The sequence below is a fragment of the Temnothorax nylanderi genome, unplaced genomic scaffold (assembly GCF_030848795.1).
Source record: "Temnothorax nylanderi isolate EJ_2023f unplaced genomic scaffold, tnyl_v1.0 TNYL_tig0286_pilon, whole genome shotgun sequence".
Lineage (NCBI taxonomy): Eukaryota > Metazoa > Arthropoda > Insecta > Hymenoptera > Formicidae > Temnothorax > Temnothorax nylanderi.
The window spans coordinates 1-60244 of NW_027249348.1; the positions used below are offsets into that span (position 1 = coordinate 1).

The 60244-nt window shown below is 36.6% G+C and overlaps 6 protein-coding genes and 1 long non-coding RNA gene across 30 annotated transcripts; 4 read left to right on the top strand and 3 right to left on the bottom strand.

The window, feature by feature from the left end:
- The first annotated feature begins 597 nt into the window (after nt 1-597).
- LOC139780587 (uncharacterized) lies at nt 598-4195 on the top strand. 3 transcript variants are annotated; one of them, XM_071719283.1, is made up of 3 exons: nt 598-857; nt 1941-3174; nt 3276-3517. In XM_071719283.1, exons 2-3 carry the CDS (start codon nt 1976-1978, stop codon nt 3385-3387), a joined length of 1311 nt encoding a protein of 436 aa, XP_071575384.1. In that variant the 5' UTR covers nt 598-857; nt 1941-1975; the 3' UTR covers nt 3388-3517. The 3 variants fall into 3 exon arrangements, with proteins under 3 accessions (XP_071575384.1, XP_071575385.1, XP_071575383.1); XM_071719284.1 differs by having other exon boundaries at nt 3293-3517; XM_071719282.1 differs by having other exon boundaries at nt 1941-4195.
- An 8683-nt stretch (nt 4196-12878) lies between these two features.
- Nucleotides 12879-18576, top strand: LOC139780596 (putative ATP-dependent RNA helicase rha-2). Of its 6 annotated transcripts, XM_071719310.1 has the most exons (10): nt 12888-13133; nt 13210-13411; nt 13475-13686; nt 13766-13863; nt 14536-15337; nt 15716-15897; nt 16034-16296; nt 16377-17784; nt 17871-18027; nt 18170-18576. In XM_071719310.1, exons 3-5 carry the CDS (start codon nt 13484-13486, stop codon nt 14613-14615), a joined length of 381 nt encoding a protein of 126 aa, XP_071575411.1. In that variant the 5' UTR covers nt 12888-13133; nt 13210-13411; nt 13475-13483; the 3' UTR covers nt 14616-15337; nt 15716-15897; nt 16034-16296; nt 16377-17784; nt 17871-18027; nt 18170-18576. The 6 variants fall into 6 exon arrangements, 3 of the variants coding, with proteins under 3 accessions (XP_071575412.1, XP_071575411.1, XP_071575410.1); XR_011720286.1 differs by having other exon boundaries at nt 12879-13133; nt 16034-16323; nt 17871-18576; XR_011720287.1 differs by having other exon boundaries at nt 12880-13138; nt 17871-18576.
- Nucleotides 18577-19357: 781 nt separating this feature from the next.
- On the bottom strand, nt 19358-25529 carry LOC139780595 (uncharacterized). 11 transcript variants are annotated; one of them, XM_071719306.1, is made up of 8 exons: nt 25224-25529; nt 24364-24545; nt 23519-24227; nt 23347-23453; nt 22916-23141; nt 21686-22446; nt 21526-21588; nt 19358-21158 (listed from the first exon to the last, which is right to left on the bottom strand). In XM_071719306.1, exons 4-7 carry the CDS (start codon nt 23404-23406, stop codon nt 21538-21540), a joined length of 1098 nt encoding a protein of 365 aa, XP_071575407.1. In that variant the 5' UTR covers nt 23407-23453; nt 23519-24227; nt 24364-24545; nt 25224-25529; the 3' UTR covers nt 19358-21158; nt 21526-21537. The 11 variants fall into 11 exon arrangements, with proteins under 11 accessions (XP_071575407.1, XP_071575406.1, XP_071575403.1 ...); XM_071719305.1 differs by having other exon boundaries at nt 19358-21161; nt 25224-25528; XM_071719302.1 differs by having other exon boundaries at nt 19358-21161; nt 21526-22446; nt 23519-23644; nt 23937-24227; nt 25224-25522.
- Nucleotides 25530-30299: 4770 nt separating this feature from the next.
- Nucleotides 30300-31480, bottom strand: LOC139780591 (uncharacterized). 2 transcript variants are annotated; one of them, XR_011720284.1, is made up of 2 exons: nt 30837-31480; nt 30300-30740 (listed from the first exon to the last, which is right to left on the bottom strand). It is a non-coding gene; the product is annotated as an uncharacterized lncRNA (long non-coding RNA). The 2 variants fall into 2 exon arrangements; XR_011720283.1 differs by having other exon boundaries at nt 30833-31480.
- A 57-nt stretch (nt 31481-31537) lies between these two features.
- LOC139780589 (uncharacterized) lies at nt 31538-34946 on the top strand. Of its 6 annotated transcripts, none has more exons than XM_071719290.1 (5): nt 31606-31794; nt 32935-33137; nt 34068-34102; nt 34194-34423; nt 34593-34946. In XM_071719290.1, exons 3-5 carry the CDS (start codon nt 34068-34070, stop codon nt 34802-34804), a joined length of 477 nt encoding a protein of 158 aa, XP_071575391.1. In that variant the 5' UTR covers nt 31606-31794; nt 32935-33137; the 3' UTR covers nt 34805-34946. The 6 variants fall into 6 exon arrangements, with proteins under 6 accessions (XP_071575387.1, XP_071575391.1, XP_071575392.1 ...); XM_071719288.1 differs by having other exon boundaries at nt 31608-31794; nt 33979-34102; XM_071719291.1 differs by lacking the exon at nt 32935-33137 and having other exon boundaries at nt 31607-31794.
- LOC139780588 (putative nuclease HARBI1) lies at nt 34935-37344 on the bottom strand. Its single transcript, XM_071719285.1, has 3 exons — nt 36629-37344; nt 35865-36482; nt 34935-35682 (listed from the first exon to the last, which is right to left on the bottom strand). The coding sequence occupies exons 2-3, from the start codon at nt 36075-36077 to the stop codon at nt 34990-34992; spliced, it is 906 nt and encodes a 301-aa protein (XP_071575386.1). The 5' UTR covers nt 36078-36482; nt 36629-37344; the 3' UTR covers nt 34935-34989.
- A 16168-nt stretch (nt 37345-53512) lies between these two features.
- Nucleotides 53513-59249, top strand: LOC139780594 (uncharacterized). Its single transcript, XM_071719295.1, has 6 exons — nt 53513-53654; nt 53735-53917; nt 54076-54180; nt 54276-54533; nt 54856-55096; nt 59073-59249. The coding sequence occupies exons 1-6, from the start codon at nt 53544-53546 to the stop codon at nt 59153-59155; spliced, it is 981 nt and encodes a 326-aa protein (XP_071575396.1). The 5' UTR covers nt 53513-53543; the 3' UTR covers nt 59156-59249.
- The last annotated feature ends 995 nt before the right edge of the window (nt 59250-60244 follow it).

A 60244-nucleotide genomic window follows, 5' to 3' on the forward strand; every position in this document is an offset into this window, starting at 1 on the left:
AGAGAGAGAGATGAGAGAGAGAGGAGAGAGAGAGAGAGAGACTATTTGCGTGTCTTATTACATATGTCCTCCGGGGCGAAGCCCGGGTAACCAGCTAGTATTATATATATACGCACATGTGTGCATAAGAATATATGTAATTTATAAAAAGCGGGTGCTTATTAGCCTTGATACGTTACTGCCTTCTGCTACGGACGGCCAGAAAGCATTTTCAGGTTCAGGCCGTATTGCTAAGAATCCATAGACGCGGCAACGCCGCGCGGCGTTGCCGCGTCTATAGCATATGTCTCTCTACCACCGTGCGTCCGTGTGACCGTGTGAGCAATTCAGTGGTGTGTGTACGTGTACGGAGTTTCGCGTTGTCACCACCAGTGGTCACCACCTTAGGTGGTGGCGTTTTCGCGTCGGAGTTCGGCCTTTGCTTTAGTTGATATTACCGACGTCGAGGAAGTTCGGCCTTCGCTTTAGCATCCCCTTAACGGATGACGCGCTGACGGGAGCAGCCATATTGCTTTTCTTGCAAAACGGGTCGCGCGCTGATTGGCTCAAAAACTGAACGAGTGCGCAGCGTCGGGAATGCTTCACCTGTCTACTTACAGTACTTACACCATGGTTAAGCCGTTAGCAATGACGAGGGACGTGGACGGACGAGCGACGCTCGACGTTCGGATAAATTTCGAATAAAGACGCGTGGACGATCCGACGATATGCTGGGCTTACACGTGATTTGCAGCGCCTAACATGTAACACGAGAGCAAGAATAACGAACATGATGCTGACGGATACCGTGGAAATGCACGACTCCGAGGTGCCATTCACACCGACATCTTGAATCAGCTGTCAAGCAGACGATACAGGTATGAAACCCATTTCCGACAGATCCTGGCATCTAATTATTACAATTCCGTCGGTGATTCGAGTAGAAAAATAATAACGTCGGAAGTTGCTGTTGCATATTTTTTTATCGCAAATATTTTTTGATATCCTATTTTCGTTTTTGAAGAATGCATCCATACACATGATATAATAATAATAATAATAATAATAATGATAATGATAATGATAATAATAATGATAATAATGATAATGATAATAATAATAATGATAATGATAATAATGATAATGATAATGATAATGATAATAATGACAATAATAATAATAATGATAATAATAATAATAATGATAATAATGATAATAATAATAATAATGATAATAATAATAATGATAATAATAATGATAATAATGATGATGATAATAATAATGATAATAATAATAATAATGATAATAATAATAATAATAATAATAATGATAATAATAATAATGATAATAATAATGATGATGATGATGATGATGATGATGATGATGATGATGATGATGATAATAGTAATAATAATAATAATAATAATAATTTCAAGAATATTTATGTTTGAGAACTGCAATTTATCCGAGGAAAAAGAGAGTTTGTAAAAAAAAATAATTGATTGTAACAAGCATTGACTGCATTCCGATATTCACTGTCAGTACTGAAAATCTATATTTTACGTCATGTACACTATAGATTTTCAGTACTGACAATTGCTGACAGTAAATATCGGAATGCGACCACTGTAATATATCTCGATTGTGTACATATACTATTTGCGAGAAATAATTAACAATGGTGATTGGTTGGATCCAAAGGTAATAACCAATCTTCTATAGCTACTTAGCAGCTCAGTGTGTGGTCGTGCTTCTGGATGCACCCAATAAAATCGAGATTATATCGAATTGCGAAGCGTGTGACAAATAAGGTATTCACGAAGAATGCAAAACGCGTTGTCGATACTGAGAACTATTAGTGATTGGTTGCTTTTTTCACACGATTTTAATCGGATTTAATGTTTCGCGACACATACACGATTTTCGAACAAATTACTTATGTGCATGTTATATGATTTCAGCATTTAGCGCGTTATTTGATGATCTCCGGTGGGACATGGAAATATCTGAAGGCAATGTACAAATAAGAAATCAGCCAACAAACTTGATCTCAGCGTACGATAAGCGGAAGGATGATGAGCCCGAGGTGGATCTTAATGAAGTCGAAATAATTACATCAGCGCAGCATTTTTGCGCAATCGAGATCAGAGAGACTAAGAACTATGATGAGGAAACGATTGACAAAGATCAGAGTGAAGCGAACGAATCAAACACTTCAGAATCCACTTTAGAAAATATACAACATACCGAGAACGGCGCTATTACTAACGTGCTAACAGATCCAATTTATTTAGACTCCTTGAACTCTAATTCCATAAATATCGAGTTACAAAAACAGTCGAACGCAACGGAAGTGTTTATTCGAAACAACGAACAGATAACAACCAATTACAATATATCTACAGTGACTATATCGAACGAACTTTTGGATGGGCTTAATATCAATATAAAAAAGGAGGATGACGAAGATCACGGCACATTATATACCGCAGAATGGTTATGCGACGGCAATAACGACGCCAATATACGACTGAGGATCTTGAAGGATGCCAAACAAAATGTACAAATTCCCGTTGACGTTGACGACATAATCACGTTAGCGAAACGTAAAAGCCAATTAACGGATAGCAAGAATAGCCTTGAACAGGAAAAAACTAAATTATCTAGAAGATCAAAAAAACACGTCAAGCTGAAGTCCGCCGTGCATCATCAAGACTACAGGGAAAGATTGAGGAAAAAGGCTGAATGTATGAGAGAGAAACGGAAAAAACTATACGAGCAAGAGAGCGAGGAGCAACGTTTGCAAAGGTTGTCAAAGGAAGCGGCGAAGAGACGCGAGATGAGAATGTATTACGAGACTTCGGAGCAACGGAGGAAACGACTCGACGCTGAAGCAGCTAGAAAAAGAGAATATAGAATGTATAACGAGACGCCGGAAGATAGGAGAAAGCGACTGGATCGTGAAGCTGAAAGAAGAAGAATTAAGAGATTGTCATTATACGCAAACGAAACGCCGGAACAGAGAAGGGAAAGATTAAATAAAGAGTCGGCAAAGAGGCGAGAGGCCCGCTTGAGTCAGTATGCTAAAGAGACAGAAGAGGAAAGGAAGGAAAGATTGCGAAGGGACGCGATGAGAGCCAGGGAAATGAGATTCACAAGATCCGCCATCGAGACGGAAGAGGAGCGTAGGCAAAGGTTAGTAAAGGATGCCCTTAGAAAAAGGGAGGTAAGAATGCATGGCAGCCATGCAGTGAACAATAATTTTACGGAACTCAGAACCGTTCGCAATTTTCAAGAATTGAACGATGTGCAGATAAGAGACAATCCCGAAAATCAATTGGACGGCCATTATCTGAGCAACTGGATGATGTGGTTTCAAAATACATTGACACAGCCGGTTCACAGTGAAGAACAGGTCGCAGAGCCGCAAGCACAGCATAATAGATAACTTGTGTTTTCCGTTATGAGCATGATTTCTCAAGAACTTTTGTATATGAACGCGATAATTGATAATAGAAAACAATCTGGATGTGCTTTATATATGCTTCCTATATAATTCTCGGACGTGGAGAGACAAAATCGTAACGGCACAATTACCATTACGCCAATTACTTATTTGATAACATTACGAGACTTACAATAGCAATAGCAAGAGAGTTATAAATTCATATTAGAAACACTATTTTATAATATTTATAAACGCCGGAACGAACACAATTACGCTGTTTTGTCGACATAAAAAGAAATCTTATAACTTAATTCGCATTATTTGTATCAACTGCTGAGGACAGATGAAGACTTCAGAGAAAAACCGAACATTTTCCAGTGTGTTTGCGTAATGTTTAATCGTGCGACTAATTATTTAAATATTTAAAAGATTTTCTTGCTCGTAAAAGATATGAGATACATCTTAAAGTAACATAGTTACTCTTTGATGTTAGGTTTAAGTGTATAAATAAATTTTGAGAGAGGTTGATGCGACGAAAGAATGGGAGTTGTACATTGAAAAAACAGACAAGAGAAGCAATTCTTGCCAGTGCCTTTTATTCATTGTTCAACAAAATAAGCGTTCAGACTGAATTCATTAATACATATGGCATTTGAACATGAGTGAATGATTCTGGTGAAAGTTTGACTGTCTCTTGTGCTATTTGTACAGACAGTTATTATGTACTTCTTTCTACAGTTCCTTTATAATAAATATAATAATAAATTATGTTATAATGCGTCATTTCACTTTTTCTATAAATACACGGAGAAAAAGTTACGGTTGCTACAACAGAATAATAATGTTAATTTTCGCCCATCCATACAAAAGGGTTATGGAAACCATAGTACTCTGGAAGTGACCTATATGGTTGCCCTAACCTTAGTGAGGGTAGCTACTATATGGATGTTGCAACCATAATATATGGATGTTACAACCATAATGAACAAATATTCACCCGACAAAAAAAATTATTTATTTTGAAATTTTATTACTGTTTTTTAACTAAATTTGTTTCTTAAGATGCAGTCTATGATTATAAATATTTTCTCGTATTTGAAAAAAACACTTACCTTGGTGGGATTCGAACTCGGGACCTCTGGATCGTGAGCCAACTGCCTTACGTGGTAGACTACTTCTTAATTTAATGTAAGTGTTTTATATAGTCTACATATGGCATAACCAGCGCAAATATATAATTTTTCAAAAATCATCTTAAGAAACAAATTCAGTTTAAAAAGAGTAATAAAATTTTGAATTGGATATATAATATAATATTTCTTAATGTCGGGTGAATGTCAGAAACCAGTGTCGGCTCATTACGAAATTTTGTGTTCGTAAATATATTTATGAAAAAAGTATATTTATAAAGTTAAAACATCCTTATCAAATCCACTTTATTCTATGCAGAAATTCTTTTGCGCGCGCAATGGAACTAACCTCTCAATCATGCAGTGATTCAGTGCTGTACCGTGCAGCTATATCTTATGGATCTCTCAACCATAATATTTGTGCTGCAGACCACATAAGAGAGATAGCAATAATTCTTTGGTTGAGGCAACCATATACGAGGGTATTGTAACCGAATGTCACGTATCGTAAGAACTACGGTTATGAAAACTGTATAAATGAGCATATCTTAACAGCTACATTCAATGTAATATCAATTTAACTTGAATTCACATACATTTCTTTTTCAATCATAGAGAATGATGTTGTAACAACCGTAGCAATTTTCTCCGTGTACATATTTTTTTAAATTCTAATTTACTTATTCTATACACGCAGAATTGTTTGATAGTTTAATGATTTATCAATCATTTAATGATATTTTTATTTAAAATAAATATTTAATAGATACAAATTATTATAAACTGCAACTATTGCAATCAATATGCAGGAAAATATAATTAAGGTGAATTTAATTTAATTTAATGTTCAAATGTATTATTTTACGAAATAATGAACAAATGACATGAATTAAAAACTGCGTGAATTGTTAGGGAGAATTCACATCTTGGCAGAATAGCAGAAAGCAGAAAAGCAGCAGCCAATCAGGACTTACGCTGGTAGTAAGCAGAATGTACTGCTCATACAGCACAAAATATTTTTAAAATTTTTTAAAAATATTTTTTAGGAATTTCTAAAATACATTCTAAAATAATTTACAAAAACATTTTTAGAATGTTTCTATGTCCGCCAGATCATGTCAGAAAAATTTTTTCAAAAATATTTTTAAAAGGTTGCAAATAAATATATTTGTAAAATCTTTTAGAAATATTGCTTCAAAAAATAAAATATGTTTAACCCAATCAGCAATAATTGTTTCACGTGTAACGATGCACCCCGAAATGCATTGTTCCCGGCGAACATCAGCCGGATGCCGCCCGGCCGAACATCCGCCGGGTGAGGAAAGGCACGGTGTGCCAATTTTAAACGTACTATTTTGCGTCCGATAAGTCCTCGAAAGGATTTACCGCGGTAACCGACTCGGAGCGCCGAGCGGTATATATATACTCGGCCAAAAACGGCCGAGAGTCGCCGAACGCGATTGCGGCGCGCGGCGCCGAGGGGTATATATATACCCGCGTCTTTTTGACGAAGATTAGATTCCGCCGTGAGCTAGCAACCGATCCGACCGATTCTCCGCTGCTCTCGGATTCTGAAATCCTGAAAACCGAATCGACCTGAAGTAGAGAGACGCTCTCTGGTTCTGTCAAGTGACGTATCTTGACGATCGATTCAATCCCGACCGATTGCATCTTATCGCCGCGCCTCAGTCTAGAGAGTTATTGCTCTCTAGACTCGCTGAGGGTCTCAGCCGCTCGATAAGACATCTCCAGCACGCTTTACCGTCGCGAACCAGGGTAGAGAGTTGCTCTCTACGCTCGCCAAGGGTCTTGGCTGCCCGGTATAGCCTCCTGCCCTGCCTGACGCATCGCTGCGCTCTAGTATAGAGAGTCGCTCTCATCTGTATTCGCTGAGGGTCTCAGCCGCACGATACCGTCTCCGTCGCTCGGTAACCGCCGCGCACCGGTGTAGAGAGGTGCTCTCTACGCTCGCCGAAAGTCTCGGCTGCCCGGTACCGCTTCCTGAGGCCCGATAACCTCGGTAATACCGGTAATACTCGGTAAGGATGCCAGACTCGCGGTTTTTGCCAGCCACTGCCAGCCAGTGGTGGGGATGGGCAGAGATGCCAACTTTACGGTTCAACAACGCAGCCGAGCGCTTCGGCTGGCTTCGGCCAGCTTCGAGCGTCAGCGGTAGAAAAGGATAGACAGATCTGCTGTCTTTTTCTTCTCTCTCGAGCTATGGCTATTGGCTATGCGATTTCGGATCTCGTGAATGCCGAGTTGACGAGGCGACCAGGCGACGCGTGACATTATATCGGCGCGCGACATTAATTATCGATGTATTTTCCTACATATTAATAAATCTAAAAAATTATTTAATAAAGAATTATTATATACATTTTTTTATATGTTAATACAAAATTAAAATTTAAATTAAAATATAAAAATCCACTCTTGGTCAATATATACGTTTTTTTATTTAAAAAGAATCACTGTTTATTCAACAATCTCTATTTAAAGAATTAATTTCAGCGCAATATGATATTATTAAGTACTAAAAAAAATTATAGTTTATACACTGTTCTTCTTTCTGTCTTTGAATTTATTTTCCATTAAATGTATAACGTACATATTGTTGCTCAACGGAAACCGCGAGAAGGTGGTGGTCTCTTCCACCAGGAGGAAAATGTAAAAATAATTTTTGCACCCTGGGTGTGTGTGTGCGTGTGTGTGTGTGTGTGTGTGTGTGTGTGTGTGTGTGTGTGTGTGTGTGTGTGTACACTACACATGCATTTATGTTCCACAAGCGATCGAGATGTCTATTACGGAAAGATTTCTTACGCTTCTAATTTTTAAGCGTGATGTTCATTACGGACATTATTTATTACACGCTTATACTCTTTAAGCGTGATGTTTACTACGGACAAGATGTTTTACACGCTTATCATTTTGAAGCGTGATGTCTTTTATAAACAAAACTAGCTTTTGAGCCCGCGCGAAGCGGGCGTATCTCATTCTCTTTTCTTTTTGTAAATCCCTTTACCAGTCATCGCCCAAATCAATCACTTTTACATTTTGCATCTGTAATTTTTAGTCAATTTTATTTATTTATATTTATATTTATATTTTATTTATATAAAAAATTAGGATATTAAAATGGTGGACTTCCACACCACCCACGTTTCCTGTTTTTTGACGTAGAACTACGTCTTTGTCGACAGTAAAGGGGGGGTAAATCCAGGAGCACAGATGACTTTTATGGGCGCAGAGCAGCCGATTTTTAAAAGCGCAAAGCAGCCGAATTTGAAAGGCGCAGAGCAGCCAATTTTTATGGGCGCAAAGCAGTCGAATTTGAAAGGCGCAGAGCAGCCTATTTTTATAAGCACAAAGCAGCCGAATTTTATGGGCGCAAAGCAGCCGATTTTTGTAGGCGCATAGATATTTTATACCCTTCTCTAATTAAAGTACCCTCTTGAGAATGCTACATAGAGTTGTCCGTGAGCAAATACGGATTGTGGCAGATAAATTCCAACTTTTTCTAAAGTTTGTCCCTGAGATTTATTGATTGTCATAGCAAATGTCACTCTAATAGGAAACTGTCTTCGTTTGAGCTTAAACGGGAGCTTAAACAAAATTGTTAATAATTTAATCATCCGCAGCATGTAGCCTTAAAGTACTGTGGTCTTTTTTAACAGCACTAGTGTATAATTTGTCCGCCGACATAAGATACAAATGTTTGTCTTCAATCGTCATGCTTATAGATGTTTCTCCTTTTGCCTTCAATGCTGACTTAAAAATGCAAGTGGCATGACGATTGAAGACAAACATTTGTCTCTTATGTCGGCGAATAAATTATACACTAGTGCTGTTAAAAAAGACCACAGTACTTTAAGGCTACATGCTGCGGATGATTAAATTATTAACAATTTTGTTTAAGTTCCCGTTTAAGCTCAAACGAAGACAGTTTCCTATTATAGTGGCATTTGCTATGACAATCAATAAATCTTAGGGACAAACTTTAGAAAAAGTTGGGATTTATCTGCCACAATCTGTATTTGCTCACGTACAACTCTATGTAGCATTCTCAAGAGGGTACTTTAATTAGAGAAGGGTATAAAATATCTATGCGCCTACAAAAATCGGCTGCTTTGCGCCCATAAAAGTCATCTGTGCTACTGGATTTACCCCCCCCTTTACTGTCGACAAAGACGTAGTTCTACGTCAAAAAACAAGAAACGTGGGTGGTGTGGAAGTCCACCATTTTAATATCCTAATTTTTTATATAAATAAAATTGATTAAAAATTACAGATACAAAATGTAAAAGTGATTGATTTGGGCGATGACTGGTAAAGGGATTTACAAAAAGAAAAGGGAATGAGATACGCCCCGCTTCGCGCGGGCTCAAAAACTAGTTTTGTTTATAAAAGACATCACGCTTTAAAATGATAAGCGTGTAAAACATCTTGTCCGTAGTAGACATCACGCTTAAAGAGTATAAGCGTGTAATAAATAATGTCCGTAATGAACATCACGCTTAAAAATTAGAAGCGTAAGAAATCTTTCCGTAATAGACATCTCGATCGCTTGTGGAACATAAATGCATGTGTAGTGTACACACATACACACACACACACACACACACACACACACACACACACACACACACACACACACACACACACACACCCAGGGAAATGTAAAAAATTATTTTTACATTTCCCTCCTGGCGGAAGAGACCACCCCCTTCTTGCGGTTTCCGTTGAGCAACAATATGTACGTTATACATTTAATGGAAAATAAATTTAAAGACAGAAAGAAGAACAGTGTATAAACTATAATTTTTTTTAGTACTTAATAATATCATTGCGCTGAAATTAATTCTTTAAATAGAGATTGTTGAATAAACAGATTCTTTTTAAATAAAAAAACGTACATATTGGCCAAGAGTGGATTTTTATATTTTAATTCAAATTTTAATTTTGTATTAACATGTAAAACAATGTATATAATAATTTTTTATTGAATAATTTTTTAGATTTATTAATATGTAGGAAAATACATCGATAATTAGTGTCGCGGGGCTATAATTATGTCACGCGTCGTCTGGTTGCCTCGCCAACTCGGCATTCACGAGATCCGAAATCGCATAGCCAATAGCCATAGCTCGAGAGAGAAAAAGAAGACAGCAGATCTGTCTATCTTCTTCTACCGCTCGACGCTCGAAGCTGGCTGCTGAACCGTAAAGTTGGCATCTCTGCCCATCCCCACCACTGGCTGGCAGTGGCTGGCAAAAACCGCGAGTCTGGCATCCTTGCTCGGTATCCCGCCGTACGGAAACTCCGACCACGGAAATTCGAACGCCCGAGACCCATGCTGGCCGCGACATCGCCTCGCACGAATCCGCGCTTCCGCGTCAACCGTCGACGTATCACCGCGCCGCATTCTACGAGCCCGCAAGCCCGCCATCGACAGAAAGGTTGTCCCACTTTTCGTGATAGGTTTTGGAACGCACTCTATCATGCGAGCGATCATGGTGTAAACCCCGGTGTCCACGATGCAAGAACTGTGTCCAAGTTTCGGTTTAAGCCAATCAACTTGCAGCTCTTACAGAAAAGTAGCAGTTTCATTGGCTTAAACCGAAACTTGGACACAGTTCTTGCATCGTGGACACCGAGCTTAAGTCATGGTCTATAAAGGTATATCCACACAAACTTGCATAAGTCCATAAGCATATGCATGAAGAAATGGATTGGTCTATTTCCTTATGCATATGTATATGGACCAATCAATTTTCTTATGCTTACGCATTATGCGTTGTGCAGAAGTGTGTGCTCCCCGCTTCAAGGTGGAAGCACATAAAATTGCAGGAGCCATGGGCAGAATGCAGAAGCCATATGCGCATGCGCTATGGTGTCTGCATTCTGCCCATATGGCTTCTGAATTTCCAATCTACATAAACTATGCATTATGTATTTTTATGTAGATTGAAAATTTAGAAGCCATAAGGCAGAATGCAGACACCATAGCGCATGCGCATATGGCTTCTGCATTCTGCTCATGGCTCCTGCAATTTTATGTGCTTCCATCCATGGTGTTAGAAAACAGGTGTAACAGTTTCGAGGATGCGCAGTCTTCATTTTCTTTGACCAATCAGAATTTTATCCAAGATGCCAAAAGCAATATGGCTCCCCCCATATTATTTTGAAGTATAGTTAAAGGTTATATTGTGTTTAGATATTAGATACCCATACAGCACAAAATGTTTTTTAAATATTTTAAAAATATTTTTTAGGAAGATTAAAATAATTTAAAATAATTTACAAAAATATTTTTAGAATGTTTCTATGTCCGTCAGATCATGTCAGAAAAATATTTTCAAAAATATTTTTAAAAGATTGCAAATAAATATATTCAATAATATTTGTAAAATCTTTTAGAAATATTGTTTAAAAAAATAAAATATGTTTATAATAATTTTAAAAATGCTTTAAAAATGACATAAATATGAGTCATTTAAAGGTATGTATATGCCGTTATGCTTTTGTGAATTAAGAATTTTAGAAAAAAACAAAAAAAAAAAGAAAATGCATTTTTATTATGTATATGTCGTGTGTGCATACAGTCGCGCGGTCACCCTTCCGAGTCAGTACCTACGGAAGCCCCTACGGCTCACCAGCGACTGTGTCGCCAGTAGTGGTTATTCGTGCAACTAGTAGCACGTTTTGCTTCGCGCGGCGCGTGAGTCGGGTGCAAGCAGCAAGTTGTGTTGCTTCGTGCAACTAGTTGCAAGTGGAAAATTTATTGGCCTGGGGATCGATCATGTATCTTTTCCCCTAGGACGGAAACGTGAAAAGTGAAAAGTTTACCTCTTTCTATTCAACACCAATAGAAAGAGATAGTTACATGAAACTTTTCACTTTTCACGTTTCCGCTCTAGGGAAAAAGTTACATGATCGCTACCCTGAGCACACTGAAGATTCTCGAACTTGATGTCTTTATTCTGATTGATTGTGTTATTGTTTACATTTGAATGTTTCAGTTTTTATCATCATCATGAACATTAAAAAGTTATTAAAATCCAATTGCATTATCAAAGATAATGGAATTTTATTATTGAGTCACTTCGGATAATGGTAGGTTATTAATAAAAACAGTTTAAAGAAATTCAGTAAATTTACAGTTTTGTGATAATCCCATAATAACCTGTGAAATTGTTACCCTATACCGTATGAAACTTCTGCTTTGGAAATAGACAAAATATTACCCATACAGCACAAAATGTTTTCAAAAAATATTTCTAAATATTTCTATAAAAATATTGCGAGAAACATTTTAAAATGGTTTTAGGAATATTTTAAAATGGTTTAAAAACCTTTTGTGGTAACATTTTTAAGAATATTTTAAGAATCTTTTAAAAATATTTTTTAAAATGTTCTTTTTTATTACCCAGGCAAAATTTTCTTAAATATTTAAAATATATTTTTGAAATATTAATTCAAATCTACATATTTATTGTATCATAATCTTGTTTCAAAATATTTAAAAAATATTTTTATTTTTTATTGGTTTTATAATCTTTTTTCAAATATTTTTAAAAATCTTTTTGAAATATTATGAAATATTCTTAATTAAAGGCCATTGCACGTAACAAAATTTTAGTCATAATCGTAAGGCCGTAAGAAAATAGACCAATTACAGTCAATTATTCTTCTCGCGCTTGAAGAATAATCGAGTGTGATTGGTCTATTTTCTTACGACCTTACAATTATGACTAAAACTTTGTTACGTGCAATGGCCTTAAGAAAGATGCATGGTAGCACATCTTTCCGTGCTAGTTCGCAACGACGCCGCTAGGCGGCGCATAATGGTAAGACTAACTCGCAAGTAAATTTTAGTTGGGATCTAATATGAGCAGGCCTCCGGCGAAGCAAAATCATGACATTCGCGACACATATCTTCGCCAGCAATACAACGAAAGGCTTACCCAACACCACACACACTGCGATGCTATAAATATAACATACAAAATATTTTCCAAAATAAAATGTAAAGATGTATATTTTTCAAATATTAAAAAAATCTTTCAAACGTGAAACAATTATTGCTGATTGGGTCAAACATATTTTATTTTTTGAAGCAATATTTCTAAAAGATTTTACAAATATTATTGAATATATTTATTGCAATCTTTTAAAAATATTTTTGAAAATATTTTTCTGACATCCCTAAGAGCACAGTTGACGGAAAGTCGACGGCAAGTCGACTTTTATAAGTCGACTTCTAGTCGACTTCTAAAAATAGCGGAAAGTCGACTAAAAGTCGACTTCTAAATAGTCGACTTATAAAATGACGGAAAACAGTCAAGCGGCGCGTCATGCATCATCAATATGGCGGCGAATCTCGAGGAGGCTGGAGGACCAGATGAGTGGACCAGAGTTTACGCGAGTGCGAGGAATACGTGCCGCGAGACAGGACACGATAAGACGCCAGATAGTTCTTGCAGGTATGGCGGATCAAGTCGCGAGAAAGGTTTTGCCCGACGAGGTAAAAGAGGATCAGGATAAGGCCAAGTGGAAACATGCTTACAGGTTAGGTATGGTGTGTTATTAATTATCATCGATAATTAAGACCTATTGAATGCGACCTCTCCATTCTGTATCATCTTTCAGAACACCAGAAATGAAGGAAACTGTGTTCATGCATTCTTCGTGCGTTCTACGGAAAATCAGTCCGGAATAGGTGGTTTATAAAGAGGTGTACGAAACGAATAAGATGTACATGCGAGGTGTCACGATGATAGAACCCGAATGATTGCCGAAATTCGCCCATGCTATGCCATCTTAGTGAACCATTGGTTGATCCACCGCCAAGGTATTTTTATCACAATTGTTGCTTTATAATGTTTTTCCTACTTATTTATAAAGATATTTATAGATATAATCAATGAACCAGGAAGATCATTTGCCGCGTGTCTGGTACATTCGGAAAGGCCGAATGGGCACTACCATCGATGGATATAGAGCATCCGTGGACGGTGTCAAGTGGTTAGCGTATTTCTTCTTGGAGGGTCAAGTGTGCCCTAAGCTGAAACGATTTGTCCCGTCGCTGCTGACGACACCTGGGAGCATCGCCAAGTCATGGGCCAGGTAAATCGTTATTCTATCTCCTTTTGATTTCACGTTGATTCATCGAATATATTACATCAATTCAATACGATTTTTTCAGGTTGATACCACGCACTCAAGTAATAGTACAAATGCTGCAGTCGCAGGGAGTCGTGTCCAAACACAAACTGCTAGAAATCTGGGGTTCGGATAAAAAATGTGAGATTTTAATTTATAAAATAATATTTAGATATTATCATAGACTTCTATACAATACTAGACCGCTGACAGACATCTCGCCCGTGATGCTTGCCGCCATGTTGATTTTAGTCAAGATATGCTATACTACTATTCTATACAAGTGGTTTTATACAAGATTTCTATACAATAGTCTGGCATATACAGAATGTCCAAAAGAAAGGGTTTAATACTACAGGAGTAGTGGTTTGATTTCGGCATCCAAGTACGCTACACGTCGAAGGCATGACTTACAAACTTATTGATAACATGTACCAATATTTAACACAAAAACATTCGCCTGCTTCGTTATGTACTGTAATAACGAATGCAGATAAACGCACATCATGAGCAACTGAACACCCGATAGTGACTTATTGTTAATTCAATATGGCCGCACCCTTCACTAACACTTGCACCTTGCACTCGCATCAGCTTTTCGGCAGTGCGTCCATAGATGTTAGTGGTCTAGTATAAAAGTCTGTGGATATTATATATTTATAATAATAATATATATATATATATATATATATATATATATATATATAAAATATTATTATATATTTACAACATTATGATAATAATATGATATATATTTATATAGCTAATTTTGCATATTGTTTCGCGATTAACGCTGGAATGTTTTAATTTTAGTTCTGTTATTGTCAGCTTACCAGAAGTGGCTGCCGGAATCCGCGCACGCAGAAGTGGCACAGATATGGCCGCCTTTGTAATTAAGAATAAAACATTAGAATTGTAATTATACAGTTTTTTAGATAATTAAATTATTTTATATATGAAAAAAAATCGAAATGCATCAGTTTTAGCCCTCCAGCAAGGGGTCGATTGTGTATCTTGAAATAATGAGGTAAAAATTACAAAAGTGAGAAAATTCATTAGCGTATCTACGATTTTATTTATCAAAATCTAATAAAATCTGTTAACTTTTGTTATTTTTACCTCGTTTCAAGATACACAATCGACCTCCAGACGTACGCGGCGGTTTATTTTATCGACTTTAAAAGTTGGCGGGAAGTCGACTTTTCGTCATGACGGGAAGTCGACTTTTCATCATGACGGGAAGTCGACTTTAAGTCGGTGGTTTTTGCGACATTCGCCGACTTCAAGTCGACTTCAAGTCGACTTTCGTCCTTAAAAATGTCGACTTCTCTGCCAAGTCAGTTTCGGTAGAAGTCGACTTCAAGTCGACTTAAAGTCGACTTTTTGCTCTTAGGGATGATCTGGCGGACATAGAAACATTCTAAAAATATTTTTGTAAATTATTTTAATCTTCCTAAACAATATTTTTAAAATATTTTAAAAATATTTTGTGCTGTATGGGTAGTATCTTGAACTTCTCTCGGAGTAATAAATTTACAGGAAAGAAAATGTTGTAAAATCATCACGTTCAGCCTAACAGTATTACAGGTTATGTTGGTATATTTTTCCACGCAATGTAAGACACATTATTTAAACTATGAAAGTGACATATTTATCAAAATTCTGTGTTATTTTATTATTTTGTTGTAAAAATGCCATTTTCAAGATAGGAAGTTTACAGTTTTTCACAGTCGTACACAATTTTTATAAAAAGTACTCTGAACTTCTGTTTTTTTTAAGTCAGTTTTATAAACATTATCAAAGTTACCTAATTTTCTAATTTCATAATACATCCAGAGTGGGTCTGAAACATAACCTTACTGTCAGAGTGGTAAAATTGCACAAACTTGAACATTTATTAATATTTTGGTAAATTTGTCACATTCGAAGTTTTACATATTCATGATTGTGTACAATCTATTCATGTATTACATGTTCGAATTTTGTGTTTCAGATAATTTTCTAGATTATTTTGCTGTCAGAAATAGCTTGTAATTTTGAAGACATGAATCACATTATAGTGAAAGATCAAAATAGTATACTACATATGATTTAGATAATGAAAAATGTGACCTTTCAATTTTCTTGCAACTTTGTAATGAGATAAAAAGTAACATTCAATGAGGATTGAAAGAGGTAATTTTTTCGACTCCAAATTTATCATTTATTGTATTTATTTCTATTGAAGTCACCTTTTCGTGATGATGGAATATGTTCCCATTCACGAATCTCTACCCCTATCATAAACCCAGGACTGAATTGTCATTTTCAGGTTATTTCCTACGACAAGGTGTTTTGGTTAAAAAATGTAATGGAGGTTTTGATAAAAAAATATTTTTACAAGAATTTCAAATACGAGGAAATACGTGATTTATTGCTAAAAGTACATGGTATTGAAACGTCTCTAAGTACTATTAAAAGAACCCTTTCATCATTTGGCCTACAAAGAAAAAATATTGAAGAAAGTGATATTAAAGAAATATGCCGGGCTATTGTGGAAGAACTTCACTCAGCTGGTTACAATTTAGGATATAGGTCATTGTGGTTGAAATTGAAAAAAAAGTATGGTTTGACTGTAAAGAGGAATACAGTGTATAATATCTTGAAAATTACAGATCCAGAGGGTCTGGCAGACAGATTTGCTAATAAGCTTCGCAGAAGGGAGTACCTTAGTCCAGGTCCAAATTTCATGTGGCATACAGATGGTTACGATAAATTAAAACCGTTTGGTTTTGCGATACATGGTTGTATTGATAGCTTTTCGAGGATGATTCTGTGGTTAGAAGTTGCAACAACGAATAATGACCCAAAAGTGACAGCACATTATTTCTTATCAACAATATTCAGTTTGAAATTTTTGCCTACCCCTAATAGCCAAATGCTAGCAGAATGCGGACAGTATGCCAGCAGATCCAAGCATGACCATCGAGCAGATTCCTGTCCCCTGCGTCCTACTCATTAAGCTTATTTTCTAGCAGCACGATCTGCTGCCCACAATGTAATCGCAGAAACGCGGTAGAAATCGTGCACGACATGCAGTCACGATGTGATAGTAAAAATGTAGCAAGAATTGGGCATGGCTTACCATATGAGCTAATAACAGCAGAAACACAGCAGAAATGGTGCATGGCCTGCTGTCACAATATGATGGCAAAAATATAGCTAGAACAGAACGTAGCTCATTATAACGTATATACTGGTTATTATATATAATTTATTCCCCTATTACCGTAAACAATATTTCAGTGGGAAGAATTGTTATTAATGACAGTAATTATACTATCAATTCAAAAGTATGCCACATTATAAGAGTGGGCTCCACGATACAACTGATACAAGTTGTGCAGTACCGTAATTTATATACCATTCTTATACCATTTTGATCGTATTTTAAATACGAGAAAAGATGCCATCTAACGACGATGATGAAATTTACATAAAGAGCAAATCTTACATGATACGTGCTGTGGTTCTATTATTATTTTCTGACGTTAGACCATGCGACACTTATTCTGCTGCATTTATGCTGTTACTGTCTGAGATGGCAGGGCATGCTCGATTTCTGCTCCGTTTCTGCCATCGCAGTAAGCTCTCTGATATGCTCAACTTCTGACGACTGTCTGGCTATACGACCTGATGTTATTCTATACTTGATTTTAGTCTGCTTTTTTTCGACATATTATATCAACACGCAATACTTAAATTTTACTGTTCCTATGCTGACATATTCTGTTTCGTTTTTGCATTATTTCTGGCATCATATTATGATGTCAGATTCTGCTAGAGTTCTATTTCATTTCTACGCACATTATCTGATACGGCAGATCATGCTTTGTTACTGCTAAAATTATGCCAGTATCTTGCGGCACACAGTTTGTAATGTCTGCTAAAAGCAGGCTTGGCTATCTGGGACTATAATGCGGTCAGATAAGGGCTCTGAAAACACTCTAATAGAATCGCTACAAATTTGTCTACGCAGCAAAGACGAAGACAAATTTTCTGGAGAAAAAAGTGTCATAAAAGGTAGAAGTGTTCATAATCAACGTATCGAATCTTATAGGGGGCAAATGCGGCGTCACTCAGCTGATTTTTACATACAATTTTTCAAGTGCATGGTGCAAAAGAGCCTCTTCGATGGCAGTAAGCTACACAAAATGTGCCTGCAGTATTGTTTTGGTCCACTGATTAAGGAGGATTTATATCTGACAAAAAAACTATGGAATGAACATAGAATTCGGAAGCAAGCAGCGAGAAATAACATTGCTGGTAAACCGTATATACTTTTTCATTTGCCTGAAAAAATCAATGCTCGCAATTACAAGAAGGATACAAATGGAGACGTTGTGAAGCGGCTTCTTCAAGAGCTTACAACTAAACCACATTTGATTGACCACCTCCTCATTTTAAGGAACTAGTTGAATTAATTCTACCGGAAGTTCAAATTGCAAGATCACCAGAGGAGGCTCTCGAATTGTATAAAAAAATTTTAAACAGAATCAGTCAATATACAAATGAAAGTTATTGACGAGGTATATTGTATGAACATTGGAGAGTATAGTTTCTTCATTAAAAGAATTCATATTATTTTTTGTTAAGATCGTCTTCACTTTTCCAACTTCTAAACATCAAACTTCGACTACAATTTAAATAATTTTAATATAAAATCAGTCTGACATTATATTAACAAAATATTGAAGACTAATGTTTAATGAGTTTTAAATGAATAAATATAAAGCATAATTTATCTCTTAAATTTCTTGTAACTTCACTCGGCCAAGGAGAAATACATTCTAATGGAGAAGTATTGCAAATTCATCTATACTCTTTTCTTGTTTCTTCTTTCAATGCACATTTCCCTTATACTCCGTCTCTTTCTACCGTTTTTCATACTTCTTTTTTCCTTTTCCTGAACGTTTCTCTCCTTCATGTAGACCTTTCCCTTCTTCCAACAAGTTATTGAAACACTTAAACAATATAATATATACGCCTGAAGTAATTAGCGAACGAAAAACGTAAGTCTACAAAATAAATTAACATTCACTATAGAGAAACTGTATATACGTTATAAAAGAATTTACATAAAATTAGTAACATGTTTTTTCATTTTGTAAGCCATAACAGGGTGGCCACTAAAAACTGTCGAATAATTTTCCAGACATTTCCCTGAGTTTTTTTTACTTCCCCTGACAAAGTATTTTTACCAGCTCCAGCTAAGTATTGGATTGATAATAAAATTGTGAGCAACAAATTAATGAAGCCACACATCAATAGCTATTCCAAAATACACTGCTTCCTTAAAGAAGAAGCTTTGTTTTAACAAAATTTCTTAAAATTAAACTAAACTTTCAAGTTTATAAGGAAGCAATGTATTCACAAGATGATCAAAATAAATTATTCCTTCTGAAATGAATGCAGAGCTTATTTTATCTCAATTTTTAAAATTTTAATTTACATAGAGGAAACTTTATTTTTTACTTCGTAATGTTATTCGTAAATATATCCCTGATATTTCCCTGATTTTCCTGACGGTTTTTCTATTCCCTGACTTTTCCCTGACAAGTGGCCACCCTGCATAAGTAAGTTATAAGCAATGTAATGAATTTTTGAAAATAGTTTATTTTTATAAATAACAAAACTGTTCTTTGCTAATGTATTATTTACAATAGTAGTAACCGTGTTTTGGAAATTATAACTCATATACATAATACAATATTATTCTATGAACTTATGATTCTTCTTAATTAAAAACTAATTATTTTGTCAACTATTTATGCTGTAAGTTTAAGTCTTTGAAAAATACTGTGTTTTAAGGGCCGTGCACTTTCGTATCACATTCGCACGTTCAATACATAATTATGTTATATATTAGTAACCAATATTGCAATTGTACATAAAATATGAAGGAAATTTTGAAAGCATTAATATTGAAAACTAACTGCATTTACGTTATATTTTCAGCAACTCGAAATTGCATTTTCATCATAAACATGTATAATCGCAATCTTTTCTTTGTAATTATATTAACACGAACAGAAAAATTCTTGAATGAAGATAACTTTTTTCAGAAATAAAACATTTTCCATCAAACCTCTTGTAGCACATGCCGAACATATACATATTATAGTTTTATCTGATTCAACCATATTTTCAACTTTGTAGCAACTCAAAATTTCATTTGCCGCATAAACACATATGATGTAATCGCGATCCTTTTTTCAAATTCCAAGCGCATCTATTAGCACGAACAACAAAAGTCTTAAATGAAAATAAGTTTGTTTAAAACTAGAACAATAATCGAACATATCTTATATTAAAACAAGAAATTTCGTCGGCCTAACTGGCAGTAAAGTTAAATAGTTTAAATTTTCATTGCGAAAAAATATTACCCCAGCCAGAGTATGAACCTGGAACCTCCCGTATACCGTGCGGGTGTCGTGCCAATTCGACCACTGGGGCTGTGGTAATATTTTATCGCAATAACAATTATAAAATCAACCATGATATATATAACGTCTTTCCGATATGAACATATCTTATATTATTAAACCTTTTTTCAACTTTGTAGCATCTAAAAATTGCATTTGCAACATTAACACGTATAATCGCAATCTTCTTTTCCTAATTATTATTAAAACGAACAGCAAAATTCTTGAATGAAGATAACTATTTTCCAAAATAAAACACTTTTCATCAAACCTGTTCTAGCACATGTTGAAGATATATTATAAATGTATATAATTCAACCTTAGTTTTAAACAGAATAATAAATTTCTTTCGCCAGTATATAGAATAACAATTAAAGTAATTTTTAAATCGACCGTGACTGGCAATATATAACGTCTTTTCCGATATGAACATCGAAAAACCGTGAGCCAACTTGGTTTGTCAGATTCACACAGTACGTTTTCGGATCAAATCGAGACGGTTTTTCGATGTTCATATCGGAAAAGACGTTATATATTGCCAGTCACGGTCGATTTAAAAATTACTTTAATTCTTAGTTTTAAGGTTGTAGCAACTAAAAATTGCATTTGCAGACTAAACAAGGATAATAATGATATTTTTTGAAATTCTAAACATCTATTAACACGAACAACAAAAGTCTTAAATGAAAATAAGTTGTTCAAAACTAGAACAATAACCGAACATATCTTATATTATTAAATCTTATTTTCAACTTTGTAGCAACTGAAAATTGCATTTGCAGCATATAAACACGTATAATCACAATCCTTTTTGCAAATGCTAGGCATATACTTCTTTTGTGAGCATATTTTGGTATCGTAATCACAAATCAACAAAATCTTTGGTTGAAATCACCCATTGTAAAATCAACATTTCTTCTCAGTCTTCAGCTCTTGAGTGTCTATACTCCATTTATTCCAAAGATTCAGTCCCTGCTAAATGATTACAACCATTTAAATTTGATTAATTATTTATTGTACAAATATGCGTTGGTTATTCCATTTTATTTCAATATCTGAATCGGTCGCTTTCTGCTTAAATTAGAAAATGAACATAAATTAAGAATTTTTAATAATAAGAACGAATAATGTCATATACTGTAAAGAATTATGTTTTAAGCTTTCGTATACATATAGAGCATTCCGACGTTTTTATAAATAAATCGTAACCGACTCACTTAAAATAAAATGAAATCTATGTATATTTTCTATAACTGCATGACTTGAGTTCGTTGTTCCTCGTTTTCTTAATGTAAGAGAATAATACGTTTTTTGAAATATAGTATTTAAAAAACAATACCTTTGAAAGTATTTAGAAGAGTATGGGCACTTGGTCTTTTCTCAGGTTCGTGAAGAAAACATTCTTTTAAAAGAGATCTCAAATAAATTGGCATTTTCGATAAATTGGGTGCTTTCAAAGTGGAGACAATTCCTCTTAAATTAATTAAATTGTATCCTACCCCAAGAGGCAGAGTCCAGACATTCTTTTGCGAGTATAACTCTACAATGACACAGGCAAGCGACCAAACGTCAGAATAAATAGTAGCTTCTTTGTATTGTATAAGTATCTCAGGAGCCATATAAAGCGGTGTTCCTTGAAAGTTGTGTCCAATTGTGGTGTGAAGCGCAGAAGGCATCGCATCGCATTTACTTAAGCCAAGATCACACACTTTTGTAGTATAGTGTCTATCCACAAGGATGTTATCTGGTTTTATATCTTTGTGCAGTATTGCTGGTCTTGACTCATGAAGAAATGTGATGGCTTTGCATATTTGATAAGATATAAGGGATTTATTTTTTTCATTTAGTTTTAATTTGAGTTTTGAGTTACCATTAAACAAGACAGATCGCAAACTTTCGCTGTCGAAGTACTCCATGACAATGTGACATTGAGACTGAGAAAATGATACTGCCATTATACTAATTATATTCGGATGTCTCACTTTATCCATTATATTCATTTCGCAAATGATGTATTTATTACTAGTCGATAACTCCATAGTTTTCACTGCCACATCAGTTTCTAACCATGTCGCACGTTTCACTGTTCCAAAAGCACCTTTACCCAACAAGATTTCGGAAAAATGTATATTTTTTTCGTCGATAACAGGGATCGAAAGATCCACATTGTGAACAGTTTGTCGATTATTAGGCAGATTTTCTTTAAATTCGAAATCATTTGTTAAAATATGAATTTTGGACGATGCAGCAGCACGATTTTCTGTAGTAAATTTAATACTTTTTTTACTACTCAATTCTACCGCACTTGAAAAATTGCGTTTTTTATTTACATTTTCTTTGGATTCGACTTCATTTGTTATAATATGAATTTTAGATGATGCAGCAGCACTATTTTTGGTAGTGAATAGAATTTTTTTTACTACTCCATTCCTCCGCACTTGGGAAATTACGTCTTTTATTGCTATTTTGCTCAATATTCAGATCGTTCAACTTTAATGAGAAAACATTTTTTATTAGATTTACTGGCAATGAAATTTGGCTCATTTGTGACAATTGTTTGTCCTCTAAAAAACTATTTTCTGTCGTTTTTCGATTAGGTACTGATTTTTTCTGAGTTAATAAATATAATCTTAAAGTTGAATTCCTTGAACGAATTTTTTGAACAAAATCCCAAAAGTTTTCTTCGCTACAACTGCGAAAATCATCATAAATCTCTCCGTTGTAATTACCTATGTCAACGACCGATCCTTCGAAATATTTAGAATTCTCTTCGGTTTTCATTGCCTCGAGTATCATATTTTTCACTTCGGCAAGTCGATATTTTTTTGCTTGGTCCAATTCTATCGTCTTGGCACCTGCGATTGGCTCCTTTATGTGAATGAATTTACTTCTTTCATCTATCTTGTGTTTCCATCCAATATGAATAATTCGTTTTACATTTTTATTAACACCGACCTAAAAAGAATACAAGGAAAAGTTATTCCAAGAACTCCCTAGTGTACATAATAATGTAAATCTTCATTAATTCCTTCCGAAATCAGTGACGATAAATATTCTCTATTCAGGCAGAATGCAGGATTGATAAATTTTTCGAATACCTTTCTATGTCTTAAAAATGAAAACTGATAAAAATAAAAAATGCAATATCCAAAACCTTTACTTTTTTTTCAAAAGAATTCGTCCCAGAAGAATTGTTTCCTTCTCCGTCAATAATAGCCATTATTTCCTGAAATCTTTTCTATTTGCCTTCATTTTTGAAGTTCGGATCTGCAAGGTTACATTAACATAACTTAATTCAATTTACATTAAACTATCAGAATAAGGATACTCACGTTTTGATAAATTAGCATAAAAAATTCTGTACTCAATTTTTACGGGGATTAACTGAAATTCATCATTAATTAATTCGAGACCACATTGTTCATTATCCGAATCATAGTAGACAAGGCCACTTGCTTCTGGAAAGTAAGTTTTTACACTTTTAAAATGAACCCTGCAGTTTTGTGTTGGCAGTTTGACAGTACTATTTTCATCTTTCACTATGTGATTCATGTCTTCAAAATTACAAGCTATTTCTGACAACAAAATAATCTAGAAAATTATCTGAAACATAAAATTCGAACATGTATCGAACATGAATAGCACAATCAATCAAACCTTTACAGTAAAAAACCAAAAAACATTTCACATTTTGTTAGTTGATAATGCAATTGGATATACACTGTATTCCTCTTTACAGTCAGACCATACTTTTTTTTTCAATTTCAACCACAATGACCTATATCCTAAATTGTAACCAGCTGAGTGAAGTTCTTCCACAATAGCCCGGCATATTTCTTTAATATCACTTTCTTCAATATTTTTTCTTTGTAGGCCTAATGATGAAAGAGTTCTTTTAATAGTACTTAGAGACGTTTCAATACCATGTACTTTTAGCAATAAATCACGTATTTCCTCGTATTTGAAATTCTTGTAAAAATATTTTTTTATCAAAACCTCCATTACATTTTTTAACCAAAACACCTTATCGTAGGAAATAACCTGAAAATGACAATTCAGTCCTGGGTTTATGATAGGGGTAGAGATTCGTGAATGGGAACATATTCCATCATCACGAAAAGGTGACTTCAATAGAAATAAATACAATAAATGATAAATTTGGAGTCGAAAAAATTACCTCTTTCAATCCTCATTGAATGTTACTTTTTATCTCATTACAAAATTGCAAGAAAATTGAAAGGTCACATTTTTCATTATCTAAATCATATGTAGTATACTATTTTGATCTTTCACTATAATGTGATTCACGTCTTCAAAATTACAAGCTATTTCTGACAGCAAAATAATCTAGAAAATTATCTGAAACATAAAATTCGAACATGTAATACATGAATAGCACAATCAATCAAACCTCTACAGTAAAAAACCAAAAAACATTTCACATTTTGTTAGTTGTACACAATCATGAATATGTGAAACTTCAAATGTGACAAATTTACCAAAATATTAATAAATGTTCAAGTTTGTGCAATTTTACCACTCTGACAGTAAGGTTATGTTTCAGACCCACTCTGGATGTATTATGAAATTAGAAAATTAGGTAACTTTGATAATGTTTATAAAACTGACTTAAAAAAAAAAACAGAAGTTCAGAGTACTTTTTATAAAAATTGTGTACGACTGTGAAAAACTGTAAACTTCCTATCTTGAAAATGGCATTTTTACAACAAAATAATAAAATAACACAGAATTTTGATAAATATGTCACTTTCATAGTTTAAATAATGTGTCTTACATTGCGTGGAAAAATATACCAACATAACCTGTAATACTGTTAGGCTGAACGTGATGATTTTACAACATTTTCTTTCCTGTAAATTTATTACTCCGAGAGAAGTTCAAGATACTAATATTTTGTCTATTTCCAAAGCAGAAGTTTCATACGGTATAGGGTAACAATTTCACAGGTTATTATGGGATTATCACAAAACTGTAAATTTACTGAATTTCTTTAAACTGTTTTTATTAATAACCTACCATTATCCGAAGTGACTCAATAATAAAATTCCATTATCTTTGATAATGCAATTGGATTTTAATAAGTTTTTAATGTTCACGATGATGATAAAAACTGAAACATTCGAATGTAAACAATAACACAATCAATCAGAATAAAGACACCAAGTTCGAGAATCTTCAATGTGCTCAGGCCAATAAATTTTCCACTTGCAACTAGTTGCACGAAGCAACACAACTTGCTGCTTGCACCCGACTCACGCGCCGCGCGAAGCAAAACGTGCTACTAGTTGCACGAATAACCACTACTGGCGACACAGTCGCTGGTGAGCCGTAGGGGCTTCCGTAAGTACCGCACCTAACGTCGCTTGACATCGACTACGTTTACATGACACCGTTAATCGGGTTTTATAACATCGGTAGTTGTCAGGAAGACCAATCGTAATCATTCTTCAGAAGAATGGAATAGCTGTGATTGACCGGCCTAAGAACTACCGATGTTATAAAACCCGATTAACGGTGCCGTGTAAACGTAGTCATCGATGATCGAACGGACTATATAGTGGTGATCCTTTGATTCTGACGCTTCCTTGTTGCTTATACTCCTATATAACATATCTTTATAGTGTTCAAAAATCGTGTCATGATAATAACCGGTAAATATTAAAAATAATAACGCAATTACAATTAATGTACAATAATTATTAATATGAAATTCGTATATATAACATAATATAATATTAATATAATAACGTTAACAACATGCATGATAACGCCTAAAGACGCTACCTGACAAAATAAAGAATTTATTTAATGAATTGAATCAAAGTTGAAAAATAATTAGGAATCAAATTTAAAGAAACATAAATTTAAAAAAATCTATTCTTTCCCACTCGGCATGTTATGTTGCTGAAATATTGAAATATTCGGAAATGGTGCAGAAATATTTCGTTAACATTTCATTTGTAACTATGCATCTGAAATATTTCAGAAATGTACCTGCATCATGTTTTTTATAATATTGCATTAACAATATTTCTGAAATCTTTCAGAAAGTTGTTTACAATATTTGTAAGTTTCTGTAATATTGCAAAAAAATGTAGCAGATGCAATATTTCAGAAATATTTCTGAAACATTATAAAAGTAATATTACGTTTGCATTGCACGAATAATATTTCTGTAACATATCAAACGCAACATTGCATTTAAAATATTTCTGAAAAATTTCTGAAAGATTGCGTAGGTAATGAAAAATTGAATTGCAGGCAGTGAATTTCTACAATATTGCAGAAGAAATATTGCAGATGTAATGGTTCAGAAACATTTCTCTAATGAATGATAAACTATTATTACGTTTACATTGCACGCGTTATATTTTTGAATGTTTCACATACAACAGTGGATTTGTAATATTTCCGAAAAGTTGCTGACAGACTTTAGAACTTATAAAAAATTAAATTTATTATTATATAATTATTGCATTTTATTGCATTTTGTTTCTTTTATTAAGAATTTTCTGATATTCCAAATTTTGTCATATGGCATTTTTAATATAAAATATAAAATATTTAATAATATTAAATATAAAATAATATTCGACGCTGACTGGCAAAAAAGATTTATTCGTATATCTGTATTGTTAATATTGTTATGCGATAGCTTTATGCTCACCAAAATAAGCAAGTATAAAAGTGCCATTTCACGTTGACGCTCGACGCTCATTTTCAGCGAGCAAAAATCTTCAAATATAATATATTTTATTTATGTATATATATAAATTTACTTATATAATATAAATAAGTAAAAAATATTATTTCTAGGGTCATGTGGTTTCGCTTTGACGCTAGCGTCAAGAAATAAAGCTGAATTTATTCAACATCCAGCGTTGACGCTGAATCGTCGTTGATCGTCTCAGTACAATCAAAAATAGGCTTCGAAATACGTAAAATATTAATTATTTTCAAGTAATATCTTTAAGTAATAATATTTTACGAATATATATATAAATAAAAAATATTATTTCTGAAGATTTTTGCTCACTGAAGATGAGCGTCAAGCCGATCAAGCGTCAACGTGAAAAGGCACCTTTAGAAAGAAAGAAGCGTCAGAGTCAGAGGATCACCACTACCCTGTTCGATCATCGATGTCAAGCAACAAGGCGCCGGTATACTACTTGGATGGGTGACCGGCTGAGAGAGCGGATTTCTTCGGACAAATGCGCGGCGGCTATACGCACATGGCTTAATATATTTTTTTGTTCCGGTAACAAAATATTTCATTTTTCACATATCAACAAATAGTTTTTGCGTCAATAACAAAATTTTGTTTGCTAATACAAAACATTTTTCTCAGTGTAAAATGTATTTGAAATATCTCTGAAGTGTTTCTGCAATATTTCGTAGATATATTTCAGAAATATTTCAGAAATATTGTCGAAATCTTTCAGCAAAGTTGCATTTGAAATAATTGTGCCGATTGAAACATTGCAGAAATGTTGCAGAAACGGTCGTGAAATATTTCTGAAATATTGATGAAAGGTGTAATATTTCAAATGGAATTTTGCAGAAATGTTTCTGAAATATTACATGCCGAGTGGGTTATGTATGTGTGTGCATATATGTTCACGGAGTAAGTTATTGTACTATATTTTCAATTATTCTTATAATATTTCTGCAATGTTGTTCTAATATTTCAACGAAATGTTGCAATTGTCTTTACAACATTACATTGCAACTTGTAACGTTCCTGCAATGTCTTGCAAGCTTCTATGCTGTATGGGTCTGTTTTAATTTAAAAAAAACTCAAAAAATGAAAATAAAATTGTCGTGTACCAAATTTGGTCTTAAAATGACGTCTAATTCATGTCCTTTTCATGACGTCATACTTTCATATCCACAATAGGACGCCAAATACACGTCCTATAAAGGACATATGACGTCGTGGACGAAATATGAACTTAAATTGACGTCAATAAGACCATGTGTGCTACCTGGGATATTTACATAGGAAGTATGTATATATATATATATATACAATTTCTGTAACTTTTAAAGTAAATATCTCAGAAACGGGTCGTACAATCGATCGCAAATTTAACACAGGTTTTTGGGATATATAAGTGCACAATCTCTGTAAATTTCAGCTTTATCTCTTTATTTTGACATAAGCGACATACATCTTTAATTAAGAATATTTCATAATATTTCAAAAATATTTTTGAAAATATTTGAAAAAAGATTATAAAACCAATAAGAAATAAAAATATTTTTTAAATATTTTGAAACAAGATTATGATACAATAAATATGTAGATTCGAATTAATATTTTAAAAATACATTTCAAATATTTAAGAAAATTTTATCTGGGTAATAAAAAAGAACGTTTTTAAAAATATTTTTAAAAGATTCTTAAAATATTCTTAAAAATGTTACCACAAAAGGTTTTTAAACCATTTTAAAATATTCCTAAAACCATTTTAAAATGTTTCTCGCAATATTTTTATAAAAATATTTAGAAATATTTTTTGAAAACATTTTGCGCTGTATGGGTATTCTATTTTTGCGGAGAAGCTATGCCAACGTGCTGTGTAAAAAATTATAAGAATCGTACGAATCATAATGGGACGAAAGGAATTAAGTATTTTACATTTCCTAAAGAAACATTTGTTCGTCAGCAATGGCTTAATGCCTGCCAAAGAAAAGAAACGGATATGAAAGTTGATTCGGGTAAGTTAATGTAAAGAAAATGATAATTAAGTTAATGTTTTAACTTCCAACTCAATACAATGTCATTATTACGTGTGTTATATTATGATATAATATGCTTACAGCAAGGATATGCGCAATCTATTTTGATGAAAATCGTTTGGTGCTTGAGAAGACAAAACCACGATTACAAAATAAACCAGCTAAAGAAGTGTTAAGGTTAAAACAGGGATCTGTTCCAACATTAAATCTAGAAAAAAAGCGAAAAGGTATAATGTCACAGAGCAAAGAAGACAACAAAAAAATTAAAGTACCGCGAGTATTTTAACGTGTGTGTGTGTGTGTGTGTGTATCTATATATGGAGGGGTAAAAACCACAGTGGTGTAAGTCAAATTTTTAAAAATATTTTCTCGTGTGCATAGATGCAATTTATATATTGTACAGACTCCAAAGTGCGCACTTTGAGAATGGCGACTCACGCGTCGCGCCATCTGAATGAAACGATATAGCAAATAAATAATTAATGTAAAATAAATATTAAAATAATGTTAAATAAATGTTAAATAAATGTTTTTTCAAATCATTAGTGCAAATAAACAAGTAATGTAAAATAAATATTAAATTAATGTCGAATAAATGTTTAATAAACGTTTTTTCAATTCATTATTGCAAATAAATAATTAATGTAAAATAAATATTACATTACTGTCGAATAAATGTTAAATAAACGATGTTTCAAATCATTATTGCAAATGAATAATTAATGTAAAATGAATATTAAATTAATGTCGAATAATCGTTACATAAATGTTTTTTTCAAATTATTACAGTAAATAAATAATTAATGTAAAATAAATATTAAAATAATGTCGAATAAATGTTAAATAAATGTTTTTTAAATCATTATGCCAAATAAACAGTTAATGTAAAATAAATATTAAAATAATGTCGAATAGATGTTAAATAAATGTTTTTTCAATTTATTACTGCAAATAAATAATAAAATAATTAATGTAAAATAAATATTAACCTTCCCAAGGCCACATCTCTTTTTTTAATACGCCTCAACCACTCTGCCCAATCAGCAAAATAATATTTAAAAAATATTTTTTAAAAACATTTAAAAAACATTTTTCAAACATTTTTAAAAACGTTAAAAATAATGGGATAAGTTCCCTTTTTTTCATTAAAAAAACATTTATTTTAACGTTTAAAATAATATTATTTTAACGTTTAAAAAATATTATTTTAACGTTTAGAAAAATATTATTCTAACGTTTAGAAAAATCTTATTTTAACGTTTAATAAACGTTTGTTTTAACATTTAAAAAAATGTTTTTTTAATATTTGGGAAACGTTTACATTAAAAGGTTTTTTAATAATTTTAAAAATTTGTGTTATATTTGATTTTTTATTACGAAATATTATTTTTTGTACATATTGTACACATTGTATATATAATGTATAACAAAATAAACATTTGCAGTACAAAATAAAATACATATAAGAAAGAAAAAAAATTTACTTGTATTTTAAGGCATTGACAAGACCGCTGTTTGTATAACGCAATTGAAAATCGAGCAAGGTCCATAGACGGTCATAGCAAGACCTTTATGCTGAAATAATGTTTCATGTGTGATTTTTAAATATATTTTCTAATTCTTCTAACTGTACGCGGTTACTATCAGTCTCAACACAGCTCTTAAATTGAATCAGAAAAGTAATATCACACATTAAATTGATTGTCAAATAACGTGGGTCGGCGATCGAGTCGTCGTTTAATTCCGCGGTATTCCGCGGCTCACCATGTGCATTCAACGGTACATACGTTGCTGTAAGAAATTTAATAGTTATGCAGGAAGTCTTTGCGGGAGGGCAATAATGATGTTAGAATTAAACTTTAGAACTTTATTATATCACAAACCTACTGGCACACAAATAATGGGAACGAAGAACGAAGTTGCTATGGTTGCTACACAACCGCACGCTCCGCCATAAGTCACCGACTGCCACCGACTGCCCGACACGCGCAAACACGTCACGTCCACAGAACATAAGCACGTCGCACGTTGTCGCAACTCAAGCGACCAATCAAGCGCGCCGAACCGACGTACGCTATTAAGGCTGCGTTCGAAAATATTACCCGGGTACAGACGGGTATACTTCCTTTTCCTTCTAACTCAGTGAGTTAGAAAGAGAAGAGAGTATACTCGGGTGACGTTTTCGAAAGCAGCCTAATACTTCGATTCGGAAAAATGAAAACGGTGATTGGTCACCGCTTTGTCACTTTATTGTGTTATCGTGTAGTCCTGTGTGCAGTATAATAGGAGCCGTAATTAAATGCGGGGTCTACAATAATTCAGCAGAACGACTGCTGAGTTGTCGTCTTATCAACACACACTACGTTGATTTGTTGGTTCTAAAAGTAAGAACCAATCACATTCGATTGCTACTGAGCGGTTTGATGCAAGTCTCAGGGTGGCGTCCCATGGCGCGTATCGAGATACGCGCGTATCGGGCGTATCGACTCTGCGACCAATCACAGACGATCCGCCGTTTTTGAGACGCTTAACAATCTTTTGAACATTGTTTGAGCGGATCGCACACTCACACAGTTCCATCGTAACGTACGTGTGGGTCGAGCCCTCCTTCTTGGGCTCAGGTGCCATATTGAGTGTAGAAAGTGCACTAGCAGTAGAGAAAATAGTAGAGGTTTTGCGTTTTGTCTTCCGATAGTTCCGATATTATTATGGAAAATTTTTGGCAAGGATGTGAAAAAAATTGCGATCTTCAGCGATCGAGGTGCGCCGCTACAGGCGGTTTAACGCGACGACATTCGATGACTCGTATCTCGCCCGTGCTCGATTGTCATCGTGATAAACAGCGGTAAGATAGGTTAGCGTATCCCCGGTATATGAGGCAATGAAACCCCTCGCGGGTAATACCAGCTAAATACGAGTCGCGAGCGTCGCTTTTCCGCACGGAGATACTATGTTTATTCGCGTCGCATGCCCCACCATGCTCCTAATCACTCCAACGCACTCCAAAAACTCATCTGCTCCAATCGCCACCTTTGATCCGTCATCCAAGTGCTCTTGGTGTTTATTGGAGTATGCGACGCGAACAAACCTACTGTCGATAAAATTGTTGAAATCGCCTTGTTTACGTTCCGTTCGGCTGTGAGTGACGTGCAATGTACAGTGTCCGCGAAGTACCAGAGAGCGCTCACACACGAGCGGGACCGACGGTGCTTCTGCCCACTCGGCATGTTATGTTGCTGAAATATTGAAATATTCGGAAATGGTGCAGAAATATTTCGTTAACATTTCATTTGTAACTATGCATCTGAAATATTTCAGAAATGTACCTGCATCATGTTTTTTATAATATTGCATTAACAATATTTCTGAAATCTTTCAGAAAGTTGTTTACAATATTTGTAAGTTTCTGTAATATTGCAAAAAAATGTAGCAGATGCAATATTTCAGAAATATTTCTGAAACATTATAAAAGTAATATTACGTTTGCATTGCACGAATAATATTTCTGTAACATATCAAACGCAACATTGCATTTAAAATATTTCTGAAAAATTTCTGAAAGATTGTGTAGGTAATGAAAAATTGAATTGCAGGCAGTGAATTTCTACAATATTGCAGAAGAAATATTGCAGATGTAATGGTTTAGAAACATTTCTGATACATGATAAAACTATTATTACGTTTACATTGAACGCGTTATATTTTTGAATGTTTCACATACAACATTGCATTTGTAATATTTCCGAAAAATTGCTGACAGACTTTAGAACTTATAAAAAATTAAATTTATTATTATTTAATATTGCATTTTATTGCATTTTTTCTCTTTTATTAAGAATTTTCTAATATTCCAAATTTTGTCATATGGCATTTTTAATATAAAATATAAAATATTTAATAATATTTAATATAAAATAATATTTGACGCTGACTGGCAAAAAAGATTTATTCGTATATCTGTATTGTTAATATTGTTATGCGATAGCTTTATGCTCACCAAAATAAACAAGTATAAGAAAGAAAGAAGCGTCAGAGTCAGAGGATCACCACTACCCTGTTCGATCATCGATGTCAAGCAACAAGGCGCCGGTATACTACTTGGATGGGTGACCGGCTGAGAGAGCGGATTTCTTCGGACAAATGCGCGGCGACTATACGCACATGGCTTAATATATTTTTTTTATTCCGGTAACAAAATATTTCATTTTTCACATATCAACAAATAGTTTTTGCGTCAGTAACAAAATTTTGTTTGCTAATAAAAAACATTTTTTTCAGTGTAAAATGTATTTGAAATATTTCTGAAGTGTTTCTGCAATATTTCGTAGATATATTTCAGAAATATTTCAGAAATATTGCCGAAATCTTTCAGCAAAGTTGCATTTGAAATAATTGTGCCGATTGAAACATTGCAGAAATGTTGCAGAAACGGTCGTGAAATATTTCTGAAATATTGATGAAAGGTGTAATATTTCAAATGGAATTTTGCAGGAATGTTTCTGAAATATTACATGCCGAGTGGGTGGAGTTATTTAATTTTAATTAATACATTAATCAGGTCGTGACGAAGTTGACTTTTACTTTGTGACGATTTCAATCAACACGCAAATGTCTCACGTCAGAGACGTTTGCCTTGACCACCCGATACATTCCATTTTCTCAGATAATTTTTTTGCGTGTTGTCAGACGTATTCGCTGTTCGTTTTTAAGGATTTTGCACGTGACTACATGACTGCGTAATAATATGCATTATTTGTAAGAAGCTTTTCCTTCAGTTTCTAATAATTAAAAATTATCTGTCAGAAGCTTTGGAGCTTACATTCTTCAATTACATTTGAGCTTACATTTGACAAACTGTATACAATTTGCTTGCTTTTGTGCAGACAATAGTCAGTGATATCGTAAAAACTGAAAATATTATAATTTTCAATAAATATATTTGTTATAAAAATATGTCTAAATGTATTATCTTTCTCTCTTTGTCGCAAATGTATATTCTATTCTAACTGTAATTAAAATATTTTTGTAGCAAAACTTATACAGTTTGCCCACTCTTGCAGTCAAAACTCAAGCTTTTTGATATGAAATTCTCTTTTTGCTTATGGTTTCTATGACCAGATGAAGTTTCTTGACGACGTTGTAGTGAAATCATCGTACGTATTGTATTATCTTTGTTTACCTGTTATATTTATTGTTTTGTATATGTGGCAAATGATATAACGTAATGGACTTTTTGTTGTACAGGCCTATCTCCAGCTTGCCGGATAAAAATATTGATGATATAGATTCAGCAATTGAGGAACCTCTACAGGTCACGCAACCTCAAACATCGAACACTTCTACTGTAATTGAACAGTCAGCTAGCGATGTTTCCCTATCGCCGAGTCAGCAGCAACCAAATGTTTTCCTATCGCCGAATCAGCAGCAACCAAATGTTTCTCTATCGCCGAGTCAGCAGCAACCAAAAGCAAAAAGTTTGTTTTACTTATTTATGTAATAATTCCTGCTAAAATTGTCAGATAGTATAGTTCAGTAATAAATAAAAACATGTGATTGTAATTAAATGATTTTTGGGATATAAAAAAACTTTTATTAAACTACTATCTACATACTGACGTTAATGTTTTATTTCCTGTTTTTTAGAATCAAGAAACTGTAATAATATCTCCGATGTAAAAGAGGTAATTTTATCAGCCCTGGAAAGCGAGTCTAAGAGAAATCCAGACGCCGTCGATGGATTTTTTCTTCAAATAGGAGATAGAGTACGAGCCCTTCCAGCACGTGAGAGGGCTCAGTTTGAGATGCAAGTCCTAGCGCTACTATTTGAGTTTGAACAAAAAGTTTCTCTTTTTTAGTCTTATTTTTTGTCAAGACAATTCTATTTTATTTACTATTATGTAGTATTATGTTTGCAAAAATAAAACTTAATTTTTTGGGTTATATGTAAGGTACATGTAAGGTATATATAATAAAGAAAATGTAATATTAAGTAGAAAATCCTTTTTTATTTATATATTTAAAAAATGTAATATCAAGTAGATTAAAAATCATTATTCATTGCCCTCTCCCACTGAAATGGTAATGCACCAGTACCTATAAAGAAATTTGAATAAGCATTTCGAATTTCGATGCCATTGTTCATTTGTCTGCCTCTAGTAACTGGCAACGAGTTAAATCCTTCAGAAATTATAGTGCGATCTTCAGGAGTCATATGCACATATGTACTCTTGGAAAGTAATTTTTCCTCATTGCTGATAATGAAGTTATGAAGTGCTACTGTTGCTTGAACAATTTTTCTCGCATTTGCAACACTTGCAATTATGGGTCTTCTATAAATCTTCCATCTTGCTGCTAGAATCCCGAAAGCGCTCTCTACAACACGTCTTGCTCGACTGAGCCTGTAATTAAAAACTTTCTTCCTGAGATCTAGCTTGCCACTTCGCGGATACGGTCTCATCATGTACGTTGTCAGTGGAAAAGCCTCATCCGCTAGCAACACATAAGGCAGTGCTGGTCCATCAATTTCGATAGTCTTCATATTTGGCAGCTTGAATGTACCTTCTTCGAAACGTTTTCCAATTTCACTATTTTTAAAGACTCCTCCATCACTATGTCTACCTTCCGCACCGATATCGACCATAGCAAAGCGATATTTCGCATCGCTAATCGCTAACAGATTGATGCTGTGGTGTCCTTTGTAATTGAAATGCGTCGAGCCACTATTTGCCGGAGCCTGTAAGACAAATTACATTTATTTTATTACTCGTCGAACATTAATAATAAGAGATAGTCCACAATAAGTACCCACAATCATCGACTAACATTTGTTATGACAAATTGGTGATATGATAAATGTATAGTATTGAAGTTTCTCTGTACCATAATTCATAATAAAAAAAACATGTTTCTAAATACCTGCAATGTAACGTGCTTTCCATCAATACATCCTATACAGTTTGGATAGTTCAAAAGTCGCTGAAATTCGTTGACAATTTCTTGCCAACTCTTTGGACTGTCATCAATAAAAACTGTCTCCTTCAAAGCATTCCATATTGCCTCGCAGGTCTCTGATACTATCTTTGATACAGTATTATGGCCAATTCGATAGGCATATGAGATCGATGTCATGCTGTCTCCTGATGCTAAATAGCGAAGCGTAATATGCAGACGTGTTTCAGGAGGAATTGGCTCTCGAACAACATATTGTTTAACAATGGATTATTTGAGTAATTCTTGAAATAAGATAGGATCCATTCGGAAATAATTGACAAATTTTTTATTGTCTTCAGTCTCCATTTCTATTACGAGATTATCACTCGCTCCTTGTAATAATCGCCGTTGTACGGAAAATAAAGGACGCACCCAATATTGTCGTTTTTTTTTCAGATTCTTCGTTTACCGCAATTACGTACAGTGCGTACAATAGTAATACTTTACGTCGCAATTCTTGTCGACGAAAACTACTGTAACTTCGTTTAAATTTATTTACAAAACAGAAAATGGCTAGTAACACTGTTTCGGAATCCATTTTTTCTACAACAAAGAAAGAATAACTTTATTTTTATAATATCTATTAATAACATAATAAATAATTTTATTTTATTTTATTAGCATATTCGCTCTCGATTATACATTTACGATTATGCTACTGTAGAGCTTTAAAACTTAACTATGCTTACCGTAGCTTAAATGAACTCGAACTTGTGTAAACTCTACTGTCGTAGAATTGATTTTTCTTGAGAAATCTTTCGGGTTTATTGTTGCTGTCGATGAAAATCTCGGCCAGCGCGTTGTGCGTAGCCGGCTCCACGCAGCCCTCGTGAACGCGAGATTCCAACCACGGTAGCAACAGCTTCAGCCGATTTCTCTTTTCCACCTCCTCGACCAGTTCGTCGGTGGAGAATTGTCCGCGCACCACCAGGATCAGATTCTTAATAATATCTTCCGAGCAGTCAACGTCCAGTAGACCACCCACGACCACCGAGAGACGCGACGGATTTACCTTCTGGACGTATATCTCGATGTACTTTTGTAAGTTAGTGCGATAAAGATAAAGAACGAAATCGTGAACGAAGTCGAATCGATCGCACACACGATTATCAAAGGATCGGACAGCTTTGCTTCCTTCAGGAAATTCTTTCGCGCTCCGGATTACAGTTGCTCTCCCGACATATATGAACTTTGTTTCACTTTTTAGGTTATTGCGCGTTTACCATTTTAGGTGCGTGCATGCGTGCATGCGTGCTTGTGTGCGTGTGTTCAGTACGCCGCCAAACGGGTCCCGGTGTCCCATGGAGCGGATTAAGCGGAAGCGTAACCAGCGGATCGCCAATCACGGATCCGTTTCTACGGAATCTTTGAAAGAGCTCTATCGGAAAGATTCCGTGATTTGCGATCCGCTGGTCCGCTTACGCTTAATCCGCTCCATGGGACACCGGGACCCGTTTGGTGGCGTACCAAAACCGGCGGATTGTCTGTGATTGGTCGCAGAGTTCGATACGCGCGTATCGCGATACGCGCCATGGGACGCCACCCTGACTCTTTACGCGACGCGACGATTAATATTTTTTCTGATTCAAGGTAATTGTTTTATTTACATGTAATTATCCTATTATTATACGACGCGAAGCGAAACCGCACCGTGACTCTTTTACGCGACTAAGTGCATGTGACAGGAATTATAATAGTTTACAACTCTTGATAAGTCAAAGAATAATAGTTTACGTTTACGTGAGTATTACTTCTGTAGTAACTTATACGAACGATATCATTGTAGTTACTATAAAATCTCCCGTTTATGCGGAGGAATTATCGTATCGTTCGTAAGTTACTACAGAATTAAGTAACGTTCGCGTAAACGTAGTAGGGGAGACCGGGGCTAAACCGCCATTTTTTTTTCGGTGCCGATTTTTAACAAGAAAATAAATAATTTTAGTTAAATGTGGTATACCACTGTAAAGAGTGAACCTTTAGCTACAAAATTTATATAGGAAATTTTTATCTATGTTGCTTTGTTTAACCGGTATAGAGCAAAAACGACAACGGTGGAAAAATTGAAATCTCAAAAATGCCGGGGTTGAACCGCCACCCCCCGGGGCTAATCCGCCACACTGCATTTTCAATACATATACGTACATCTAATCCTGAAAAATGATAGGATACATTTTAATAATTGTTTTTTAAAAGAAAAATATAAAAATTTATTTAAAATTTTTATGCAAAACATTATTAAAAAATAATTGTTTTACCTATTCCATAAAACAATTTAGGCACGTGAATACAAAGGTTAACCAAATCGTAAACTCCCCAACGGCACGTCACATTGTCAACGCGGGCAACCACGGGGAATACGCGTGACGGCGTTCCGGTGCCATAGGATCAGCGCGGACCCTCGAGCAACCTAACCAAGCCGCGTTTCTCGCGGGGGAGCGATAAATAGCGACAGGGGGGTTAGAAAAGCTCGCGGTGGAGCGCGACCATTTTACCGACTTGACGGCGTCTTCGCGCCGATTCCTCGACGCGCCGACGACGACGACGACGACGGCCATGACCACCACGACGACGACGGCCACGACCACCACGACGACGACGGCCACGACCACCACGACGACAACGGCCACGACGACGACGACGACGACGACGACGACGACGACGACGACGATGACCACCACGACGACGACGACGATGACCACCACCGACACCACCACCACTACAACGGCGGCGACAATGACGCCGAGACGATGCGGCGAACGCTGGACGATGCGGTCGCACGCGCGACTGTCACTGACACAACGACCAACAACGACGATTTACCGCGGCCGGGAGTCGGGACGATCTACAGCGCGCGCGACATGTCAACTCTCGCGCGGAAATCGCGGGATCTCAGAGCCATGCCGTGCCGTGCCTCGCCGTACCTCGCCGACGTGCCGTGAGCGTGAGCGATCTCGAAAACAACGGTCCGCCATCTTTTCGGTCGGCCAAAACACCCGTTTTGCGACGATACGTGCGTACCATTTCCCTCCTACACAAACTGACGCACGTGCAAGGGAAGACAGAATCACGCTCGAGGGAAACCTTGCGACCACGCGCATCAGCGTCGCGACGCGTACGCGTGGGGTCACCGCGGGTGATCCTGCGGCGGATGACAGACCAGGCGATCCGCACGATATGTCGGATAACATCGCCGGCGCAGCAGTTGGAGGCAGACACGGCGACAGGGACGCCAGATTTCCCCGTGGTCCGCGACATGCCGGATCTCGTTGTTAAGGCGGGATCCGAGGGGGCCGACGGCGGGCCGACACCGACGGGCTTAACCGCGAGCGAGGCCGCGACCGGGGCGGAACCGCCGAGAGGTCTCGCGGCAATTAACAGCGCGCTCGACCAATTAGCGGAGGACCTGGCGCTGGAGACGAGCGAGGAGGAGAGGAGCCCAGCAGCGTCCGGCAGTTTTAAGAGCCCGACGAGCGGAGAGGACCCCGAGCACTACGCCGGGAAACAGGGCCCCAGCGGGGACCCATAAATAAAGTAAGGGCGTTCCGAGGATGGGCACATGCCATGATTCATGACGATGGTAGTGAGACACCGGTGAGAGCTACTTGCCGGCGACAAGCCCATCCGGCGCGAGTAGAGTGTAAGCCTAGTAAGTAAGGGGGCGAGCTTCGGCTTCCGAGCCTAGAATTAGGGATAAGGTTTCCCGTTGGTTCGTAATAAAATATTTTGTTTCCGGCCTAAGCGCGGACAGCGCCAGTTTATTTTCGTTGCGCGAACCGACGCGTAAAGCGCGACTAAGGTTAGGCCACACGCAATCTTCGATATGTCGGCGTGCCCGACAAATCGCGAACCGGCGTGAGCACAAGGGGCAGAGCCACCGATGGCTCACCAGAGCGACCCACCGAGGGGTCACGAACGACCGCGGGTCAAATCCGATAGCGCGCTCGCAAAAAGGGGAACCAAGGGTCGCACGCGATGGAGAGCGATGAATGGCTCACCGGCGAGACCGAAAGAACAATCACAGCCAATCGGCGTCGCGAACGGACGCCCGAGTGCGAAGTTAGCGAACACGCGTAATCCGCGGGAATAAACGACCGATGACCAACCCATGGGACCTGGTATACACGGAAACCGGGTCGGCGTCGAAATCCGATCACGCGAAGGTCAAGTTGCGTGACCGCCCGCGATCTCGATAACCGAGCGTCATCGCCGAGAACAGACAATGGATTCCGGCCGGTAATGTTACATAGATGCGTCACCGGGGGTCGGCGTCAACGGCCGACGACACCAGGTGGACCCGGACGTCTTCCCCAGGAAGTCGGTCCGGATGCATGATCTAGGGCGTGGTGTAGGACGTGCGCGCGGGTCCGCGTCGAAAAAACTCAAAAAATGAGCGAGGTGGAAAACTACTGCCCTGGAGCGAGAAGAGGGGGTCAACCCAAGGGCAAGGCCATTGGAATTTTCCGCGAGAAACATCTGGAACGTTCGCCGTGGAAAAGAGAAAGTTGTTTGCGCCGCGACGAACATTCCAGAGAGTGAAAGCGGCCGTGAAGCCGTAGTGGGGGTAACGGCCGTAAGTGGGGAGCCACTGAGAGCGACGATACTCGAGGCAGTCTCTCGAGGATCGTCGGCACGGTAACTACTTCTCATAGATTCACCCGCGATCGCGCTAAGTCCCGCGAACATAAGCCGAGTGTTTAAATAATCGTAGCCGTCATCCATTAACAATCGGGAACGCCCGCGAAACGCGTTAACTATCGTCGATACGAAAGACGAACGGTACTGTGATACCGAAAAGAGGACTTGCGTGCGTTTGGCGAAATGTGCGACGCCATCTTGTGTAAAGGATTATTGTGAACAACCAAATGTGTATTAACCGAAGCCTGCGAATAAACAAATTGATTATTTGCAACATAAAGAAGGAATTGTCAGTTAATTATATCCCACATACCTGATCAAGCGGATGTCAGCCATCTTGGACAATCATCGATCCGGAGCGGAGATTATCGTCGATGACTCATCGTTGGGAAGTGGAGATCGGCCATTCGTTGAAAGAATCTGGAAAAGTGCGGTCGTTAATGAGTTAGCTTACCAAGTTACGTACTTACCTCAGGCGCGCGGTGGTCAGCCATCTTGGTCGGGCGTTGATCCTGGACACTGGGAACCACCGGTGATCCATCGGGCGACGTCAATGACGAGGCATCCGTAGCAATAACCTGAAAATTTTGATTAATTAACATAGTTGATTGACCAACATACGTATACTTACCCGTGGTGGCTGGTGGTCAGACATCTCAGCCGTTCGTCGATCCTGATCGAAGGTCACTACCGATGATCACTGGGGAGACGGCACAGACGCGCCATCCGTTGCGGGAACCTGAAAATTTATTTAAATTTCGGAGTTAGCGAACCGACGTACCGATACTTACCTGAGGAGGCGGTGGTCCGCCATCTTCATACTGCGTGGGGATACGGCGGCGATCGGAGTCGATGATCCAAGGGGCGACGCTGAAAGTCGTCCATCCGTGGCGGGAACCTGAAAATAAAAGGGAATTAGTTAGATTGATGACAACTTCGTAGAACATAGCCAGGAATCACATACCAATACCTTCTCGGTGAACAGAGGTTAAACCGAGTGGCGACCGTAAAAAGGACACATATCCGCGTGATTCGGGCCTGAAATTGTACCGTCCGGTTACAACCTAACCTGAAATCGCCGTGAGCTGAAGTCGTGCGCCCGGCGCGCCACAGTGACGAGACTGGCGGACCAGCCCCGGGTGCTTACTGGCGGATAAGCCCCAAACATAAGTTTCAGGTTTGATCGCCCACGAAATATTAGACATCAACAATAATGAAAAAACTACACTGGATTCGTGTTCAGCATGCATTACTCTTTATAATCACGTACCTCGAGATTTGGAGAGCAAACATTATTGCAGATATTACAATATTTCCACGCGCAGAAAATTTCACTTTCACCTTTCGAAAACACGTTTGCCCTCGTAAAAATCATAACACGGCAGGTAACCTGCCGAAACTCCGTTGGTCACATGGGTACCATAAGCAGCGTTTACAATGTTAATAGCGAGTTCGCACAATATACAGGTTCCGAGATATTTGATTTGGCGGTTCAACCCCGTTGGCGGTTTAGCCCCGGTCTCCCCTATAGGTTAGATTACCGATTTCTTACAAAATTTTACATAAAACGCGAGATTCACTTATGGGAGCTTTCCAGCAAGCGACACAAGTCGACACAGTTATCGTTTTGTCTTTGTTACTCATTGCCAAAAAAGAAAGATAGAACGACGTTTGTGTCGGCTTGTGTCACTTGCTGGAAAGCTCCCTATGTATGCAAGTTTAACGCCTATTGAGTTAATATGAAATAATTTTCTTAAATGTAATTCGATCGTATGTGCTATCTCTACCTAGGTGCCCTGCCTGTGGAGTTTCGTGATTTTCGCGTAAAATCTCGAGAACTTCTGCTGGTCTGACTACTCTTTTCCACGAATGTTTGTCATCGATCAGCATTTTCGCGTAGTCTGGTCTATGATAATATAACTCGTCATTCTCGATCTTCCAATCCGTGAACCTATCGGGTTGTTTGCTTACGAGTTCGCGTTTTACATCATACCAATCTTTGTCACAGATAGTTGTTAACCTAGTTTGACTTTTAATTGTTTCCTCGACCGTTTTCTCCCACCCGAGAGGATCGACGTCAACATCGTACATGCGCGAAAGGGCGTCCGGCGCCTCGTTTGTTGTTCCGCGCCTATACTCGACTGTCATTTTATGCTGTAGAAGATAGATAGCCCACCTCGCGATCCGTGACGACTTTAAACGGCATGGCCTCCAAGTAACAACGCAATTTATCGACCGCCCAAACCACCGCCAGACACTCCTTCTCGGTAGTGGTATAGTGCAATTCCGCGCCTCTCAACGGTCGACTCAATACCTCGATTAAATTCTCTTTATCACCGTCAGGGTCTTTCTGTACTAGTATCGCGCCTAGCCCGAAATCACTGGCATCTGTGTACAAAATAAAAGGTTGTCCCGGTATCGGCGTGTACAGTCGCGGCGCGTTGGCTAGTGCTGATTTAATCTCGTCAAACGATCTTTGTTCGACTTCCGTCCATATCCACGGAACTTTCGGACTGGTTAGTTTATTTAATGGTCCCTGAACTCGGGCGATACTTTTCAGGTGACGATGGTACCAATTTACGAGACCGTTAAATTGTCGTAACTGCGTTCGATCTTTGGGAACCGGGAAGTCAAGAATTGGTTGGGTTTTTTCTGGGTTTGGCCTCATACCAAACTCGTCGACTAGATTTTGACTAACTACAATCCAGTCATCTAAATACGCAAATACCTGATCCGCCCACTTATTCGGGAGATGTCTTTCGGCAATTTTTTCTTTAATTTTACGTTTTAATTGGTCCATTAGACTCTGGAAAGTAGACGGCGCGCCTGTTAATCCATATGGCATTCTCAACCATTCCAACAATCCTTTACCCTCGACAACAAACGCAGTATATTTCCTACTTTCCTCGTCCATTGGAATTTGATGAAAAGCCTCACTCATGTCTAGGGTCGAGATTATTTTTGCTTGATGTAGCTGAGACAAAATTGACTTCATGTGTTGGAGTGGGTAAGCAGGTTTTGCCGTTTGACGATTCACGGGGCGGTAGTCTATACAAAACCTCAGACCTCCGTTTGCTTTGGGGGCCACGACCGGTGAGCACGCCCAGTCACTATTGCTCCAAGTTATGAATCCCTTTTCTAACAACCTGTCGACTTCTTTGTTAATGAATTCGCGGATTGCTTCGCTACGTCGATACGGTTTTTGCCTGTGTGGGGTCGGGTCCGTTAGTTCGATTACGTGCTTTGTTAGATCTGTAACACCGGTGGATTCCCGATTAAACTTCGCGAATTCGGCGTCAAGGAAAGTCTTCAATCTATTGGCATGCTCGTCTGTCAAAGCCGTTAATTTTGTCGGTGTGACTAATCGGTGTAGTATGGGGTAGGAGTATTTACTCCCCTCCAGAGTCCACTTTTTTGTCGTTGGATCAGTTTTGACCTTAAAGGACATCCAAAAGTCCATACCGAGAATCAAATCACTCGACAAATTTGGGAGGACACTAAACCATTGAGGGCCGTAAACGTCGCCTACGTCAATTATGAAAGACGTGCCCCCTTTAGTTTTGACGATTGTTCTATCACCGAGTCGTACTCCCTTTTCCGATGTCGAGTCCGTAGAAAGTTCCTTGACTTGAAAATTTTTTACTCGCTCGTAAGTTGTTTGATTTAGGTACGATCTCTCGCTACCACTATCTATTATTCCGCGAATTTTCTCACCAAAAATCGAGATCTCCACTGGTATTCTTACGACTTTAGTCGGTTCCGTAAGACCGTTGCCCGTACAAAAAATTCGACGCTGAGTTAAGCGATGGACAAGGTGCGGTGGTAACCCGATCGGTCGCCATTCTTTTAAATTGTCTAAATCTGACGGACTACTTTGTTTCGCGCTTCCAACGTCTGATGTCTCGTCAGTCGTCAACGTTGACAATTGAATAATTTCCGCGGGTTGTTCGTTCGAATTGACTGATTCCAGGTCGATTTCGTCCTCGGACCATTCCGAATCGCTTGAGAGCGTTTCTAATAAATCTAATGATACTGTCTCGCGATTAACGTTAGCCACGGTAACTGGAGACTGACTCGGTGTAGATGTATCGGCGCGCGTTTCTAATCTATCCAGGGATTTTATCTGTTCTATATTAAATTTTGTTTTCTCTCCCTCGATCGGGCCTTCTGTGGCGCCTGAGGTAGCCTGAGGGGGGATTACTGCCGGCCCTGCTCGTTTCCCGACCGCGTTGGACAATCCCTATTCACGTGGCCTTTATTTAGACAAATATGACACAAGACTTGCCGCTCCGCGGTACAAAAACGCGCTGTATGTCCCATCTCGCCACAGTTATAACAGAATATTTTAGTAAAGTCTCGGGCAGGCTTTGCTTGAGGAGCCGGTGGTTGTTCGTTTGGGATGTCGGTCGACGATTTCGCGGATTTCTTAAAGGTCGCTATATTCTTTTCGAGCCTCTGCTTGACTAGTGTTTTTGTATTGTTTGCCGTACTATTTTCTTTTTTAGCGTTACGCGGCGGTTTTGTCTGTATAGCCCTCAGCTCGGTTGCACTCTCGTCGCTACTCTCGCCCCCGATAGACTGAATATCGGACTCGTCGGTGTCGTCCTGTAAGCACCCCAAATCCGACTTAGAGAATCTTCCGCGCGCTCCCTTTTGAGCCTCGACTGAACGATTGTATAGATAATTTCGCTCATTTAAGTAGTGCAAAAATTCGTCATAATCGCGAATAGATAGATTCAGGACTTCAAAAGTTAATCTTGGATTAAGGCACGCTCGGGCTCAACGCCTCACCATTCACAATAAACTTATACAAATTAATTATTTTAATTATCGTTTTCGTTTCCCAACTGCCCCACGTTGGGCGCCAATTGAGACAGGACTTTTTGATATTAAGCCTTTCATCCGACGCGGCTTGGGTCGGAGCCGTCGGGGCTCAAAATGCAATTAATTAATATGTTCAATATGTTGGGCTCCAGTTAGTTTTATGAGAACTAACAAACTCTGATTTATTCAATAAGATGGTACGATTGGGTGACCCAGGAAACAGGAGATACCAAGAAATGGAAATAATTGACGGAACTGAAGACGTTTTGATAAGAATCAGTTTCCTTTATTGTTTTACCTGGCAATCACAACTCTCGGAGATCGACTCTCCGTGCGATCTTTTGACAACTTTCAACGGCGCTTTACAAAATTGACCCTCCGTGCGATCGCTTCTTGACAAATTGACGACGTCTTACAGATCCTCACCCGTCGACAACAAAATTTAATTAATCCTTCTAGGATTTACTGATTAACGAGATCAACTCGTTTACAAATCAATAACGTATTATTATTATTACCGGGTAATTTGTCGATGAATGAGAGCAAACATAGATGATCAATAAATAGGTATAGAAGCGCTACAAGAAAACATTAGAAGCGACAGCGAAGAAAGCGTAAGGTATTTCCTGTTTGTTTACTTTTGACTTTACGGCCGGCCTTGAGCTCGGAATGCGAATAACTTGACAAGAATTTGTTTTAATTGTTCGCGAAATGACGGTGAACTCTGCATCCTTTCAAAGATGAGACGTGCTCGACAAGTAAACTCCGCTAGAGTTTCCCCTTTTTCGAATTTTAAGTTACAGACTTCCAGAAAGAGTGCTCCATCGTCCTTCTTCACCGCCCATTGAAAACGAAAAGCGCGTGTAAAATCTTTCCACGTTTGCCAACGTTGTTTATTTAATAGATACCAAGCTCTATACGGTCCCTCAAAGACGCTCGACAGGCAAGGGACAAACAAATCCTTCTTTATTCCGCTCACGCTCAGCTGATCTTTCAAAATTAATAAAAATTGTTCCGGATCTTTTTCTGTTTTGGGAAACGTGAGATTCCAGTCTCTGACAATACGGCAGATTTTCATGGCCGATTCAAGTTCGCGGTCGTACGCGGACGAATTATTTTCCCCACCACCGTACCGATTTGTTGACGAGGCGTTCCTTTGAACTCGCGCATGTTGATAACCGTCGGTTCCTCGAGTATCAACGTCGCTATCGTCCGATTCGCTACTACGCCACGATAGAACTCCCCTCCTGATCGATGGCGATCGTTGTTCGCGCCAGGATCTGAAGTCAGGCGCACGGGTCTCGCCATGTCCTGTTTCAGATCTATTTCGCATTTGACGATATTCCTCGTCAGTTACATTTTCTTGATTTACTAGTTCGCCTTCGGAGGTTATCTCCGCGACTATGAATCTATTAGCTCGTCGATTGCCCCGTTCCGTATTCATAAATTGCGGATTTCGGTGACTGCCATTTATTAGGTTTTCTGTCCGAAAATTTACACGGCGAGGGTATGACGCAGCTTGCGGATTATTAATTAACATGCAATTGTTATTACCAAATAGCTCGGTTCCGTACACCATTTCTCGCATATTTTGATTTGCCCGTTGTGTCTCTTTGTCAATATTCCGTGAGCCGTTCGACGATTCTACGCGTACTGATTTTCTCTGTCCGCTCTCCCGGCGATACGGTACGAAAGCTCCCAGGGGGCTCGCCGGTCTTTCTCGCGGTGGCCCACGTACGTTTTGATATAACAGCTGTATCTTTTTATTTATGTCGATTAGGTTACTTTGTTGCCTATTTCCGGCCGTTTTTGACAACCCGGTATTGATCTGGCTAACCTCTACTTCGTTGTCTTCTTCGTCGCTAGTGTACGCGGGATCTCGTACGATCTCGACGCGATTGTCTCGTTATTCGCTGTTATATCGCGCGTCGCGCTTTCCCCTCTAGACGCTAAGTTGGGCGGCGTTTCATCACCCAACATATTTAATTTTCGCAAAAGCAGGTCTATTTTATTTTCGAGAGTCTCGACGCGTGCATATTTTGTATCAAGATGGTCTAGTCTCGTCGTCACGGTCCCGAGCGTCATTTCTAATGATTGCCGACGCGGATTCTCGTTAAATGTCGGGGTCGGTCCTCGCAAACCTCTCCCTCTACCCACTGGAGTGCCCCCCCGAATGATTTTGGGAATGGCACCAGTGGCTCGCTGTGTCGAAGCGGCCATGTTCGAGTCTCGAGCGGCGAGCGAGCTCTCCACCCCCACGTCCTCGATGGTTTGTGGCGGGATGGGCCCGATCTGTAAGTCTCCGTTCGACGCGTCCCCCCTTGGAAACGTTTCGTTGAGCGGCATTTGTGAACTCTGGTCATTTGACGGTTTTTTATTACTCGTTTCTATTAATTTCGTTCCGGCTCTGGTCGTTCGTTTAGGTGGCGAAATAAACATAGACGTCATGTCGTTAAACTACGTTAGTCTTGCTGGGGCCTTATCCGACAATAATTGTGTGTTTCGGTTTAATTACTCAGTAATTATGCCAATGCTTAGTTTGACAATTTAGTGTCTTAATTTTGGCGTAACCAACTACTCCTTTAACGAGATTCCACTAGAAATCAATAGCTTAATCTATTTACAATTGTTCGGTGAGTCGACCAAAACTCGAGCTATGTCGTCGACTTTCGACAACAACATGTAATACTTATTATCAGTCAGTGACTGAGACAGACTCAAGCCACCGGAATGTCGTCGACTTTCAATAACAACGCATAAGTATGTGCCCCCTCAACAATTCATAGCGGTATAAATCCGTTGACAGAACGCGTACAGAATAAATTACCGAATCCCGACATCGTTATTGACACATGTAATTATCGTGTTTACAGTTTTCCGGACTTACTCCTCAACGATTTGTCTTGCCAAGACGTTATCAATATTTCGAGTTTATGCTTATAATCGGGCCAAGATTCACAATTAAATTAAATTAAATAAGCGGGTAGGTAATAACGCAAAATTACAATAAATAAATAAGCACATATTCAAATAGCAATTAAATAATTCAGGTGACAGGTAAATAATCAATCAATTAATAGATAATAAATAACACACAAGCAATAAGCAACAAGCAAAATAAATTACTGTTATAAAAGAAACTTTGAAAGCGTTGCGAAAACAATTAATCAAATAACGCAGAAGCGATAAGCAATAGGCGAAACATGTTATTGCCACAGAAAATTTGAAAGCGCTGTAGAATATTATTCATGCGTTAAGCGAAAGAGAGTCGAACATGGCGAGATAGCTGTGTTGTCAAAATTGCCATCGAAGGTCTCTCAGTATTTATGTTTTCTGATTCGATCGCTCGCGCGAATTCCACGTGCTATTGTTCTCTGAACTATTACAATCCGAACAGTTTCTCGTCATGCTCGACTTTACAAATAAATTCCTTCGGATCTCAGTCTCCTGAGTTGCTCACAAAATTTTATAATTATTAAAATTCCACAATTAACAAAATTTACGATTATCAAGGTTTTTACAAGTATTTTACCATTGCCAGTATTTTACAATGGCCAGTATAATTATAATTTGCAATTATCAAATAATTTACAATTAAATTTGCCGACGTGGCCCCACGTTGGGCGCCAAATGAGACCGGCGTTAAAATCTTTGACGAAAGTCGATAATTAATTTTGCGTGTAACGCCGACACCTGGCGCGGCCTGGGTCAAGGGCTGCCAGGGCTCTAGGAATTGACTAATATACTACGACAATTGGGCGCCAGTTAGTTTTGTGAGAACCAACAAACTCACGTTTATTAATCCGCGACTAATTATGAGACACTCAAGGGGAGTTCCGTCGGGGACCCAAGGAATGTTGCGAAAGTCAAAAGAAGAGAGATAGACAAGCTATACAAGCGTATTAATTTAATTAAACTTACGTACAGGTTATGTTACTGCTACCGTATACAGCGTACGGCCCGCTCACAATCTCTATATCACGTTGACAATTGTTCGGAACACTCGTACAACACAACGCTCTACAGTATTCTCAACTGGCAGACAAAATTACTCGGACTCTGCACGCCGAAGACCGACGAGCAAGTTCTCTAACGCTCTAATATGACAATGTATGATTCGGACTGTTCACGCCGAAGACCGACGAGAGAGTCTTCTTCGTCGATCTCTCGGTCGTCCTGCTACCACGCGACCACACCTTCGATCCTAGTCGTTATCGGTCGATATATTTCGTCGCGTGCGGCTACGCTATTGGCCCTTTGTCTCAGCGGTTTTCGGGTCTCGGCGCTCGCACAGCGCGGGCAATACGACGATCGGCAGCCCTATCGGATCGGTTATTACGTCGAGTGTCGATGTCGAGGGGAAGGATTATATTCTCCTGTCACAATATAATTATATATATACCAGATATAATTATATATGATTATATCTAATCATTTTTTCCCGGGTCGCATATCTTGGTCTGTCTTTTTTTTCTCCATTGCTTAACTTCTATTCGCCTCCCGACTTGACGTATACGCTACTATACTCGTCCAAGACGTTATTCGCGACATTTACAAGCTCTCTGTCTTTCTCTTCAATCGCTCTAAAAAAAATGTGTCGTCTTGAAGTGATTGATCTCCCTAAAGGATTTAAAAGTTACGCTTTGCGAAGACATAAGATATACGTTAGCTGGAAAATCGATTCACAGCGGGATTAGAAAAAGACGGAATGTTATGCGGTCGGTTCTTCAACAGTATAACGGCTAGGTTTCGCGACTAGGTTAATCCACTTGCATATCGGTCATTGCGATCTCGCTCTTGTACAGGGTGTATCAAGACGATACAGAGCGGTACGGCGGGTTGCCCATTCGAAAGGCGCGCATGGTCGTTCACAATTGCGTTGATTTCGGTGCATCACCTATAATCACTCGTATATCTTTTTTACAATAAAATGAACTTTTTAGCGCCCGAAGTTGCAATACAATTGTGACGGATTTCCGTAGCAGTAACGTTAAAACAGAAGTCGAGATGACAATACAGGTTATGAAATAAATTTTATTAAGAAAACGTAAGACATCTTCTCTCTTACGAAAAAAGCTCGTACCATAGACCATCATAATCATTATATATTATAATTTGATTACTTAAATTATTTTTTGCACACAATGTTTATGCACAGGACAAAAGTCAGCAATTAGCATATGTGTGCAAATTTAAATTATAAGTCGGCTAATAAATTTCATTCAATGTAAGTTTAAATAATGGCAGAAATCACCATTAACAAATCTTACAATATTCATTTTGTTTAATTAATAAATAATTTATCATTAAATTGATAATCAATTTAATATATCAATACTAATGAGCATTATATAATTCTTTATATAAATGATGCTGCTGCATCTTAAAAATCTTAATCTTAATCTCATAAACAAGAGGTTTATTAGTATAAAATATACATTTTAAATATGATGCTAATGAATAGTTTATATAAGGCAAATTATCATAATATTTAATGAATACTTTTCAGTAATAAATTTCTTGTAGATTTATATGAGATTCAGTAGCATTATTTACATAAAGATGCTTATTAGCATCAGTATATTGAATTAATTATTAATGTTAATGATGAAATATTAATATTTTGAAATAAATGTTGTTAGACATAAGATCCGCTGATAATCGTTTTTATCGTTATAAATAACGATGGAAACGGTTATCAGCGGATCTTGTGCCTAATAACATTTATTTCAGATTATTTATATATATATATATAATTTATATTAATTTTTGTATGAAATATTTCGTTCCGTGCAAAATAAAATAATTGAAATAATAAAATAAATGTATAATAAAATGTATAATAACTATGATCGACTATGATCCAGCTTTCTTGGTAAGAGAAAAATAAGGCATCCCTCGTTTGTCACGTTTACTTTATAAAATGTATTTTCATACCTTGTCACTTTGGCTTCTGTTTTAACCGATCAATGTTGAAGTCTATTAAAATTGAATGTTTTGCATAATTTAAGTGAATGTCTCGTATGTCTGATGGAAATTTGTCGAAAGCGCAGAGATTAAACAAATCATCAGTAATCAGTAATATAAATATTAAGATTCGAAGTGTAGGCTCCTTATGGAATAACCAAGTATAGATAGCGGGCTAAATAAAAGCCAGGCGCGGTTGGTGGTGCGCGAATATTATAATAATTAATTTTAACATATAATTTTTCCAACAAAAATTTGTTTAAATATAGCCAATTAGACAGCATCTGAAAGTTAAATTAATCAGGGCGAGGGAAGGGATTTTACTACTCCAATAATTTGTGTTGGAAAAATTATGTGCTAAAATTAATTATTATAATATTCGTATTAATTGTTATTAATTTTTTATTAACCATTTATTCTCTCGCGGTCGACAGCAAAGAGCGATTTTCTCCAAATTTTTAGGCAATCACGTTCTTGCGATAACAAAACGATTCAGCAAGTATTTGCGACAAGACGCGGTTTCCTTTAACTGTTATTATATTTTTATTAATAATTTATTCTGCAGCGACCGATAGCAAAAAACGATTCTCTCGTCTTGTCGCAAATACTTGCTGAATCGTTTTGTTATCGCAAGAACGTGATTGCCTAAAAATTTGTGTAGTAGACTACACGTGTAATCCATTATATGTGTAATATACTACACGTGTGGTAAGTGACTTGTGTAGTAGACTACACATGTAATCTACAAAATGTGTAATACACTACTACACATGTGTATTAAACGTAATGCTACCAGTAATCCATAAAATTTGAAATAGCGAGTCTTATCATATATGGAGGGGTAAAAACCACAGTGGTGTAAGTCAAATTTTTAAAAATATTTTCTCGTGTGCATAGATGCAATTTATATATTGTACAGATTGCATCTATGCACACGAGAAAATATTTTTAAAAATTTGAGTTACACCACTGTGGTTTTTACCCCTCCACCTCCATATATAGTATACTTTTACTTCAATGCAGCTGTATATATATAAATTATTTCTATAAATATTGTTTGAAATTTATTAGATTTAATGTATCACTTTTTAACCACATTTTATTATTTTTTAATTTCATATTTTATAAGTAATTTCATAATGAGCCGGCACTGGTTTCTGACATTCACCCGACTTTAAGAAATATTATATCATATATCCAATTTAAAATTTTATTACTCTTTTTAAACTGAATTTGTTTCTTAAGATGATTTTTGAAAAATTATATATTTGTGCTGGTTATGACATATGTAGACTATATATAACACTTACATCAAATTAAGAAGTAGTCTACCACGTAAGGCAGTTGGCTCACGATCCAGAGGTCCCGAGGTCCCGAGTTCGAATCCCACCAAGGTAAGTGTGTTTTTCAAATACAAGAAAATATTTATAATCATAGACTGCATCTTAAGAAACAAATTTAGTTATAAAAAAGTAATAAAACTAAGGAAAAAATAATTTTTTTTTATGCCGGGTGAATATCGGAAATCAGTGTCCTCTAGTATTAAGAGGACTGCAATCTTGTAGTCCTGTAATCCTGTAATATTTTCCTGTAATCCGAGCGTATAGTACGAAAATATTACAGTATATTACAATACTTCAGTCTGTAATTTTGTGTAATACTTTTATGTAGTTCCTGTAATATAATTTTCTGTAATCCGCTGTAGTTTCTTTTAGAGTCCTAGATAATAGAGAAGCGACATTGAAGGGAATGGTCTGATTGGCTAACTAAATCACGTGACCCAGCGCCATTTTGTTTCTCGCTTATGGGTAAATAAGTAAGGTTAATAGATACACGTCTGTGTCTCGCTGCACGTGAGACAGCGCGAGACATTACATGGTTCTGTGAAAGGCCCCTGAGGTCCTGATTCTGTAACAATTACAGAATAGAGATACTTGGTTATATCCCGGTTTCCTGCGTATTCTCCTATTAATTATGACGTAAGAACTCTCATGTATATAAATCTTTATTAAATATAAATTATTCTACCTATTGAAAAGAATATTAAACTTCATTGTTTTTTATGAGAAACATTCTTTTTTCCTCTTCAGGATAAAGTGCTGTGTGCATACATGTAAAAATATTTATAAAAGTAAGGGACGGAAGGTAGGAGACGAGAACAACAATGAAACTCTTATGTTTCATCGTTTTCCTAGAAATAAAGGACAGAAAGCTAGATGGATTAACAGTATTAGGAATATTAATGGATCTACTTGGGAGCCTAAGGATCCATTGTTTGTGTGCTCTGTAAGCTGCAGTGTAGCAATAAATATGTACATATACATATATAGCGAAGTCATTTACTGATAGCATGCATATTTTTTAAGGAGCATTTTGACAGGTTTTCTTGGGAGCTTATTAGAGAAGATGGTAAGAGGAAACTCAAAATCGGAGCAATTCCTTCAGTTTTTAACGATAATCTCCCATCGAATAAGCCATTTAATGAGCATACATATTCAATGCCATTACAGGACATTGGTAACAGAAGTGATATTGTTGCACAATTATCTGTAAGTTTATTGAATAAAATTACTTATTTAACTTTTCAAATATTTATTAATTTATTAAGAATACTTGTAAACATTTTTGTAATTAACTTTTTATAAAATATTTGTAGTCAATTATTGAAATATTGTAATTTTATGACATTTTTAACATAATGTTAAAGGTTAAGAAGAAAAAATTACGTTCATTATGTGATAATGATCACACATATATATGTCGACCAATCTGCTGCAATGATGGAAATGTGCCTGAAATAGTTGTCAGTTCTGTGAGTTGTTCTGTTATGCTTATTATTTCTGTTCTTAATCTTGCAGCACCTCATACCATATTTAAAATATAATTGTTTTTTATTTTCCTCTTTAGGTTGAAAAAACAATAATATCCAAAGATAATGAAGAGAATGAAGCAGACTCATTACAAATAGAGACTGAAAAGACCGAACCAAATCCATTACAAATAGAGACTGAAGAGAATAGAACAGACCCATTACAAATAGAGACTGAAAAGATTGGAGCAGATCCATTACAAATAGAGACAAGCTCTGCAACAATACAGCTCGGATACAATGGTTCAGATGTAAAAAGAGATTGTTTAGATGTCTGCACATCAACTGTTAATTCTGTGAGTTGTTTTTTAAATATTGTAACGACTTCAGTTCTTGCCTTTATATTCCTGTACCAACACCATGATATATATCCTTGTACAATAATTTGTTCCATACCTGACTAGTGAAGCAAGTCTGAAAGATACTTATTTTGTTCCATTTAATATGTATGCGTTATGTATGTACACATACGCGTACATAAGTATATGAATCTACTAGATGGAATAGCATGGGTATCTTTCAGATTTGCTGTACTAGTGTAACATGGGACAAATCATTATTTATGGGTGTAGATGAAGAGAAGGAATAATTTTCAAAATAATTGTTTATTTTTCTCAGGTTGAAAGAAGTGCGTTGAATAATTTGGATTTAATGCAAATTAGTGCTGAAAGCGAAGAGATATCTGTACACTCTCATACTATGACACAAGATGATACACTTTCGGATTGGCTAACAGAAGTGAAAAAGGACATTAGTACTCAAACTACGAAAGAGCAAAACACTGATTTAAAAATTACATCTTTAACGGAAGAAAATGAGCAACTTAAAAAACGCTTGACAGAACTCGATAAAATTCTGAGTAAGATACTTGGACAAAATGAAGTATTGCGTAACAGCAATAAAAATATGTCCAAGCAATTGGATACCTGGAAAAATATTAAGAAGAGAGAAGAAGGAATATTAAAAACTTTTAATAAAGATCAAAGAGAGGCACTCCGGAGAAAGAATTCTCAAGGTGTAAAGTGGGAATCAGCTACGTTGAAGCAGGCCTTAATATTGAAATTGAAATGTGGCTCGTCGGGATATGAAGAAGTGAGAAAACTATTCCCTTTACCAAGTCTTCGCACTCTACAAAGAAGAACAGAATATATTGAATTCAGACCAGGTATCTTGAATAAAGTTTTTGAGCTCCTTGCAAACGAAATTCACAATCATAGAGAAGAGTGGAAAGACTGTGTGTTAGCACTTGATGAAATGTCAATAATACCTGGAGAAGTAATCGATCCTAGTATTAATGAATCTATCGGCAGAGTAACGTTTGGGTGTCATGAAGGTTTTGCAAACAAAGCTTTAGTCTTTGTCCTTGGTGGTATTGCTTTCCGGTGGAAGCAATGTATTTGCTATCATTTCACTAGTTCTAAAACAAAAAGTGCCGAGAATGATGCTACAGGGAAGACATATGTTGAAATAATAAAGAATATTCTAGAATGTGCTGAAACAATTGGACTGCGCGTACACTGTGTCATTAGTGATATGGGCTCCGACAACAGGAGCATGTGGAAAATATTCGGTATAATGGCAAATCGAGATAAAGTGATACATGGTATATCTCATCCTGCTAGACCCTCATCTCAGTTATACATAATGCCGGATGTTCCTCATCTCTTCAAATCTATTAAATCTATGCTCGTAAGCAATAAAGTTATATATCTTCCAGAAGATGTGGTACAGTGTGAAAATCTGCCTTCAAACACAGTTAAAGTGGAACATATTTTAGAGCTTCTTGATACTGAGGCACCTTTAGAACTAAAAGTTGCTTTTAGGCTGAAGAAAGAGAATTTAGACAAAAAAAATCGATTTAATGGTATGAAGGTTTCAACTGCAAAATCTGTATTCTGCCAACGTACATCCTCTGGCCTTCAGCTCTTAGCACTTTCAAAAGAAGATCCTTCTTACATCACAACTGCTTGGTTTGTACGTGTCGTCAATCATTGGTTTGACCTAATGACTTCAAGACATCACAGTTTAGCACTAAATAAAAGCAACGAAAAAGCTTATGAAAAGGCTATATCTCATCTCAAATTGACCATAAAAATATTTTCTGAAATGCGTATTGGGATAGATTATCGATGGAAACCAGTACAGTGTGGAGTTCTTATTGCCACTAATGCTATTCTAAGTTTACAACATTATTTTCTAAATGAAAGAGGATATAAATATTTGCTCACTGGAAGATTTACGCAAGATTTCTTGGAAAATATTTTCTCTTGCATAAGATTCCGTCAAGCTGTACCTAATGCTTTGACATTTAAATATCTTTTGAAGACTATCTCAATTGCACAATTTTGTACGGCAAATGCAACAAGCAGTTATAATCAAGACGATGGTGAAATGATTATTAACTTTTTAGATAATTCAAAACATGTAAATATGAAAAACATACAGTGCAAAGATCCTAAGTTAAATTTTTCCATTGATATACCTATTGTGGCAGATGAATGCATTGCTTACTTCGCAACATGGGAGAGAATAATACTATACGATATGGCAGGAAGTGCGGTGCACAGCGTGAAAAATGTATATTCGGTATGCGATATCTGTTATAATGCTTTGTTAAGGCAAGAAGAAGAGCCGCATTCATATGAACTTTTGACAGAATTAAATGCTTATGGAGATCACTGTTTAACCAAAGTATCTGAGGAAACATTTAAAGCTATCTGGAAAGCCGAGTTAACATTCAGACTAGTCAGAGAGGATTTTATGAAAACTAAAAACGTTAATGTTTATGACGTACTCGTAAACTCTTTGCAATATGTATGGGCATCGTCTGCTGTACCACGATGCCATGATATCACAACTAAAGTATTACGTCGATATTTTACTATAAGGTATAAACAGTACGGACAGATGAGAAAAGAAGAGCTAAAAGAACAGGGCAATGTGTTCAGTAGTAAAAGTGTAGCTATGCACAAAATTATAAAGTAGAAATTTGTATTGTAGTTATTTGTTACAACACATTTATTTTCTTTACAATATCTCTAGTATTATGTTCTAGAGTAATTTATCTCGCATTGTATTAAAAGGTGAAGATACTTGTTTCGTTGTAACGTTATAAACCATTACGTTCATTTATCTTTTATTTCAATGCTAAGATATGTTTAGTTGTATTGTATTTCAATAGATTCTGCAATATTGATATACGTTGTGATAGTAATAACGTTATGAACCATTACGTCCATTTGTCTTGTATTTTAATGCTAAAATATGTTTAGATGTACTTCAATACATTCTGCAGTATTAATATACGCTGTGATAGTAATATATATACGCTATGATAGTAACAAACTATTACGTCCATTTGTCTGGTATTTTAATGCTAAGATGTGTTTAGTTGTATTGTACTTTAATACTTTCCGCAATGGTAATATACGCTGTGATAGTAATATATACGCTATGATAGTGATATATAGTCGAAACAGTTAATTATTACATAAATGATTTTTGTTCATGCATTTCGTGAATGCGCTTTTATGTCATGTTTTTGTTATTGGAATTCTTTATTGAAAAAATAAGCTTTTTTGTCATTTTTATGTTCCGCATATTTTATAAAACTAAGGTTTTCATAAGAAAGTAAAGCATGTAAAAAAAGTTGAAGGAATAAAAGTATATTTAAAATTTATTAAAAATGTATGTCTTTAAAAGGATCCCAGGTAGCATAATGACGTCAAATTACGTATTAATAACGTCTTAATGACGTCTCTAACGTCAATAAAACGTCATTAAGACAGTTTTAAACGTCATCCTGCTACCTAGAATAATATTACATGATATATCGTATATATAAATAAACCTTATGATTATTACAAATTTGTGTCACAATGATAGGAAGATGAACAGAAATACCTATTCTGGCAACATCATACAATTAATATGTGAAAAATAATGCATTGTTAATTGCTTATTTCCATTATGCTGATTAAATTTGTTACAGTGCATTGTATTCACTTTGTACTTACATATTGGATGAAGCGAGTAGAATTACATTTTCACAGATCTGTACTTTTTGTCTCAATAATGTCTTTAACTCTTTATTATTCTTGACAGTAATACGTAATAATTCCTTTTTCTTATTAATACGAGCTTTCTGAAGTTCGGATTCAACTAACAGCATTCCCAACTTCTTCCAAACTTCTTTCCTTTCTTCATTTTCTCTTTCAATACAAGATTTCAGCTGTTTCGATACATAAGCTAGTTTTAAAAGAGGACCTTCGTCTCGATGAGTTGAAAACAATACGAAGCATACGTTCTTCACGTAATCTTCTGGTCGAGTTTGAAGAAACACAGTAGGGATAGCAGATAACTTCAAACATTTTCGATTGGAATTTTTTTCCCATTGATGCTCTTCGAAATGCAACTTACATAAAATTTACATTAATTATGACAAGTTTAATTTCTTATAATAGTCAAATTAATACAAAGCCTGCCATGCTGATTAACGTGAACTAAAATTTAATACTCTGTCAAAAAAATACATACCTCACAAAGATACTTTTCTTCCATTTTATAATAACTTTCATTGCTCTTAGTGCCTTGTACAATTTCATTACTCCATATTTTTTTCAGTAGCTGATCCTTCGGTAACTTGAATAGTTGAAATATATTTCCCTCTGATGTTGTTGAGCATGACAAAGCAACACATTTTCTTGCCATTGTAACTACAAAATAATAAATTCATTATTTTCTATAAAAGAAACAAAATATTTAAAATAATAAATATCCTTAGAAAATATTTACATCTTATCCTCCTTACTTACATTTTTTTTTTAACTTTATAGGTTGTCCTCGTCGTTTTACTTTTTGCCAATTCCAATACATGGATGAGCGCCCAAACTATACCTCACACGTCATTTTACGCTAACCTGCTTTGACGTCTTCTCCTATTCCATATGGAGAAACAAAATGGCGACTTTATCGATATATCGCACCTATCGATTTCAATGTCGCTTCTCTATTATCTAGGACTCTAGTTTCTTTCCGTAAGGGTATCCATGTTATGCACAATTTAGGTTAACCTGTGTAAACACTCGCGTAAACGTAGTAATAAAAGTATAGTAGTAAATAACAGTAATATATAGAATAATAGATATATAGAATAATTATAAATAATAAAACAATTACCTTGAATTAATCGTCGCGTCGCGTAGAGTCACGGTCGGTCTCGCTCCGACACTACCGTGTCTCTCGATAGGCTAACTGAACTGACTGTGACAGCGCGCTGAACTGAACACACTATCTGCACTGCGCGCAGTACACACACATATACATATGTATATATCGAAACTGGCGATACTAGCGCGCCAGTGTCGAAAAAGTAAAAGTGACATTACTCTGTTATATGTATGTTATATTGAGAGACGTCGGCGTTAGGAGGAGTATCTTAAATAAAATTTTCACACATTTGGACTTTGCGTCGCAATATCTCCGCTCGTAGGGCACGTAGCGGAAAAATGAAAAGAACGAACCCCCCCCCCCCCAAATCGACCCCAAGCTATCGATCAAGCCTATTTAGAACTTGATCCGTTCACTCGTTATCGAGATCTCAACATCTCGAGTACTCGCAACCCGTCGCGTCGCGTAAAAGAGTCACGGTCGGTCTCGCTCCGCGTATACTTGGCGCGAGACACTACCGTGTCTCTTGATATTCGTCTTTCAGCATTTTTAATCAGCAAAATTTTCCACTGATTTAGTATCTTTTTTAATCTCTTTCTTGTACTTTTTGTTTCTATTGACTTGGTGTCTATATATTTTTATGCAAGTTTTTTTTAAAGAAATCTTATAAAATATAAAAACTATTGCATTTTTAGGTGCCATTCTGGATAAAAGGCCAGAAACTGAAATCCCAGAGATTGATGCAGCAACTTCATTATGGCTAAAGCAAGCGCCTTGGCGTCGCCAACCCAATCAGCAGACAATGTTTTTTAAATGTGTTTTTAATATTTATTTTTTA

Excerpts from the sequence above, each read along its gene's own strand:
- LOC139780587 (XM_071719282.1), top strand. The coding sequence starts at position 1,976 with ATGGAAATATCTGAAGGCAATGTACAAATAAGAAATCAGCCAACAAAC.
- LOC139780596 (XM_071719309.1), top strand. The coding sequence starts at position 13,484 with ATGAACCAGGAAGATCATTTGCCGCGTGTCTGGTACATTCGGAAAGGC. Across the intron at positions 13,687-13,765 it reads ATCGCCAAGTCATGGGCCAG|GTTGATACCACGCACTCAAG; the intron begins GTAAATCGTTAT and ends CGATTTTTTCAG. Across the intron at positions 13,864-14,535 it reads CTGGGGTTCGGATAAAAAAT|TTCTGTTATTGTCAGCTTAC; the intron begins GTGAGATTTTAA and ends TTTTAATTTTAG.
- LOC139780595 (XM_071719303.1), bottom strand. The coding sequence starts at position 23,406 with ATGGCTATTATTGACGGAGAAGGAAACAATTCTTCTGGGACGAATTCT. Across the intron at positions 23,142-23,346 it reads CGAATTCTTTTGAAAAAAAA|GTCGGTGTTAATAAAAATGT; the intron begins GTAAAGGTTTTG and ends TATTCTTTTTAG. Across the intron at positions 21,162-21,525 it reads TCTTCTAAATACTTTCAAAG|CAGGGACTGAATCTTTGGAA; the intron begins GTATTGTTTTTT and ends GTAATCATTTAG.
- LOC139780589 (XM_071719286.1), top strand. The coding sequence starts at position 31,658 with ATGGAAAATTTTTGGCAAGGATGTGAAAAAAATTGCGATCTTCAGCGA. Across the intron at positions 31,795-34,193 it reads TGTCATCGTGATAAACAGCG|GCCTATCTCCAGCTTGCCGG; the intron begins GTAAGATAGGTT and ends TTTGTTGTACAG. Across the intron at positions 34,424-34,592 it reads GCAGCAACCAAAAGCAAAAA|AATCAAGAAACTGTAATAAT; the intron begins GTTTGTTTTACT and ends CCTGTTTTTTAG.
- LOC139780588 (XM_071719285.1), bottom strand. The coding sequence starts at position 36,077 with ATGACATCGATCTCATATGCCTATCGAATTGGCCATAATACTGTATCA. Across the intron at positions 35,683-35,864 it reads GAAAGCACGTTACATTGCAG|GCTCCGGCAAATAGTGGCTC; the intron begins GTATTTAGAAAC and ends TTTGTCTTACAG.
- LOC139780594 (XM_071719295.1), top strand. The coding sequence starts at position 53,544 with ATGTTTCATCGTTTTCCTAGAAATAAAGGACAGAAAGCTAGATGGATT. Across the intron at positions 53,655-53,734 it reads ATCCATTGTTTGTGTGCTCT|GAGCATTTTGACAGGTTTTC; the intron begins GTAAGCTGCAGT and ends ATATTTTTTAAG. Across the intron at positions 54,534-54,855 it reads GCACATCAACTGTTAATTCT|GTTGAAAGAAGTGCGTTGAA; the intron begins GTGAGTTGTTTT and ends TATTTTTCTCAG.